The sequence below is a fragment of the Charadrius vociferus genome, unplaced genomic scaffold (genome assembly GCF_000708025.1).
Source record: "Charadrius vociferus isolate BGI_N301 unplaced genomic scaffold, ASM70802v2 scaffold303, whole genome shotgun sequence".
Lineage (NCBI taxonomy): Eukaryota > Metazoa > Chordata > Aves > Charadriiformes > Charadriidae > Charadrius > Charadrius vociferus.
In genome coordinates this window covers 2,622,995-2,695,083 of record NW_009647756.1, presented here as the reverse complement: position 1 = coordinate 2,695,083, position 72,089 = coordinate 2,622,995, and the positions used below count along the sequence as shown (strand labels likewise).

General features: G+C 43.6%; 1 protein-coding gene across 1 annotated transcript; it reads right to left on the bottom strand.

The window, feature by feature from the left end:
* Window positions 1–13,657: 13,657 nt before the first annotated feature.
* Window positions 13,658–49,688, bottom strand: TGFBR2 (transforming growth factor, beta receptor II (70/80kDa)). The gene is made up of 6 exons (XM_009882168.1): window positions 49,525–49,688; window positions 47,641–47,831; window positions 30,498–31,297; window positions 25,491–25,632; window positions 17,669–17,796; window positions 13,658–14,154 (listed from the first exon to the last, which is right to left on the bottom strand). The coding sequence occupies exons 1-6, from the start codon at window positions 49,686–49,688 to the stop codon at window positions 13,975–13,977; spliced, it is 1,605 nt and encodes a 534-aa protein (XP_009880470.1). The 3' UTR covers window positions 13,658–13,974.
* Window positions 49,689–72,089: the final 22,401 nt, after the last annotated feature.

The window sequence follows — 72,089 nt, the reverse complement described above, 5'->3', positions numbered from 1 at the left end:
ACTAAACACTCGGGAGACAGAAAATTGTGGGGATAAATACAATGATGGCATAAATAGCAGTTTATGAGCTAAGCCTAAATGCCGCATAAATAAAAAGTCAGCCAGCCAAGAAATTTGGTGGTAAATGTCAAAGCAGACCTAGCCTCTCATCTGGAGCCTGGCAGCAAGGAAACCCTAGCCGGACGGCAGGCTTGGTGGCCGGTCCAGGCCTCTATCCCCCAGCTCTGATGTCTGAAGCTGCGAGCAGTGAACAGTGAGAATATTAATCGCTTTTACAGAGCCAAAGAGCAGCGCTGCCTAGTCGTGTGCTCCATCTACTGGTGTGTCCGCTGGTAACCAACTTGTGCCACACACAGGATGTCTCCTCCAGAGAGTACTCCTCTGCATCTCACATGTGGTAGAGGAGGGAAGTAGGACTAAAACTTCTTGGGATTTTCCAGACAAAAATTATTTGTCAGAAAATGTTGATTTGTTTTAGGTTGTCTCCTGTGAAAACATTGGTTTTCAATGGAGTTTAGGAAAATACATGCAGACCTGTCATCATTTCTTTTCATCCTGCCTAAATAGTGATGGGAATGTGTTTCCATACTGTGTAACCTGTGATGACACTGGTGGGCTTGGGGCATCCAAGCTGAGCAATGGAGAGTTCCGGGTGCCATGAAAAATGCACTTCCCTGACTCTGAGCCCCTCAGCCGAGCAGTGATTCTTTACTCTTGCTCTTTACTCTTTAAAACTCTTTAAAATGGAGTCAGGAGCATACAAGCCACTTTTAAGCTGTATGGCCTCAGAGTGCTGAGTTTCGAGACTTGGTTTTATTCTGAAGCAATCCAAATGTCTGAGGGTTTTTTATATGTTTTCCTTTTCATGAGAAATATCGATGTTCTATGGTGAGTTGTGAAAGAGGATGTCCTGCTCCCGTGCCCCAGCACATTTTGGAATTTCCCACAGAACAAAATTTCCAGCTTCTTGACCACCCTGAACATAGACCTTTGGAGACACAGACCGAACATAGAACTGCAACCCCTGTAGCCGGAAAAGATCTCAAGATTCATCAAGAAGATGTGACCTCCATCCTAAGATAGGGTCAGTGATACCAGACAACTAGTGCCCAACCTTTGCCTAGTCTATAATTCATGACCAAAATTGCTGGACATCCTGCAGCCTTCCCATGAAGTTTTCTTGATGGATAATCTAGATTTTCACAGAATCACAGAATCACAGAATGGTTAGGGTTGGAAGGGACCTCTGGAGATCATCTAGTCCAACCCCCCTGCCAGAGCAGGGTCACCTACAACAGGTTGCACAGGACAGCATCCAGGCGGGGTTTGAATGTCTCCAGAGTGGGAGACTCCACAACCTCTCTGGGCAGCCTGTTCCAGTGCTCCACTACCCTCAAAGTAAAGAAGTTCCTCCTCATGTTAAGATGGAACTTCCTATGTTCAAGTTTATGCCCATTACCCCTTGTCCTATCACTGGGCACCACTGAAAAAAGACTGCTCCCATCCCCCTGGCATCCTCCCATTAAGTATTTGTAAGTATTAATAAGATCCCCCCACAATCTTCTTTTCTCTAGACTAAAGAGACCCAAGTCCCTAAGCCTTTCTCCATATGAGAGATGTTCCAATCCCCTAATCATCTTTGTTGCCCTTTGCTGGACCCTCTCCAGCAGTTCCCTGTCCTTCTTGAACTGGGGAGCCCAGAACTGGACGCAGTACTCCAGATGTGGCCTCACCAGGGCAGAGTAGAGGGGGAGGATGACCTCCCTCGACCTGCTGGCCACACTCTTCTTGATGCGCCCCAGGATGCCATTCGCCTTCTTGGCCGCCAGGGCACATTGCTGGCTCATGGTCATCCTGTTGTCCACCAGGACTCCCAGGTCCCTCTCCACAGAGCTGCTCTCCAGGAGGTCAGCCCCCAACCTGTACTGGTGCATGGGGTTATTCCTCCCCAGATGCAGCACCCTACACTTACCCTTGTTGAATTTTATCAGGTTTCTCTCTGCCCAACTCTCCAGCCTATCCAGGTCTCGCTGTATGGCGGCACAGCCTTCTGGCGTGTCAGCCACTCCTCCCAGTTTTGTGTCATCAGCAGACTTGCTGATGGTACACTCTATCCCTTCATCCAGGTCATTGATGAATATGTTGAACAAGACTGGGCCCAGTACTGACCCCTGAGGGACACCACTTGTTACTAACCTCCAACTAGACTCTGCACCACTATCCACAACCCTCTGAGCTCTATCTGTAAGCCATTTTTCCCTGCTGTGCTTGATCCATCCGCCATGATTAGGGCCAATGCATATTTTTCCTCCTTTCAACTTCTACATCTTCAAAGACTGATTATTTTATTGCTCCTTAGTTATCTTCTTTTCTGGTTCTGAATTATAGTCATTCCTCCCACGTTTCCTCAGAGGCCATATTTCTAAGCTTTGTGATTATTCCGCTGCCCAAGACAAGACAGAGCAGTCCTCTGAAACCTTGCCAGGGTTTAAAAGAGAGGCAGGATTACTTTGTACCATCTCTCAGCCACCACTGCAGCACATCACGGTATGATGTTTGCCTTCTTTTGTAACAGCGAGATGCTATTGACTCTTTTTAGATTTGTGATCTATTCTGAGCACTAGAGCTTCTTTGGCCAACTGGTCTACATGGCTTTTCCCCATTAGATATCTGTATGCTTAATTACTCCTTTGTAAGTGTTCCTGCTAAAGAGAATCATGTTTTTTTCATGAAGCACAGCATAGCTAGCTGGTCAAGGGAGGTGATCATCCCACTCTGCGCTGCACTGGTGTGGCCCCACCTCGAGTAGTGTGGAATACTGTGTGCGGTTTTGGGCACCTCAACATACAAAGGACATCAAACTATTAGAGTGTGTCCACAGGAGGGCAACCAAGGTGGTGAAAGGTCTCAAAGGCAAGACTTATAAGGAGTGGCTGAGGCCACTTGGCTTGTTCATTTTGGAGAAAAGAAGGCTGAGGTGTGACCACATTGCAGTCTACAGCTTCCTCAAGGTGGGCAACAGAGGGAGAGGTGCTGCTCTCTCTCTGGTGACCAGTGACAGGACACGAGGAAATGGGATAAGGCTCTGTCAGGGGAAGTTCATGCTGGACATTGAGAAAAGGTTCTTCACTGAGAGGGCGGTCAGTCAGTGGAACAGGTTCCCCAGGGAAGTAATCATGGCACTAAGCCTGTCAGAGTTCAAGGAGCATCTGGATGACGCTTCTAGTCATATGGTTTAGTTTTAGGTAGGAGTGAGGGAGCAGGAAGTTGGACTAGATGATCCTTATGGGTCCTGTCCAATTTGAGATATTCTATGATTCTACTATTTATTCAATCTGTCAAGAACAATTTGACTTGTCAGTCTGTCCTGCAGCACACGTGCAGCCTCTCACAGCATGATACAGTTTGCAGACTTAACAAGCATATATTTTAATCTATCACCTTATTATTTAAAATACTGCATAGGGGCTAGACCTGGGTTGCTGTGGAACCGTACTCAACACTTCCTAGGGACCTAGGGATCTACATAGTAACTATTCTATCTTCCCAGCCAGCTTTGCACACACTCTGTACTTGAATTTAGACAACATTTCCCTAGTTTGCTAACAATAATATTACTTGAGGTGATATCAAAAGCTTTCTAAGCTCAAGACATATGATATTTACTATCTATCTTCTCCATTTTACGTGATTCCTATCCTCTTCTCATTGTTTTCTGATTGCCTTCAAATAGTTTGATTCCTTCCACTTTCTGTAATTTCCTGAGATGCGGGGCACTGAACAGGTTCCCCAGCTCCTCTCACCCCCTTTCAAACGATAAGTACTACCTCTGGCCCTTTGGCAACATGGGAGCAAGCTGTGCAACTGCAGGCGTCCTCACTGGGGCATGTTGCAGCTCGGAGATATTGGTCCTCAAGTAGTTGAACATCAGACTGGTTGTGGATAGACCTGAGGCTGGAGGGTGCTGAAAGGTCTATCGGGGGTGTGTGCCCGAGTGCTGACTCCGTGGGAAAGCAGGGGTCCGGGAAGGGGAGGATGGGTGAGCATGGAAGTCTTGTCTCGTTACAGAGCCACAAGGTGGCTGGGATGTGTGTTGGGATTTGCAGCCAGACATATACTCCCATTTTATGCAGGAGAGTCAGAGTAGTCAAAGACAGGCATGACTGGATCTGGGATTGTGAGGGTGAATTTCATTCCTATCAGTCAGGCTGAAAAAATACATCTGAAGTGTTTTCCACCCTGTTCTTATCCTGCGCTAGTTTGAGAATTAATCTTTTATTGCCTGATTGTAGCTAGAGAGGAGACTGATATATCCAAACAAGTACTAAACATTTTGGCCTTTCCAGCCACCCTTTTTTCAGTTGTGCAGTTCTTCCTGAAGGAATTTCTTTTCTTTTTTTTTTTTTTTAATGTTTTTCTTCACAAAAAATTCCCTCAGTTTTTAGTTTGCTGTGTTTCTTTAGCACTGGAAGACAAAGACATTGTTCTGGTCCTGGAGTATTGAGCCTGATGAGACAATCATGTAGGAGATATTTGCATAGGACATTAAAAAAAAGAGCTCCACCCACCTGCCTGTTTAAGAGCCCTTCCCCCATAATTATTTTCTTAATGAAAGCAATACATGCAGCTTACAATACCTATAATTTCATTTTAATTACTCCTGGAAGAGAATTAAAGCAGTTATTTAAAAATGCAATTCTTACCTTTAAGTATAGCAAAATGGAGTCACAAGCATAGACAAGTTATTCACCAGAGCACTTAATATCCTCAAGTTAATAATTTTATTGTTGCCAAGATGTGTTGTTCAAGCAAGAGATGTGGTGCTATGATCATGAGAGGAGTCATTTGCTCTATAGCCCTCATGGAGTCCAACTGCTAATGTACTGGCTGCATGTATAGAAAAGGAGATGAAAAAGATGAACATCATCATTTGACCTGTCTGATCCTTTATCCAAAGCTTATTTCATGCATTTGTCCATGACATAAATTTCCATCTCTTCTACAAGCTGATAATATTGATTTTGCGCATCAGGGCAAGTGGTGCAAAAATACAGAGCTCCAGCCTAGTCAACCCACACGGCAATCAAGACTCACTAAAGATAGTCAAAACGCTCATTGGGAAATTGAAAGGCAAAAATTTCTTTCTAAAAGTCCACTGTATTTCTCATTAGGATTTTCGAGCCTGCTACTCTGTATCACAAGCAGCAACGTGTAGGCACGTAAAGAAAAGAACCACCACTCTTTAGGCTAGTCTACAAGCACTCTGTATGTTGGCATGAAGAGCACATTATCCATACTAAACATCTTGCCTATAATCCGTAGACATAACAGGTCAAAGCGCTGCAGTCAAACCCATTGACCTCAGCAGTGTTACAGTGGAGCGAAGGGATGGGCTGAACACGAGCCCATGGAGGCACATGGAGTAGGCCTCATCTCTCCAAGCTTCAGCTGTCTGACCGTTCGCTGCCTATGCTCAGCCTCCCTCGTGGCTCCCGAAGGAGAAAGGCCTCACCTGCTTTAGGAGTCAGTTTTAGGCTGAGCTGCTGACGTGGTGAAGGTGGCGAGACACCGCTGCATCACTTGCTTGGTCTCGGGAGAGTTTTCCTGAGAATGTTTCACATTGAAAAGCGAGCTGCCTTCTGCCAAAATGTTTTCCTCTAGAGCTAATAAAACCAAATCAGACTCTTCCCCAGATCAGGAATGAATTTTGTCTGGTTGTGTGTCACGGATATAATAAACAGTTTATACTTGGGCAAAGGCTGTGTTTAAGTATGGCTGAATCCTGTTTGGTTTACTGTGATTAACCTAAACAATTTCTAAATGGATGAAGTAAGTTAATTTAAATTCTTTCTTCCATTTCCTATGGCTTTGTTAAGATTAGATTCTTAAAGCAACCAGCCCAGAAATTATTTCAAGAGAAGCAAATTAATGTTAACCTTCCTACATTAAAGTGAAATCGCCTTTTTTTTTAGTTTTCTTTTTTTCCTTATTTAATAAGGCTTACATATCCCTTCCAGAAGTACTTAGGCTAAACAACCTGCTGCTTAATGGGAGATGCCATTAATGCCTTAAAACACAGGAACCTTTTGCTATGCCATTCAAAGCATTACAAGAAAAATTTCAGTCTAATCCCCCGCAAATTGCTTCTGCAAGCTCCTCCTCAGTGGTGAGGCTGAAGTGTTGGTGACGTCGTCATGTTACAGAAATATTGCTCCTGCTTCTCCCATGGGGATTAGATGAGCAAAAGGAGTTGTAGTCAAAGCACATGAGCAAGTCTGTGTAAAAGTGTACAAGGCTTAACAATTGGAAAATTAAAATTCCTGCTATGAGATTTATGTCCTGTTCAAAACCTTTTAGCTAATTAAAGGCATGGTCTACTTTCTTCTGCCTCCAGGAGCACTGGGTGGCTGACGGAAAGTGAGTATCTCAGTTGAAGAGAATCGATACTCTGGCTTTAATTTCACCAAAGGAGGAAACCTCAGCTTTCCAGAAATAAGGCTGAATTCAAGTATCAGCAGTTATCATCTTTCACTTGCTAAGTGCCTCTCTTATGGATGGGCTGTTCCTGAGTATGCTGTCTGTTAACCCGTGTGCTGCAAGTTATAATTCTCCTTGGTGGCAGCACCACGGAGCTGTTTTTCTTGGTAGTGTGAGCAGATGGGCTTTGTGTTTTCTTTTACCAGAGCCTTTCTCTGACACCCTTTAGTTCAGTGTTGTTGCATCAAAGATGAAACACTGGTTTTGTCATTCCAGGTATTCATATATCCTGTATAAAATGCTTTGCTCTTTCAAAAGACAGTGTTTTACTTTAAATGATTCTCAAACCATCATTGCAACGGTGCACTGAAAGATCCCAGAGTAGGCCTTGTATTTTCATCTCAATCTCTGAAGCAACAACCCTTGGCACTTCTGAGTCTGGGGAGGTATTTCTTATATGTTGCCAAATGATGTATTCCCAATTTAATATCCGTATTTTTATAATCTTATTTTCCTGGGTAGTCATAGCACTGACAGCCTCACTAGATGAGTGCAGAGATCCTCTCAACATTCATGTACATGGGTATGAGGAAGTCAGTAAATAAAGACCAGCCTTTAAAACCCAAACATTTGCGGCCACAGACAGACAGATGTTTATCTCGGGAGAAGTTTGTACTGTCTTCTGTTTGAGAACCAGAAAGACAGTTTTCACCTTCAAGCGAAAGCAGGAATTAGCTGCAATCAATATCTTCTGTAAAACATTTTCTGACCTTAAATGCTCTCCTGCAAGGTTGGAGCGTGAAGACCCTGGCATATTTCTGACAGAAGGAAGTCTACTCTGGAGCTCTTTGTGCAAGATGGAAAGCGTCAGGTTTGGGCTTTGTCAGGGAGGGGAGTGAGGAGCTCTGCTTCTGTCGCTCACCATACAGCTCTGATGACACGTCCTGCATCCCACATCGGTGTAGCTCATCCTAAATAAAGCACTCCCCTAAAGCCCGCACGCAGGCAGCCAGTGGCTGAGGCACGCTGTGAAAATTGGGACATTTCAAGGTCCTTACATTACGCTGGGGGCAACTGAGCTGTATGCTACAGAAAACCCTGCTGCAGCAGGGCTGTAAATATGGTAGGGGTGTTTTCATTCCTGGCTTGGGGGTTGGGGGGGCAGTTAGACTTGAGAGTGAAGTGAGGGCTGGGTAGTGCGGGTCGCTTGTGTGGGTGACAAACAGTGGAAGCTTCAGCTGGGGGTTGTGGTGGGGGGGGACAATGTGGTTGTCCTCTCCTGGAAACTAAGGAGACAGCCCTGGTCCAGGGAGCCTCAAGCAACCACTCGGGCTGGAGCAGAAAGCCAGTGAGCCTGGCCTGTGACCTGCCCACCATCTCCATGCAAGCTGGTTAGAAGCATGTTTGATGTGTCTTTTGGGCTTTGCTTCCTCTGCATTGCTTTTGCCCTAAATAAGCAAAGTGACGGTGTACTAAACAGATGTATGCAATGGGTTTACTCAGGCACTGTTTCCAGTAAAGGGCAGACCTTTGCAGTCAGGACAGTCCCTGTCGGGGAGAGGAGGCAGCCAAGGGGAGAGGGACACAGGAGAAAGGGCACAGCTCTGGCCTGACCAGAGGTGATGGTGAGGTGCCCTTCGGGAGGTCGTACAGGGCTGAGCTCAACGCTTAAACCCCACTATCTGATGCAGGTCTTGTTCTGCAACACAAATACCATGTGTTGCTTTCGTGAGAGAAAGACCAGTGCCCCGATGCAAAACCAGAGGCAGCAAGGAGGGCACTGTGCAGCCCCCCATCAGGCACCTGAAGGTGCCTGGGAGGAGGTGAGGAGCGGCAGGGGGGGAAAGGCGGTGGCCTAGTCTTGAAGCCACGGATGGGTGAAAAATGAGAGTGGAGTGAGTCGCTTTTTGTTTCTTCTTCCACCAAAAAGCCTTGCTGCGGTGGAGGATGAAGAGGGGGAGGAGTGTTTTCAGCTGTGAGTGGTCCTGTGTGGACACACATGCAGTGGGAAACCTGGGAAGAAGCGGCAGGGAGCTTTGCCCTACCTGCTTTCATGTGGCAGCACGTTTGCAAACCAGACATTTCAGCAGTGAGCGTTTAATCTTGCCGACTTGATCAGGTGGCCATTTTATTTTTTAAGAATTTAGCTACATAAACACAACTGTCTGAAGAGATTGGTCTGTCACCATTATAACTGAGCAAATCACTCACAGCAAAAAATTTATGAGCTGCCTTTTGCCTTTGCCTCTTCATGAGGTGATTAAATGGTGCTCAAAGCATTCATTAGTCAAGAGTTTTAAATCTATTTCCTGGGCTCGATCCTCCCAGGAGCCTCACAATTTGGCCGTATTTCAACAAACCTCTGACTTTGCCCTCAGCTTTCTGTCCATGAGAAAGGCCTTTCAGTTGCTGGAGGTCAAAAAATAGGTGAGAGCTGCCAATAGGTCATGGCACTGTGAGGAAACAGGGTCCGGAGAGATGGGCTGGGACACCATAGGCTCAGGCCAACTGGGTCTTGTGGGTCACACTGGGAAATGTAACCCAGTAGGACACAGGTGCCTGGAAAAACCCCACCGAAATCCTCCAGCGAGGTGCATCACTTATACCAACCCAGGATGAGATTGGAATTTTTGGCACACCCCTTCTGGAAACGCATGTGGTATGCACCCACTTGCATGAATGTTTGCCAAGTAATAAGTAGTGTGAGCGCAGCCAAACTGCATTCAGGAACAACAAGCAGACAGTCTGGAACAGAACTCGCTCCATCTTCTTTGTGGCCAGAGGGAAAAATTGCCATAGGCAGCGTTTTATTAAAAACATAATGCCAAAAAAAAAACCCCAAACCAACAAGCAAGAGAGAGAGAGAGAGAGACAGAGCTAAGGATCAGGAAATAAATTAATCAGTGTTCCTCTGGAAGAGAAGAAAGCCCTTGGGTCCCAGCACAGCTGGCTTGACAAGACGACAATATTGCAGGTGCTCTACATGTGGCTCAGTTTATTTCCAGAAGCATTCAGAATAACGATGTCTTAATGCCTTTCTTTTTCTTTCCCTCCCCCCCTCAGGAGCTGGGTCATGATTTTCTTTTCTTTTATAGTTCATACCTATTTCAGTGGCAGTTGGGAATAGCCTAGAAGGGGGTGAAAGCCCAATTGTGCTGGGAACTGTGTAAACTGGTAACACGAAGGCACTATGCACTAGGAAGCTTTGCCATCCAGTTTAGACCATTGCTAGGTTCAGCAGTAAAACCAGGGATTGCCTTCTGCATTACACAGCTGGAGCCTCCTTGCTGCGTATCTTGGTGATAAAATGGTGATTGACATGCTAATTAAGAGCTGCTCACAGAAGGGTGTTGAATACCATAGTCGAATGCCATATACAGGATAGGAAAGGCGGACAAGAGCCTTCACTGAAAAAAAATAAAAAGGATATAGTGTACTTTATTTCAAGGATATTGTGTACTTCGTTTCAGGACTGAAAGGTCTCTGGAGTTTGCCTGCTGCAGTTTCTTAACACACTTTTTGTATTTCTTTTTGCAACACTTGTTTGCCTTGTTATGCCAAAAGGCCTTTGCCTTTGAGCCAGCGTAAACAGGATGTCAGGGCTTGAAGATCTTTGCCAATATGAGGCTAGTGGTGGGGACTGGTGAGGGGTGGCCACCGCCATCAGTGCGCCACCAAACGCTGGGGCTGACCACAGTGATGCTGGGCTTGCCTAGGGCTCGGCAGGGAGCTGCTGGAAACCACAGAGGTGTGGGCAGTGAGGCTTTGCATGCCCGTAGAGAAGCCAAAAGCTGTTCTCTATCTGGCCTTCACTGAAGAAACAGCCGAGAAGTGAAGGCTGCACCGTTAAGGCTTGCTGGGGAGGGACAAGCTGTTGAGCATCCCACCATCCCTCAGTGTCAGGGCAACTACAGCAAGGCTGGTGCTGGCAGTGCCGTCTTGCAGCTGGCGGGGGTCCTGTCCTGACCTGTCCCCACTGCATCCTCGGCAGCATCCCTGCAGCAAGGCTCCCTGCAGGTGCCTTCATGCTGTCCTCAGGCAGCTGGTTTCAGCTGGCTGCAGAGCAGCCTCATCCTGCAGCTTGATTTATAGTCTGGTGATACGGGGCAGAGGGTAGCTGGCTTAAAGGAAGAGCTGGTCACCTGCAACTGCCTGCCTAGGGGGGACACCTGGGCAGGTCCTGCTTCACAAAGCCTCCATTTGCCAATTTGAGGCTAGATATGGCTGTTGTGCTCTGCACCACACCTGACATTGGCTATGTGCATTGCTCTGTTTGGAGCACCAGGTGCCCAGAGAGGCTGTGAAATCGTTAGTGTTGAACACACGTACTCAAAATTCAGCGAGGTCTTGAGCAACCTGCTCTAAGCTGCCTGTTTTGAACAGGAGCCTGGACCAGATGAGCAGAGCGCCTGGACTGGAGGTCCCTGCCAGCCTCAGTTATTCTACTTGACTCATGAATGAAGACACCAGGGTACCTGTTTGGGGAATACCCATTTGAAGGTTCAGAAGCAGATATTCAGCACAGACAAGCTTGAGCTCTGGTGGAGGTATTGGCACCAAAATGCACTCCTTGAAAAAAAAATGGTGATGCTTGGAGAATCTCAGATGTCTACATCAGGCACTGGTGGACTGCATCCTGTGTAAAAACTCAGATTCAACCTAAGTGGCACTCAGAGCGGGGAGGGGGGAGAGGAAGGTATTTCGCTCTTTTTTTATGTGGTGCTTGTGTTCTGCCTGTCTTCCACGGGAGGGGTATCAGCTTAAAAAGGTGAAAGCTCTGAGTGGAGAGCAGTAGCTATAAAGCACAAGCACATTAATCATATGCTTCTCAGTGACACAGATTTAATGGGCTGTCTTCTGGCTCACTTTAATACCAGCACCAAAACAGCTGAGGTTTTAACTAAGGCCTTATCCGCACTGAGAATTGAGCAACGTAAAAGTAGGAGAAAGTCGGCTGTGAACCCTCTTCTCCCTCCCCTCCCCCGAGACTGGTTGAAGGTTTTACAGCGGAGGGGCTAATGGGCCACCAAGCTTGGGTATCTGCTAGTGCTGTTCTGCTGAAGGGCAGGATGGGGACCAGGGGAAGGAGTCATCAGCAAAGCAGGACACATGCAAAGGCCACACACTGAGCATGACACTCATGCCTCTGGTGGGGAGGAACGGGCCTGAATCATTTAGGACAGGGTTCATTTTAGGAAGAGCCGTCTCCCTATTCTGGATGCTCCAAAGATGAAAGACAAACTTGAGTCAGTGTTATTTTATTTGCTCCAATAAACATTTGATTTATACAAAACAAAACAAAACAGACCCCCCAAACCCCCAAACTGTTTACAAAGCAAGTTAAGTGCTTGAAACATTTGATATACAAGAGTATATATTGTTCACATTCCTATTTCATACATGATGTACAGGTGAAATATTCCTTAAAAGAATAAAAATTTTCCTTTACATGTAGTAGTGAAAAAAAAAAACCAACCCCCATAACCCCCATAAAAATGTCAGTATTGTCAGGAACTACCAGACGCTATTCCTTGACCTTCAGTGTGGATGGAGGAAGAGAAACGGGGCACGACATTCCATTCTTCGCTAGAGGGCAGCGGGTCCCGCCGCCGCCAGCAGCGCCGCAGCCCCGCTTCCCCGGGTTTTTTATCCCCCAAAATAATCCCTCCCCTCTATATCTGAATTCCACTGTAGTTGTTGAGGCTTTGCCCCGCTCGGTTTAAATATTTTGGAGTAGTTTGGTTAAAGTGAAAAAAAAAAACCAAACCAAAAACCCAAACAAACACCAAAAAGAACCCAAATACAAAACAATTTCAAATAAAATATTTTCCATCATAAACCTTAACTCCTATTTGAATAAGCATGATTCCTACTGGCTTACACAGCAATGTCTTCTAGAGTTATGTTTGTCTGTCAAAGGTGTTTAATAAATGGCGCCCCATACATCTGTACAGGACTGGTTTGTGCTGGCCAAATTTGTAATTTCCAAGACCCGCTTACATGCCGTGGGGAAGAAAAAAGTGAAAAAAATCACTGCAAAACTCCTAAAGACAAAATTGTTAGCACTTACTAAACACATTGCTGTCATTTATATAGGCCCAATGTGATGTCAACTGTCTTAAACTTTCTGAAGAACTGAAAGAATGTAAGCAATGTCTGAGGGATCCTTTTGGAATAAAACATCTTTCTTGGGTTTGGGTTTTTTTTCTGTTAATTGCTGACTTGCTGAGGGCAGCCCTATATGCAAGCAGTGCCAAGGGCAGGATATGCCATTAACCTAATGCTACGGAGCCTTCCCTCACCTCCAAAGTCCTTTTGCAAAAATAAAGGCACTGGCTGTTGTCTTTTACTTTTCTCTAGAAAGCATGGAACAGAGTCAGACTGTGGCGTGTCAAGCAATTAGACATGCTATAGAGGGAAAAAAATTGTTTGTTCTTCCAGCAACACAATCAAGGTAAAAGGAAGGGGGAAAAAAATCGTACTGCCTGCACTGAGAATGCACAGCAAATATAAAACATCTGCTGGGATTATTGCTGGCCCTGTCTTGTTTTGTACGGTTTGGGGGTGGGGATGGGAGGAGGGGAAAACTCATCCTGCCGCTATTTTGCAACCTGCTCGCAAGCAGCATGAATTCAAAGCAATAAACATACAACATTAATGACCTCGGTATGGAAACACAAATGTGGGGGGGACAAAACGTCCTCACACTCCCGTTCTGGGACACTGTGAGGACGTTGGGGTTAAGGTGAGAGGGCAAAAGCATCCCTGAACCTTCCAAAATGTGCTGCAGACAGGACCGCTTAGGTACAACTGCAAAGCCAAACCGGCCGGGCTGCTGTGAGACTGCTCCTGCAACTGCGAACTGCAGGGCCACAGCTGGGTGGTTACAGCACATGCTTTGAAAGCCATCTTCTTATCACATACTATTTCTATCTTTTTGGCAGAGCGCTTAGTGCACAATTGCTGGTGTCGTGCTATGCCAGCCTCCCCAGGCTCCTTCCCTAAAGGGGAGGGATCTCTAATGCACCGGTAATTTCCTGGAAGCACTTTTTTGTCTTTTTTTTTTTAAACTCTTTTTTTTTTTTTCAGAGCATGGCTGTTTATAGATATATAGATAGAGATATATATACATACACACACATTTTTTATATATATATGTATATATATATAAAAATAGCAATTTATAGTTATATACAGGCATTAATAAAGTGCATAATGTTATTGGCTATTTTCAAATCTCATTTCCTGAGGAAGTGCTAACATACATAGCTCCTCCTATGACATGATGCCGGCAGCCAATGCTAGGGTATGACACCTACTTCCCAGCTTTTGATTCCCACGAATACATCTCCCTCTCCAGAGCCGGAGCCTAAAGGGAGTAGTGACAGCCTCAGTCCTCCAGGAAGCAAGTCAAGGCACCGATCAAGACTTCTTCCTTTGCCAAGGTGGATGCGTCTAGGAGCGTCTTCCCTCTGCTTCGGAGCTCTCATGCGCGCGCTACTTGGTGGTGGTCACGGAGCCGTCTTCGGGGATCTTCTCCTCCGAACAGCTTCTCCCCGAGAGCTTGTCGTGGTGCTTGAGCTCGCTGAAGCGCTCCGCAACGCACTGCGCCGTGAGCCGGGCCTCGGGGTCGTGGTCCCAGCACTCAATAAGAGTTTCACACACCATCTGGATGCCCTGCAGAGAGCACAGAGAGAGCAGCCATGAGGGGGCCAGTCACCACCAAAGCCCATGGGTATGAAAGTTGCTTTAGTGTCCTCTGAAGTTTGCGGGGGTGGAAGGGGTATTCATGTGTGTCCCGGAGGTGCTTTATGTTCCCTGCTGCTACTGTCATGGGGCCATGCTTTTTTTTTAAAAGAAACCCTACTACAATATTTTCAGCACTTTGGCCATTACTGTCATTGCTGGACACATATTCTGATACTTTATAACACGAAAAAAATGATGCTTTGGACTAGTGCTATAAAATCAAGTAGGGTTTGGTTTTTTTTAATAAATATAATTAGAAGTCTTGGATAACGTGTCTTCCTGCTCAACCCATGCCTTTGCGTGCTTGAATTCTGTTTGGGTTTTTCGAACAAAATTCTGATTGCCAGCAATATCAGGCCCTACATCAGCCCTTTATGAATTCCTTGCAGACTAACTAAATCTAAGTGCAAATATGGGCCACAGTCTCACAAACACTCAAACACATGTCACTCACAGATGTAACTATTTAACCTTCATTTCAATGCTGATGCACATGTTTACAGGAGCAAAAAACAGTTGCATCTCTGTAATGCATTTTATAAACATGAGGTATTTGCCAGGAAATTGTGTGCTTTGCTTTGTGACACTAAAAGCCCATTAAGTAGGATTTATCTTAAACTTCTTATTTAAAAAAATAACATTTCACAACACTGCATTAATTGCATAATTTACCTAATTGGTGATGTTGACTGATGTCAATGTTAATAGCAGAATGTTATTGTCTGTATACAAATAACATTAGTTTTCTGCTGGCATTGATATTACAAGCAGTAAATTAAATTAAATATTAAACATTAACTTGAAATCAATAGTGCAACAAATCTCATTAACGGGGGAAAAAATTGTAATATGTAAATCCATTCCTGAATTTTATCATGATGAATAATGAGTTCATTACAAAAACATGACTGCAGAGGAAGGAAATGAATATGGAAGAGCTATTACAGTAAGAGCAACTTCTATGGAGTTCAAAGCAGATCCTCGGCTGCTGCAAACTGTCACAGCTCCACACAAGCTCATGCGTCACTGCATTTCAGTGCAATGTGAAACGCTGAAGGGATTCAGATGAAGGAAATTAAATCCACCTTCATTAACTGTCCTGTAAGTGTGTTATCGGGCATCCATTTCCCACCTTAGACTCTTAGCTGAACCCTTTCGGAGCCAGTTGTGCCCATCCCAGTGACACACAAGCGCAGACGCATGGTCCTCCCAGTCGGTGGGGGTGCCCTGTACTGGGGGCAGACTGAGGTCTGGGTTTTACATAGGGAAGAAACCTCTGAAGTTGAATGCAGGACACCTAAGTCCAAAGCTGCAACCGTTTTACTTGCTGTGTAAACCAAGAGGTGACAAAATTCATGGTGTATCTTACAGCTCTGCTCCAGTCTCTTGAGTTGCAGCCCTCCGCACACTCAGGCTTGCTGCCATGAGAGCAGCCGTGGGTCTGTCCCATGCCTGAGCACCACGGGGATCCCGAGCCCGGTGCTTCCCTACCCAGGCACCCCGGGCATGCCGGCACACCTACGCCTGCCGCTACAACTGGCTGTGCATGAAATGAACTCCTGGACACTTCTCTCCAAGGCCTAACCAGCAGTATTGCCCGTTTCTACTGCCACGTAGTGCAGTGCCCCACTGCAATGTCCACAGGAGTGGCCCTGTGCTGAACATAGACAAGTTGCTGGGCCACTGCCTCAGGCCTGCTTTAAGTGCCAATGGCTTTTGCTTTCAAGACCTTCATCAGCTTCAATTATGTGTACATCATCTGACTCTTCCCAAATGCAGAACAGAAATACTTGCTGATCACTTCTGCCTTTGCATTAGCATATGCAGTGTCCTTTTTTCATATCCAGCAGCAGATTGGTACTAAGTTAGATTTCCTTTGGCTCTTGAGAAAACCCTGATTATTGTCAAGTTTGCTGACCACAGATGTTGTTCCTCTGTTTCCCTAAGCAGTTCTCTACCCTTCTTTACTTTCATTTTTTTTGACATGCGAGACCATTTCTTTAGAATATCCCGAGAAATTTTCTTGTGCTGTTCCTAATTTTAAGCATTTTCTACTATTTAATTTTTTTTTTTCTCCCAAATGATCTGGCTCAGGATTCTTTTCTACTTTGCTAATTGGACTCTTCTAAAGTACCACATATGTATTACCAGTTTGGACTTCATTTTGCCTCTGTGGAAAGCAAACAACTGCAGTCAACTCATGATCCCCTTTGCTATCTCATCCACAATTTTTATAAAATTTCTGCAACGAGTTCTTTTCTATAAAGATGAGCATCAGTATAATCTCTCCTTCCCAGCTCAACTTGACATTTAGAAGACAGTTGTATCTATCGCTCCTAAAAATGTCAAGGGCTTTTTAGTCCTGGTAATACCCGATATCCAGGCATCTCTCAAAATACAGCTTTCTTCCCCAGTTAAAGGCCCCTCCTCAATAACCTGACTCATCACAGATGGCTACATAAGAAGCAAGTCCCTGTGGTCCAGGAAGGAGCTGCACTCTGCTGTAGTCATCAGATGTGTTCTTCTTGGTTGGAAAGATGATGGATTTTGGCCACTCACTTGGCCTTTCTTAAGTAGGTGTTAGACTATGATTTTAACATCTCAACTGGAATGAAAAAGGGAATGTTACATTGCTCCTGACGGAAATACTAGCTGATCTTGGTTGCCGGGACTTGTGTAGAAATGTTCACGATGCTGTCCTTTCGTCTGTAAAGACGACTCAATATATTTCATCGACAAGTGGAACTACCGAGCCTCACTTCTTCTCTGATACGATTCTCATTTCATCTCTACTGATAAAACTGCTCAGAGCAAAGGTGAAGAAATGCATGCCTTTGGCTTGTTTCCAGTTTCATCTACTGAGAAATCTACTGTCGCCTAGTTAAGTGCAACCATGGTGTCCGTGAATGGGGCAAGCTGACAGAGTGCTTCACGACATGCAAGGGAAATGGACTGCTAATGCGCAACCTGAATAAAAACAGACTGGCTTGCTGAAGACTCATTTCCTATTTTCTTAAAGCTGTCAACAGCTGGGATACAAATATGACTGGTGTCCATGATAAAGTACTGAGATTTGTTTTCTCTGCTGAAGGGGCCCATGTGCGAAGTTGTTCTCTTTGACCTTTCAGAGCCTGCACACAGTGTGCTTTAAGGCCCTAATTATTCTGTGGCTGCCTGGATGATTGTCGGATCTCAGGTTTCCAATTGTTTTTTTTAGACCACTTTTAGATTACGCTGGTGGGCAGCAGAAATCTCAGGGCTTTGGGGTAGGCATGGTGCAGAGCACTGTGGTGCCTGAACCACGGCAGCACTGGTGTCACCATGTGGCAGAGGCAAAAGAGAGGTCCAGCATGTCGGGCAGGACACCGACTTAAAACTCAGGCTTCAGGCAGCAGCTGAGTGTATAGTGTAGGTCCCAGCTGCTCACGTGTGGTGCTCTTACCTGATGGTTAAGCCAGGAGCTGGGGATCTCGGGTCGCCCTCTGTCTCTTAGGACATTGTCCTTCATGCTTTCCACGCAGGGGTGTTCTCGCACTTTAGAGCCGAACGGGGGCTCGTACTCTTTCACTTCTGCCAAGAGAATAAGCAAACACAAGGGTATTCAGCTGGGCTGCGCTGGTGCCAAGTGAGGAGGGAGCTGGCTGTTCTCTGGAGGAGTAGGAGCTACTGATTAGCTGCTCAGTGCCACTGTTCTGCTTGACCAGCTCCAAACAAAGCAAAGCCAGTTGGCATTTTCAAAAATGTTTCAAATGTGTTTCTCCCACATGCCCCTCCCTCCCCTTTTCTTTCTTAGCCAACTAAACAATTTTCATCTAAACCCTTTAGTACATAATCATATTAGCAACAGTCAGAGCAGCAGAGTAACCTATAATGGTTTGTGAGCCTTTCAGTCTGTGCTGAAGCAAAACACACAGGAGCTTCAAGGTGAATTTTGCTTGAGCCAGGCTTGCAAGAACTGGTCGCCCTCAGGTCCCCTGTAGTCCACACACACTTACCAGGTGAAATATAAACTGCCATCTATCTAGGTCATGATAGATGTTAATGTGCCAGACTGCTAGGAGGAAACAGTTGCTTGAAAAGGACAAAGATACAGTAAGGAGCAGTGCTGGAAGCTGCCATGCTGCCCTTGTTTATTACTGGGCCGTGTTCCTTTGTAGAAAGTAGTAGTCTGATTTTATTTTAGGCCTTTTTCCCAAAATAGGTCCGTTTTGGCCCAGGATGCAAGGGGCACAGCTTCCTGAAGGGGCTGCTGCCATTCTAGTTTTTGTTTGCATGTTGCATATTTTCTTTGCTTTTCTTAGGAGAGAGAAAGGAAGAGGCAGACATATGGGACCTTTGGAGAAAACTCAAGAAATCTCTGAGAGCGGAAATATTATAGTAGATGCTGACACAGTGTAGAAAATGCTGTGGTTTCTTTGGGAACAGATGGAGACTTTACTCACAGGCCTAATGACTTGCTAGTATTAGATAAAGATTTATGAGGTTGGCCTGTACTGCTGCCTCTTATTTCTTTCTAGGAATTAATTGAGGGCAAGAAAAACTGAAGTGTAATCTACAAGGCAGTCTGAAGAATGCATGTGAGTGCCCAGAAGATGTGTGAAGAGAGATGAACGAGACGGGAGACACAGTACTGTTGCATAATGTTACAACCAAAGTTCAAATGCAGTGTCCAGTTCTGCTCACTCCTCTCAAGGGGCATTTTACAGTAAAAAGAAGCTCTGAGAAGGGTGATAACAATGACTAAAGGCCCAGAAAAAATGGGGAGAACCTCTAAACCTTGGCTGTGTTTACTTTGGAGAGAAAGGCAAGAGGTCATATGATAAAATATTGAAAATAACTAAAGATCAGGATAACACAGGTCAGGTCCTTCTGTCATGTCTCATGATCAAAACAAGATAGTATTGAACATAAATAAAAGGTGGAATTTTCTCCAAAACCTTAGAGTCAGGCTGTAGATCTCGCTTCTACGTGATGGCCATGAGATGAAGAATTTATCAGGCTACAGAAAAAGAATTTCTAAAGCTTAAAAAGAACAGCCAAGTTATGATAACAAACATTTTGGAAGGGATATTAAACCTTGTGCTTCAAATGTTCAGCATTTAGAGATCCAGCTGCAAACAACTGTGTGTGCAGTGCAGCAGATCACCCCACAGATGCCTCCTACAGAGCACGCCTTCCTTCTCCTCAACCATCTGGTGCTGGCTCCACACAATGCTCTGGAGAGTGGCTACAGTCCTGAAACACAACTCCTGTCTTCTCATATGTAAATGACTTTCTTTAAGACTCAAGGGCCAAAGTCTGCTTTGCTTTCTTTCCTCTGCAAGAAGGCATACCAGTTTCACCCACATTAATCTGAGTTAGAGATTACTCAGCCAAAGTAAATTTACAAGACTAGCCCTAGAAGTTAATTGGGAAGTTGCCATCATGCTGGTCAGACCTGGATTACTATGCAGTGATGCACAATGATTACAAAGCAGATACCTCTACTTCCAAAGTTAAACCAAAATATTGAAGTTTGCTGGGGAAATTTAAGTAGCATGACCTAAACGGCCATTTCCTACACCATCTCCATCAGTCATGGTTTGATTGTGGTAGTGGTCATAAGCACCAGCCAAGGCTCTGAGATCTTCTTTCAGTAGGAGTCAGAGGAGTCCGAATGTCCAAGAGAGGGACGCTGGTGCTGCGGTCCTGACCTGTTCCCTCTTGATAAGCTTAATCTGAAGGCCATTCATGTTCATGGGATGATTCAAATCAGGGAAGGGAAAGCCTTCCTGGGGAATCAATAGGTTTGTAATACATTTTCCCTGTATGACAAATTCTTTCTATGCTATGATCATTCCCCTTCCAAATATAAAGTTTGAATAGGTTTTGCAGGTTTTTTTTTTGTTGTTTTTTTCATTTGGTTTTTTGTTGGTTTGGTTTTGCTTGTTTGTTTGTTTTTAATGGTAAAGAAAGAGAAATTGAGGCCAAATGCCAATTCGCTGTAATGACTTTATAGTAATACAGTCGTGCCTTCCCTCAGATTGAAAAGCATGCAGCATTTTCTTGCTATTTATTATCTTGCTTCTCTTTCTCTTAGAAAGAAAAGCCCAATGAATCCTCTCACAGTAAATCATCCTTATGCTGTGGAATCTCAGGTGTCAGACACATTTTGCAGTAATAGCTGGCGTTATTCATGGATCATGTTGACGTGCTACAGTAGATGTAACAGATGTCAGTTCGAGGTAGGTTAAGATGTTTGTGGTGCATGGCTGTATACAGATGCTGAATCTATTTTTCATGCCTTATATGTTTCTTCTGATTGTTTTTAGACCAGTCAGGCACTAAAAGTGACAACTGGCTGAAGTACCATAAATACCTCAGGAACCATGAACTACAGCACCTTTACCGTTCAGTAATGGCAGAGTTCTTTCAACTTTCACCTCCAGCATTTAATCTTTATGGTTGTGAGCTACCCTGCACTAATAATTGCTGTACCTCTGGTTTCCTTTGACACTGGCCCAGCCATAGCTCTCAAAAAGGCTGGGACTCAATTTTTAGCCTCAAACACAGACATTACTGCAAATCTATGTGTTGTGCCTGATGAATGCTTTGGAAAATTTGGCCATGGGTTCCTCGTGAAACATACACCTTGCTCATGTGATCTTTTTCTACTCTAAGCTCTTTGCAGTGAGAATCTCTTCCTTTGGGTCAGAACAACATACCGACAAACCCCGTTGACATTCCCTCATGGGATCTGTCTTACTGATTTCTGTGGGACAACTTCTCATGCTGGAAGATGAAGGCGCATTTGTAGAATCAGAGCAGGAGTGAGGTGAAAGAAGGACAGCAAAAATCAACTGTGAAGCACAGTCCACAGCAGTGGGAACTTCGAGGTCCTTTTGAAATGCCCCTCCCTTTAGAATTTGCAAGGGGAGAGCCACAGAAGGCATAAATCAATTGATGGTGGAGCTACTGTGACAGCTTATGCACACACACACACACCTGTGTGTGTGTACAGATTGTGCCTTTCTTCATGCTAGAGGAATTTGGGTGGTGGATCTACTTAGTTGTTGCACGAAGGGGTAATAATGCATAAAGCAGAGGTTCAAAAGCCATTTCATGGCCAAGTTTAACAAGCTGTCTAGCACTTACTTCACAATTTCCCTAGGTTTCCCTGTTCCACTCCTTAGAATATGGATGCTAGCTGAGAAGGGTGAGGATGCATTGGGATGCCTGAACTCACTCTGCAGTTTCCCTTGCACAGACATGTTTTAAGCGACTTTGCATGTGATGAGCAAAGACACAGCCACCCTTCCAAAGGTTTAGGAGTGCATGAGCTCTGCCATCAGTGTACGGCTACAGGCTGCTTTGTCACTGTGTGCTGGATCCTGAGGTGGGAGAGTAGAGGAACACAGAGCACATCAGCGCCCAACACAGAGTATAGTGCAGCGATCTTATCTACTGCTACCTGGGCTTGTTGAAGGACAGCAATTGCTTCCTTAAATGTAGTACTGTGGTGACACTTAGAGAATTTCTAGGACATGAGTTACTGTCACGGGGTGATGCTGCACTGTGTGGATGTACCAGCTCACGGTCATATGCCACCACAAGGCAGTGCAGTGCAGGCGTGCCCTAATTGGGCTCTGCTCCAGAGAAGGAGAGGTTTAAATCAGGCCCCAGCTGCAGTCACCTCAGGGCCCAACGAGCAGGCACAGCCCCACCATACAGGCTATCAAAATGCTCCCTGCCGCCAGAAACCGTCACCTCCTCCACGTCGACATGATGAAAACTGAGCATTTCACCAGGTACAGGATGCACAAATGTTTGGCTACCAAACCGTGGCTCTTGGCTGACTCTTTCCAAGTAAGCATAAGATTAATCAGTGATTTTAGTCACATTAAACACAGCTCTGGTAAAGCAATTTCAAACAAAGCCCCGATGCTATACCGAAGCCAGCCACCACTCCAGGCAGTATGATGCTGCTAGAGCAATGTCGCCATTTGCTGAGGGGTTTCTCTTCTCCCTCTTCACCGACCCCGTGTATCCAGAAGCTCCCTTTCCTCTCCTTCTCCCTTGCCACCCCCAGCAGGCCCCCACCCATAGCAGCTCCGATACAAAACAGATGGTTTTCTTTTCTTTCTAGGAGGCTGTCAGAGAAATTACACTTGCTTCAGCCACCAAAGCTGTGTCGCTCTGAAAGCAAGTGGTTGAGATGAAAATTATATTTCTTGCAACGTGCAGCATCTGGTGCACAGCTGTTGCGCTGAATGAAATACCAAGTTAACGGCAGCGTGGAGCAGTTGAAGTTCTCCCCAAAGTAGTATTGCTGAGTTTCTAAATATGCCTCTTAAATTATGCTCTGGTGAAAAATCAGTCAAACTCGATCTTTGCCTCTGTCTCCCTTTCCCTCGTGCCCCATTTCTGCTTCTCCGTATTTAGCACAACAAAGTAACAACGAACAGCATGGCCTTTCTCAAAAGCCGATCCCCACCTGCTTATTTACTACGGCAGCTTCACAGTATGGATTACGCTGCCGGGTATTTTTGTTTAAATGTCTGCTGACTGAAAAGGCCTGGCATAGCGTGGAGGCCGTGTTTGACAAAGCTGCTGTAGTGAAAGGACCTGCCTCCATCACCTCCCACACTCACTGAACACCTGCACGCTGACAAATGAATCCTGAGAGCTCCCTTTGTAAAAGAAATAAGTCACCCTACCTTTAGGTGGCTGAATGGCAATTACACCCCCCCCCATGCTTCCCTCCCTAATTAAAGTTGCTAATGCCGCTGCCTCAGCTTATACTGCCACTCCTGCCCTCAAAACTGCCACAGGTTTCTCTAGGGACAGGCAGCTGAGACCACAGTCAAGCCTGCCCTGCAAAGGCGATGCCTGCATCTTTTAGGCTCCTTTGGAAAGGCTGGCTGCAATCAAGTCACCCTACTCCAGCTTATAGGGGAGGTAATTTCTCCCAGTGCCCAACAGTTTAGGAAAAAAAAGAGGGGTTTGCGTGAAGGGAGGCAGCTCCTTGGGAAGGCTGCAAGGAGAGAGAGGAGGGAGTCTCACGAGTGACAGATGGAGAGAGAAAGCAGAGGGGGAGCTGTAGCCATGAATCACCATAAGGGTATTTCACCAGCTGGTTGCAAAGATAGCCAGACTGCACAAACCAGGGGAAAATCTAAGAAGGAAATGAGAGGAATCGTGCAATGCTGCTGCAGCTCAGTACCAGGGACAAGTTAAGGGAGCTACATCCTGAGAATTGTATTTAACTGCTCTGGATGAAGACACTAAGCCCAAGTTCCACCCCCTACAGATCTGCCCAAGTACTCCTGTGGTTTTGCTGGGGACTTCAACCCCTGCAAAGATGACTGAAATAGGGAAATGAAATTCAAGAAATGTGTTTCTGGGGATGAGGATGACTGAGGGATGAAATGAATAGGGAAAATCAGGATGTGGGTGGGGGTTAATCTCCACCTTGAAAGCAAAGGGGCTGCTGGGCCAGAGAAATCTTTCCTTTTCCTGAAATGACTTCAGCTCTTCTTCTCGAGGTTATAATGGGTCACTCTCTTCTAGCTAAACAAGCTGGTGATTTTCCTTCCTTATGAAACTCCCTTTATATCCTCTTTTAGGCAGTTGCCTTCTGAGAATAGCAGCAATAAGGTTTGCTCTTGCCACAATCTCCATTTCACTGTACTCAGCAAATATGAACAGGAAGGGACTCGGGCATCAGCAAAGATAAAAGACTCCACAGTGAACAGCTCATATTTATATTAATAAGGTGAGTTCCTAAATGCAAGACACAGAGAGAGCTCAAGAGACAGGGCAAAGATCCTTTTTCTCGGATTTTAAATCTCCTCAGCCACATTTACAAAGTGCTAATGAAAGCTTGAGGTTGTGCCAATGCATTTCGAAACAGGCATGACCACAACAGTTAAACGTGGATAGGTTTGCCTTGGAATATGCCAGACTGAGGTTCAGTTCCTAAAGCACCAAATCCTTTTCCCCTGAAATGTCTGACTAGAAAATATTTTTTTTTTCATGCTTTTATGCTAACACTAGCTGTTTGCACACATACTGGCTTTGTAGCTTTCCCGGCAGGGTGCAAACAGGGGCAAATCTGTTGCCCACAATCCAGCCCACCCAGCAAGACTAAATGCTGGTCAGACACAGGAGGAGACTGAGTGACTCGCCTGCACATGGACACCGTGATGCAGCCACACAACCACTGTGCAGAGTGGCTTCAGAGACCTTCATGGACACCCTTGTGGTACCCCACGAATGTTAGTAGAGAAACAAGGAGCAGCTATGCACATCTCCCCACGGGACATTGGTTTCCCTCCTGTACACTATGTTCCCCGTACTGTAGTGCTCTAGTCTGCAAGTTTCTCCTGTCTCTGTGGCAGCCCTTTGAGATGCAACTGTGCCAAGTCCGATGAAAAGGAAGCCTCTGTGGTTTTGGAAGAAGGGTAACAAATCAAATCATAGTTGCGTATCTACTATAGTATCCACATTAGTGTTACCTTTGCAGCCCCACTCCTTAGACTGCCTGTGAGAGTCCTGGACTGTACAGCAGTTTTTGTTAGAATGAATGTTCAACAACACCAGCAGTCTGAAGAATTTTATATGTAATTTAGTCTCATTTTAGTCCCTGAAGTAAGGTGAAAATCTTCAAACATGGCAATATGTAATGCAGATATCTCAACAGCAACTTTTCTGATTTCTAGCACATACCAGTGCCGCACACTGGGAATCCTGGGGCAGCTTTAGGCAAAGCAGAAATGGAGATTTTGTTTCAGTGAACAAACTCAGAATATGAACAAGCACAGCAAAGCTTCCTGGAGCTGTTCTGATAGTCAGTTCCAATCATTTTTGTTTTGTTACTGCACTTCATACAATAAACATCCCTTGATTTCTCATATGGATGACCTCTTGCAACATCACAAAAAATGATGAACAGCAGCTGGGGATTTTGGGAAAGCAGGAACGTTTCTGTATCACTATGACGGCTCTTACTGAAATGATCAATTAGTAAATGTGATGCTTAACTGGCTCTCATTAGGTTTCGGAATGAACATTACATGAAAGTAAATGGGAGGCAGTTATCACTTCTTGGTCCGAGTATTTCAAATTGTCTTATGTTTCCAATCGTTTTGGGTGACGTCAACCAGACTGAGTCAATCCATGGCTACTCAAGATGGTAGAGGAAAAAAGAGACATTAATTATCTTTAAAAGTGGTCTACCTAACAGCAAACATACTTTTGGAGAGAAGAAAACTAATTGCACTTACCTCCGACGCCGTTACAGCGAGATGTCATTTCCCAGAGGACCAAAGCCATAGAATACACATCTGTCTGTTTGAAGGACTCCACGTTCTCCAGGTTCATCCTGGATTCCAGAACTTCAGGAGCCATGTACCTTGCTGTGCCAACCTACAGAAGAGGAGACGGGGGAGAGCTCAGGAGCTACAATTGTAATTCATGTTTTGGATTCTCCTGTGATTTAACTTCAGCTTTCACAGAAACGATGCCATTTGACATGTATCCAAAAATTCAGGCCATACTTGGCAGAGGTCATACCTTCTGCTGCCAGCCTAATCTGGCATTGTCCCGACTACCAACTTACTCGCACCTCCCTTGGTAAAGAAAAAAAAAAAAAAAAAAAAAAGGCAGCCCTTTTTAGTTCCTTAAGCAAATAATTTTGACATTAACAAGCTTTCTCGCTCTTTGGCTGTTCACAGATAAACTCTGTCCTTTGGGCCCGAAGCAATTGCTGCTGACCGTGTGCCTTTCAGATGAGCAAGAAACACATTGTATTCTTTTGTGCTGCGTATTACAGTGTTAGCTGTTTCTTTTCATGGTAGGCTTAAAAGGAAAGTGCTAAGTGCAGGCTTGGCAGAAGAAAGCAAATACACGAATACTGAATGCAGAAGCACACATTTGAATCAAAACCAAAAATCGTCCCCTTTGTTTGAAAAGCTGTTCTCATAAACTTTATTCATACCGAGCAATTTTCAGCAATGATTTTAGCAGCTGTGCAGAGATCTAGATTATGACCTTGCATTACAGAAGGCAAAGTTTAAATGGCTGTTTTTATCACAAGAAAGGATTTAAGGAAGAATTTTTGGGTCACTCAACAGTTGCTCTCATATGACAAACTCTTCACAGGGTAGGTATAAAAAAATTTACCCGCCTTGAAAAACTGCAAACACGGTACATCTTTGATCAGGCAAAGACAGTTTCAAATTGGAGATTGGTTAATCACAGAGACGAACAAGCACAAGTGGGTGATGCAGTAGGACCTGTGATTCAAATGAGCTATTTGTAGACCGCAGTACAGCAATCACTCCAGAGCCCGGCAGCAAGCAGGACTGCAAAAGATCATTTCGGTTACTGAGTCTGCAGTTGCAGGCAGCCACATAGTAAATGTACAGTCCCTGAGAGAGCTCTACAACATCCGTTTTACAAGCTTCTATAAACACGTCTTATCACCCCAGGCTCAAGGCAAATGGGAAGAAGGTCCACGAAAAGTGCAATACACCTTAAGGAGACGGCAGGAAAGATCAAGGACATCGCTTTGTCATAGGACCCTGCAACAGCAGAGAATTTCTGTGCCAAAAATATCCACATGGTTGTAGGATCAAAGTATTTTATAAAGAGAGAACAGAAAAGAAAAAAAGTGCCATCAGTCCCAAAGTTAAATTCCCTATTACGTGGACTCTGTGATGAATTTAAGGCCAAGCGTGTGAGCGACAGCCATATACTGAATGGGTACTTGGGACAATCACGTCTCAGCACCACTGAGTTGACCAGCATCTCCCTCCCCTACAGAACATGAACGTATGCGAACTCTGCAGCAGAGGGTCTTCCTGCCTCCCATCTGCTCCCCAACACACAACTTCTGTCGGCATGCAGAGATGCAGTTAGAAAACAAAAGATCAGCTTGAATTGAAATTGGCCAGAGATGTAAAAAACTACAAAAAGTGTTCTTCAGGTACATAAACAACAAGCAGAAACAGAATGAAAATGTTGGCCCACTGTTAAATGGGAGAGGTGAATTAGTCACCAACAATGTTGAAAAGGCAAAGGTGTCAATACTTTCTTCACTCCTGTCTTTGCCAGCATTGTAGGGCCCCAGGCCTTGGGAACAAAAATCCAGGTGGATGCAAACACAGACCCACCACCGGTGAAGGAAGAATTGGTATACAAATTGATCCCTACAAATCGATGGGCCCTGACAATATCCACCTGAGGGTGTTAAGAGAGCTGGCTGACATCGTTGCGAGGTGGTCGTCCATAGTCTTTGAGAAGTTGTGGAGATCTTCCAGAAGACTGGAAGAAGGCTAATGTCACCCCCATCTACATGAAGGGCTTAAAGGAGGATCCAGGAAATTATAGGCCCATCAGTCTTACTTCAGCCCCTGGGAAAGCTATAGAATGAATCCTTCTGGGAGCTATCACAAGTCAAATGAAGCATGTGGTTGGGAAAAGCCAGCACAGATTCACCTAGGGCAGGTTGTGCTTGACAAGCCTCATTTCCTTCTATGACAAAGTAACCTGCTCAGTTGAGGATGGGTGAGCAGTGGACATAGTCTACCTGGATTTCTCCAAGGCTTTCGACACAGCCTCCTCCTAGAGAAACTGATGCATTCTGATCTAGACAAGTGGTCTGTGCAGTGGGTGGGGAACTGACTGACAGGCTGCACCAGAGGGTGGTGGTAAGTAGCTCCTTTTCAAACTGACCACCTCTCACAAGTGAGGTCCCCAGGGATTGATACTGGGTCCAACACTGTTTAATATCTTCATAAGTGATCTGGATGATGGGACCAAGCGTACCCTGGTGAAGCTTGCTGGTGACACCAAACTGCGTGGTGAAGTGGACACTTCGGAAGGGAGAGCCACCCTGCCCGAAGACCTGAATAGGCTGGAAGAGGGGGCTAATGAGAATCTTATGATGTTCAGCAAGGATAAGTGTAATGTCTTGCACCTGGGAAAACATAATCCAGGAGTGCAGCACAGGCTGGGATCTACCTGCCTGGGGAGTAGCTCTGCGCAAAGAAACCTAGTGGACAACAAGCTCGATATGAGTGAACAGTGTGCTGCTGTGGCAAAGAAAGCCAACAGGATGCTGGGTTGCTTCAACGAGGGCATCACCAGCAGAGATAAAGAAGTCATTATCCCACTCAGCACTTGTCAGGCCACACCCAGAATACTGTGTTCAGTTTTGGTGCCTGCTATACAAAAAAGATGTGGACAGGCTGGAAAAGGTCCGGAGAAAGGCCACCAAGATGATCAAAGGACTGGGAGGCCTGCCATATGAGGAAAGGCTGAGAGCATTGGGTTTGTTCAGCCTTGAGAAAAGAAGGCTTAGGGGAGATCTTACTACCGTATTCCAGTATTTAAAGGGTTGCTACAAAGAAGATGGAGACTCCCTTTTTACAAGGAGTGACATGGAAAAAACAAGGGGCAATGTGTACAAGTTACTCCTGGGGAGATTCCGATTGGACACAAGAGGAAAATTTTTCACAATGAGAACAATCAGGCATTGGTATAATGTCCCCAGGGAGGTGGTGGATTCCCTGTCATTGGACACTTTTAAGGTTTGGTTGGACAGGGTGCTGGGCTATCTTGTCTAAACTGTGCTTTTGCCCATAAAGTTTGGACAAGATGATCCTTGAGGTCCCTTCCAACCTGTTATTCTATGATTCTAAAGCTGGCATGTTGGGGAATTTAAGTTGGTGGTGCTTGTGTGCCCTGAAGAATTCAGGTGGAGGTTGAAGTGGAGTCACTTCACACCGTCATACTCCTTGTCACAGAGAGTCCCGACACTAGCTGTGTCACCCCCACCCCCAGACAGATTCACTAGAGCTAAACAAAATAAAACAGTGGGCCTCAAGACCAGCGCTCAAGGACACCAACTCCAAAGCAGTAACCTGCTCCAGGCAGCACTGTACTTCATTGTCAGTGTTGGTGTGGACTGTGGAAGTGGCACTATCCATGCTGTCCTCCACCTTCCAAGAGTCTGTGAGCAATGCCAGAGACATCTGCTTGAAATATGGGTTGCCTTTAAGCAATCAAAGTGTCTGTGCGGTTGAGTTTCAAAGCCCCTGCCTTACACTGGTGAATACTCTGTTTTCACTTTACACCAAATGGGATGAGTCTTATGACTGACAGTATGGTACAACTTCACTGAACTCCAAAAAGGTCTTGCATGCTGGAGAGAAATGCTATGTAACTGTGAGTGGTGTTCATATTATTTTAAATACAGCTTCCCTGGTTATCATTCACTCCTGGCAATGGTTAATAAACCCTCTCAAAATGACATCAGGACAGTTGCCTCTTACTAAGGAAACTTTCAAAGCCAGATATTCATTAGATAAACAACAGCAAAGCTCCCATGAACTCAACTGAGCTGTCCCTAAAAACATTCTAAACCAAAATATTAGTTCAATGTGAAGTAAAAATCAGTGTAAATGGACAGGCTTTGATGGGACCTATGCATAAAAATATAAGCATAAAAATACATGTATAAGTAATATATATAACTAAATAATTAGGAATTAATTAACAAATGGTCTAAATTTATACTACAGGAGTTTTCATTAGAAGAGCCAATATTTAGAGGTTTACTTGAAAAGCTTCATCTTCAAAACATTCATAAACATCTTCCTGGCATACCTATGAAGTAGATCAGTATTATCCATGCTACTTAGTTGAAAAAGCACAAGGCAATTATTTTTATTTGACATTCTTGCATTTACTTACGTGTGGAGAATGTGCCATAATCTTAAACAAGGGGTTTTTTTATGCCTTTTAAAGTGATCATTTATCACTCTAGTTATCTGCTTACACCTCTTGAGGACTGAATACTGACTTGGCCTTTGCTGGGGTACACCAGGAGTGGGTTTACTCACACAAAACTGTAGTGCTGTGAGGCCTGAAAACTGTGGCACAGCCTCATAACGTGATGCACACCCTTACCATGTGTGTATGTGAGTGTGCATTGCAGCAGCACCACAATCAATCATTAACCAGCTCATACAGGCTTAGTATAAGTGTATAGAGAGGATGGTTGCATCGTATACATATGCAGCTCTCCAATCATAACACCACATTCATTGCACTGCTCTCACTGTTGCTTTAACATTAAGTTTAAATCCTCTTTGCTTATAAACACTTTCACTTTCACATTAATTTTTAATGATTTAATGATATAGGGCAGCATAAGGTTTTTTTCCTCTTTTCACCCCAGGAACTGACACACCAACTGGTACAACACCTTCAAGATTTTAACTTACCTGCCCGCTGTTAGCCAAGTCATCCACAGACAGAGAAGGGTCCAGCCTCAGAGATAACCCAAAGTCACAGAGACAGCAGGTTAAATCATTTTTCACCAGGATGTTGGAACTCTTTAGGTCTCTGTGCACGATAGGTGTTTTGGGGCGACCACAGGGCGTGTGATCACTATGCAGATGGGCAATCCCTCGAGCCAAGGACCCACCCAGTTTCCAGAGGTCCTCCCAGCTGATAATGTGCCGTGTCAGATATTCCTGCAAGTTTCCTCTAGCATGGAAGGCAGTGATCAACCAATACTGTTTACCAAGATCTGTCTTACGCTCCTCTGCTGTCAAGAACTGGAGGATGTTCTCATGTTTGAGGTTTACATCTGAAAAAATGTCTTTCTCAGTTTTCCAGGATGCATATTCTTCATAGGGGAATATCTTGACTGCCACAGTTTCATACTGCTCCGATGTGTTTTGCTTCAGTTTGGCTTTATACACTTCAGCAAACCTTCCTTTGCCAACAACAATGTCCAACTCAATGGGCAGCAGTTCTGTGTTGTGGTTGATGTTGTTGGCACAGGTAGAGCTGATGTCTGAGCGGTCATCATCTAACATAATGGCGCAAACATCACTGCAGTCCTTATGTTTCCTGGGCTTAACATTCTTCTCCCATGCCTTGTTGAGCTTCCTCTTCTTATGAGTGCGGTAGGCATAAAAGATAACAATCACAGCAACAGAAATCACCAGTAATGGGACAAGACTTATGATTGTGACTTTGGAAATTTCATCTTTCTCCTCTGGCTTATGAGGGTCATCTGTAAAGAAGAACAGAAGGAAGGCATACATTAAATGATATCATAGCTTTATGTATACACGAGGCTGTCGATAATTATAAATTGTATCTGGAGTGCAATATATGATGTCCTCTCCTAACAGCACATAATAAAAATTACCACTGCTTTCTTACCTCAAAATGTTGTTTTGTATACAGGCCTCCACTTACGAGGACTTTCCTGTCTGCTTATTTTATAAAAAAACAGAACTGAATGAGCAAGAAGCTAATGTAATTTAATAGCTTTGTTCTTCTCTCAGGCTCTTAATAAATTATGGATGAAACCGTCACTTTCCTGAATACAATAGCCAAAGTCTCCTACATTTACCCTGTTGATGTGTTCTTGACAGATCTGCCCCTTTAACCAACAACTACTACAACACATTAATTTTTCTAAGAACTGGATTGATAAATAAATAGACAATTCACCATGGGAATTCCCACCTACTCAGTTATCACCCCAGATCCAGTATATTTCAGTGGGATCCACGTACACACATCTTCAGGAAGCCTGTCCACACACAACTACTGCAGGCCAATATTCAGGCACAATATGTATACCTGCATACACATCTGAAACACAAAACTCATTCTCATACTTTGATGTATATGAAAGAGTATTGCTAGAACAAATTAAAACACCTGCATGTACACAGGTGTTTGAATCCTGCAGGCACAATCAGGCATGTATGACACATCTGAGAATTGTCATTCCCCCACCCCCCATGGACTTTTTGCATGGATTTATGTAACTGAAAACATCGTCTGTGTGTCACTTGCTGGCTGTACACTGGCTGTCCTGTTGTAAAGCAGTTGACAGTTCACTCCAAACTGCTTAGCTGATGCAGTCTACACACCAATATATTCTTAAGTGGAACATATAGGTGTAGGGGATAGAAGAACAACAGAGACATATTCTATAATAGGGAGATGTTCTGGGAATGGCACAGAACATTATTCTAGAGGCGAGAGCTGCCCTATCTCTTCTAGATGTGACCCTTCTAGTTCAGTTTTGGCTATTTTTTATGGAAGGTAAACAATTTAAGAGAACAGTTTTATTGTGAAAACAGATTAAAGAAGGAGGGTCAGAGTTTATCTGAACCTGATTTGATTGGACACATGGGAATGTACTCTCCCAGACTATTTCTTCCTTTGAGTCAGAGCAATTGTATTATCTTATCTTTCCATGAGGGAGGGGATTGATTGGAAGAAGCCCTGGGAGTCTAACCTGAATGGACTAAAACAAGTGAAGCTGCAACCAGAGTTAAGTAAGTGTGTTGTGTTGGCAGCATGATGCTCTGGTGAATGTTTACGGCACTCATTTACTCAGGTTCTGTGTATCAGGCCAAACAAGCCAATAAGAAAAAGAAAAGTTTAATGAGCTCTGAAGGGAAGTTGCCACTAACTACATTAGCCACAAACCTCTGCTTCCCCTACTCTGTGCCTTTCAAAATGAAGGTGAGCAATGCTGAGAGGGGTGGGGGAAGAGTTTACAATTAGAACGAGCAGTACCTCTGACACTCCAATTTCACCTATAATCACTTTTCCATTGGAAACACAGTTAGCTGGCAAGTAGCAGGAACCATCAGCTATTCAAAGGCGGGTGATGGGACATCTGAAGAGTATATTTTTCTTTACTTGGAAGAAGGCCTGAATCCTGAACCAGGATGCACTTCCTCTGTTTGGAAGGTTCATCAACCAGATGTAGAGCAAGTAATTCAATCCCTGCCTCTCTCACGGGGTTTCAAGGAAGAGGAAGTGCCTTTCTAGCACTGACATTCCTGGCTAGCACAGGTCAGTGGCATTCACTACCAGCACCTACAAAGAATGTATTTCCTTCATTTATGTAAAAGGACCTTTTAAGCCAAACCCTTCTTCCACACCTATGCAAACCACAAATCCTTATTCTCAAGTGATTTCCCTTGGCAGAAAAATACTAGTAAATTTTAAACTTTTAAAATTTTAAACAAAAGAAATACGTAAAAGTTCATCGCAGATTACAGGCACCCCTTCTTCTCAGCATGTTGAAGAGGGGAAAAACCATCAGTTATTCTGTGGCCCTTACTGGAGGAATATATTTAGAAAGTCCAATGTCACTGTCAGCAAACAGAAGATTTGCATTGCTTATTCCCATGTGCATTCTTCACTCTCAGAAAATCTGCTTTATAAAGAACTCAGGAAACACCCGAGAGGAAGAGAACTGGCTACATTGTGGGATGGCTGTCTCAGAGTTTTGGCTGCAAGCAGGCCACAACTGCATGAATGCAACTGTGATCTGTAACAATCAGATAAAATAGTTTTGATGAACATTTGGGGTTCTGTTTTGTTTTTATTTCTTGACCACAGAAAAGCACGCTTGAATTTTGGACTCTGCTCTTCGAACTGAGTATATGTCATCTATATCATACGGTGTACTTTTTAACAAAGATGAACATGCCTCTTAAGGGCCCTTTAAGCCCTTTTTCTTTGCCACAAAGCTGCAGTGTGTAGCCCAGATACTCAAAATACAAATGTCTTTCTAAATGAGGGATAAATACCCTGAGATGTGTTAGTTCTCTTTCAAATTTCTCCCCATGAGTCCAAGCAGTTGGAGGTAGTTGGGTGTACCTTCACCTCTAACTGAGAAGAAACTCACCCAAAGCCTCCACTCCTTGGCTGTTATGGCCACCTGTCTGAGGGTTTCCAATCATTCCTATAATGCCCTAGAGCAGCCTGTACTATTTGGGCCTACAGCTGAGAAGTCTCCAGCAGACTTCATGGCCCCTTTTGCTCTTCCTCTTTTTGAAGGAGAGAAAGCTCTGCTTGTGGTGCAGGGGGATTTCTGGGTAGAAGGGAGAAACTGTTGATGTTGCAAATGTCACTTGAAAAAGAAGGAAAAAAATTTTAAATCAAAGCAGAAGCTGAGCTATTTGGCCACTTCCCCTGAGCACTCTATCATCCTGCACCCCTGCTGCAAAGTGACACATCCGCTTTGGCATTGTCCCTTGGAGGAAGTAGGGAGGCAGGAGGAGAAAAGCATATGGCTGCACATCCCCACCTAAAGCAGCAGGGACGAAGGTTGTGCTCATTTTCAGTTTTTAAGACACTAAACAAGTCCCACTCAAGGCTTGGGAAGTGCAAGAATGAGCACCCAACAGGGAGAACTGAGTGTCAGAACTGACAAGGGTGAAGCCTGAGCTTAGGAGGGGACCATGCTGCCTGCCATGAGAGTGAAAGGGGACAGCAGCAGCTAAGAGCTGGTGGCACCAAGGGCTGGCCCCAGCAAGGCACTTCTGGAACTGCCTCTGATATTGACTGCTGGTATGAGTAAAACAAAATCAGCCCTTCCGGCACAAGCTAAGGTTGGGGTATTTCTCAGTTGCATCTGTGTACAAAGTCAGGGCAGAATCAAAATTCAGAGCATATCTGTATGTTTGCATAATGGCTGGCCAACATTTTCTGGCTTGACTACAGGAATCTAAGAATAAATATGTTCATTTGCTTATAAATAAATAGCTATGACTCAAACCCCAGAATTTCAAAAACGGGAGCGCAGCTTCCTCTTTTTAAATGCTGCAATGAGCAAAACCTGGCTGTGCCAGCAGGCAAGGAAACGGTTAAATGAAACAGCCTTTCAGGTTTTGCAAACATGCTCCTAAATAACTTTCCCCACCCAGAGCTATTATTTAGGCAGGATCAGTCCTTTCTTAAGCTTCAAAAGAGCCTATTAATATAGCATAACAATAGAGAAGTTGAGCTAAAAGAAAGCTTCCTGTCTGTGGTTTAAACTAAGCACAAACCATCTGCACAACCCTTAACACCACCTAAGCCTTTGGGGAATATGGCTCAGGTGCCAAGGAAAATGGAAACACTGGGCAGCCCCTGTTCAGTCAGGAAGCTTCAAAGCACAACAGCACTCTGCCTGCAAATTCTTGAGGTTGGACTGGGTGCCTCTGATTGAACTTCGGTGTTGCTGAACTTTGGAAACAAGAAATGAAACAACGGCAATAAAATGAAGACCCTGCACTCAAAGGCACCGGGCAGCAGAAATGCACAGCCAGTCCTGACAGGACCACTTTGGTGCTGTTTGCTGCTCCTGCCAGCTCTGAAGTTGCTGCCTGTTCAACTGCTAGTCAAAGCCACACAGCAGGGCAAGAATATATTTGATATTGGCAGAACTCAGCTTAAACACACCGACACCGACGTACCGCAAGCTTGTCGAGTGTCTCAGAACGCCCCAGAAACACAGAGTCACAAAATATGGGCCCAGACCCGAGATTGTGATCTAGTTATTTTGCAGGCTCCTGAGACACAAAGCAGCCCTTTGAGCTGACTGGAGGACAACTCCGTTTTGCAGCAATTCCGAGGTTTCAAAGTTTGGTTTCAATTCCACACTGGAATGAAAACTAACACTTTTTGAATGTTTTTGCATAAACAGAATTTTGTTCAAATGTTGCAATTTGGCAAGAGATGTGAGTGCTGAATCCCCACCAGTGAGGGAACTAGTCTGGGGTATGGGAGCTCAAAGTTCAAGTCCTGCTCTTGTTTGATTCGGGGAAGAGCTTTTCATCTCCGATTATTCTGAATCAGGCAAAATGTGAATTTGAACCTTACAAGTGTACTGATTTCTGGGCAAGATACTAGGCAATAAAATAATGGAAAAGTCTGCCCATCTCTTTAGCGCTACTTTCTGGATGAAAACTAATTCCATAAAATGCTTCATTTCCAGTGAAATGAAGTTTCATTCTGAGCAACTGTTTGGGGTAACTTAGTTTATCCCTATTGAAGAAACCTCAACCGACAATGAAATTGTGTAGTTCAATGTCTCATGTCAAAATCATGTCATGATTTTGGTCTTTTTCAAATTAAAATGACTTGGAAATCTTCAGCACAACATTTTTAGATGGGAAATGTTGATTTTCAAAACAGAAACTCTGTTTCTTACATTCCTGTACTTACTTTTCCCTGACATCCTATCTTGAGGACAAAAGTCGCCTGAAAGTTGATCCAACTTTTGTGTTTAAAAACTTCTGCTAATTTGCTAATTTTACAGGCATTGTTTTTTTTGGCTTTGTGGATGGGGGTAGGGAGATTTTTGGGGTGGGGGCTTTTTCCTTAGGAAAATGGCTGATCCTGACACAAAATACTTGGAAACAATCAAACTCAACTGCTGCACCTCAAACTAACGTGCATTTTTTTATCTTGACAGTTTCTTGGAAACATTTTAATTTTCCATCCTTGCTGGAGAGGAAGAATTTTTTTCAACTCAATAGTTTTGTGGGGCAGGAAATCAGTTCCACCCCTCCCTTGGCTCTATGCTGAACCATCTGATGACAGTAGACAGAGATTACTAGATTTTAAAACCCAAGTGGACTCTATCTTGCTATACAGTGGAGAATAAACCCTGAGATTTCTTGTAGACCTTCCTGAAAGTTAAAATGCCGCAGCCAGTTCCTGAATTTGACAAGAGTAAACCAAGTCAGTCAAGGCCAGTGACTTGTGTTTGAGCTGTGTGTCTTAATCTTTTAGCCTAAAGAGCGTATTGCCAGGGTATCCAAAGCATAGCATCTGCTGAAGCTCCGGTAGTTAGCAGGTCTGCCAGGGCTGCTGTAGGGGCTCAAAGATAGTAGAAATGACAGGGTAAAGCCATCTTTAAAGTCTGTTTCTAAAGCTGCCTTTCTAAAGCGCTGCCATCCTCATGGCTCAGAATTTGGGCCCTAAGGATGTTTGGTGAAAGGTGTGGGAACTCATTCACTTGACCTTTTGGTTATTTGCCAGCCTGAACGTTGCTCTGCAGTCAACATACGGCTGGCAAACCGGACCCAGCCTTCAGAGCACTTAAGGCAAGGCGTTGCCCAGTGCCACCACTTGCCTCTTTTCCTGGGACCTAGTAAGGCCGGTTTTGGAGAGCTATGGCACATTCACTGCTGCTCTTCCCTGAGGGCCAGCAGCTTTGCCCTTGGCCCATGACTACTCAGGATCAGGCGATCGGGACCCAAGACACCTCTGTTAGGCCTGGGGAAAATCCCCAGTTATATCACCCAGTTTTATGTGTTACATGTTGGAAGAGTCATGCATATGCATCGGTCACCTGACGGGAATGACTCCATCTTAGTCACAGGGGTGGGAGGCAGGCGACCCGATTGCCTCTGGGTGCCTTACTTCAGTGAAAAGGCTGGGCAGCAATGATGTCATGGATATTTTATCTACTGTAAGCAGAATTTCATTTTTCAACTGATTGCCAAGTATGCTATTCAGCACCCAGGAGATTTAAGAAACTCTTAAGCTCTAAGACAGAACAAATAGTTTTGTTGCTGTTTTATTCCCTCACTGCTGGCTAGAAAGTAATTCCTTGGTTTGTTGGCACAGCACCCATTTGTTTAAAATCTCCCACCCCTGGATGCATTCCCTTCTTATCTCTCCCATTCTAACAGGCAACTTCACTGTGTGTACATGGCATCTCTCACACATTTTAACTTTTGTAGCTGAGCTTTCCTACACAGTGATTTGAAAGCCGACATGTTCTAACTTCACATGATGTGACTATGTCTCTGTGATACATGCTTTAGTTATACAACTCGGTGTCTGCTGCTGTTTGCTGGTGGTTTTCTGGAACAAATCAATCTCTCCGGTTTCAATATGTTCCAACAGATGCCACACATTAACCACTATTTTTATTCTCAGCCTGAGTTTCACCCCTCCAACCTTTCCCAAAATATTATGTTGCCAGTGTTAGTTACAGTTTGTTTCTGTCTGTAATTATTAAAGTCTCTTCCATGACAACCTGATAAAAGGTTGGCCACACTCCCACACTTATTAAGCTCTCAAGTGATGCAAATTGTAACAAATATGCCAACCAGGCTGGAAGAGCGCTGCCTAGTTTGTTTTTACACAAATCTGTAACTGAGCTCTGCATGGTTATTTTCCTAGGAAGCAAACAATATAAATAATACAGAGCAAAACAAAATTTTGGCTTCTTTTGCCTCTTTCCATTCTATTTCCTTTCTATCCCACTAAGTGAATCAGACATTCAGTATTAGACAGCCTCTCCTTTGGTTACATACAGCTGCAGGCATTGGGTGGGACTCTGTGGCTGCAAATACCTAAGAGGAAACATAGGGAACAATGCCAACAGACAAGCGGTGAGAGGCTCTGTGCAACATTCTGTAATGCTGCTGACCTCTTTTAAGGGGCAGCGGGAAGACAGTTACCTTCTGAACAAGTTAGTTGGGTAACAGAAAAACAGATTCATGAAAGCCTTTGTTAAAATCCACTTGGAAGCAGTCCAGCTGCAATCATATCCCTTCTGCTGCTCCTTGAGCACTGGACAACTCATCACACAAGTACGGCCTGCGGCTGTTTGTGCGCAGGTCTTACGTCTGCTCTTAAGTCTGAGGTCCTACCCCCCACCTGTACAGGCCACTGTCTCAACTATTAGGAGCAAGTGTTTCTCTGCTCAAGAGAGAGAATACAGAGGGCAAACACCACGAGGCACCCTGTGGTTTTACCTGCGTGAACATGGGGATTACACGAGGAACTGGGATGGACAACCTACCCTGATCCTACGGGCACGGGTACATGAGCTGCAAGGAAGAACAATCACAAAAGGGGATCCCTCCAGGAAAAGTGCTGCTGCGGTGTCCAGTGGGCATTTCCCCAGACAGAGTAGAAGGCCTGATCTTACTTCTGATCCTCTTGAAGGGACTTTGAAGTCATTTTTGCAAGTGAGTAATGATTACTGTGACCAGGATTGGAGGGGCCCTGCCCCCAGCCAGGTGGGGGAAAGGGACAATTGGGCTTATTGGACTGTGTGGATTTGATGGCCTGGCACATCAGATCCACAGGAGTATAAGGCTCTAGTGGACACTGGTGCACAGTGTACCCTAATACCATCAAGCTATAGAGAGGCAGAACCCATTTGTATTTATGGAGTGACAGGAGGATCCCAAGAGTTGATTGCATGGGAAGCTGAAGCCTAACTGGGAATGAGAGGCAAAAGCATCCCATTGTGACTGGCCCAGAGGCTCCGTGCATTCTTGGCACTGACTTCCTCAGGAGAGGGTATTTTAAGGACACCAGAGGTACTGGTGGGGTTTTGACACCGCTGCACTGGAGACAGAGGAAATTAAACAGCTGTCTACCTTGCCCGGTCTCTTGGAAGGACCCTTCTGTTGTCAGGTTGCTGAGGGTCGAAGAACAGGTGCCGATTGCTACCACAATGGTGCATCGGCACCGATATTGCACAAACCAAGACTACCTGATTCCCATCCATAAGCTGATTCATCAATTAGAGATTCAGGGAGTGATCAGCAAGACTCGCTCACCCTTTAATACGCCCATACGGCCAGTGTGAAAATGTAATGGAGAGTGGAGGCTAACAGTGGCCTGAATGAAGTCACACTGCTGCTGAGTGCTGCCGTGCTGGACGTGCTAAAGCTTCAATACGAACTGGAGTTGAAGGCAGCAAAGTGGTATGCCACAACTGATATTGCTAGTGCATTTTTCTCAATCCCTTTGGCAGCAGAGTGAAGGCCACAGTTAGCTTGCACTTGGAGAAGTGTCCAATACACCTGGAATCAACTGCCCCAGGGGTGGAAACACAGCCCTACTGTTTGCCATGGACTGATCCAGATGGCACTGGAACAGTATGAAGCTCTGGAACACCTCCAATACATTGATGACATCATTGTATGGGGCAACACAGAAGAAGTTTTTGAGAAAGGGAATAAAATAGTTTGAATCCTTCTGAAAGTCAGTTTTGCCATAAAATGAAGTAAGGTCAAGGGACCTGCACAGGACATGCAGTTTTTAGGAATAAAATGGCAAGATGGACACCATCAGATCCCAATGGATGCGATCAACAAAATAGCAGCTGTGTCTCTACTGACCAGTAAAAAGGAAACACAGCCTTTCTTATGCATCACGGGTTACATCACAATCCCTTCTGATTGTAAGCCCTCTATATCAAGTGACCCAGAAGAAGAACGCAGCCGGGGAGAATGGCCCTACCTGGAGCCTCTGGCAGAAAGCACCAGGGAAGGCTCGAGGTTGACCCCTGGGGTTTTGGAGTCAGGGATACAGAGGATCTGAAGCCTGCTACACTCCAACTAAAAAAAGAGATATTGGCAGCATACGAAGGGGTTCAAACTGCTTTGGAAGTGGTTGGTACAGAAGCACAGCTCCTCTTGGCACCTCGACTGCCCGTGCTGGGCTGGATGTTCAAAGAAAGGGTCCCGGCCACACACCATGCAACTGGTGCTACATGGAGTAAGTGGATTGCACTCATCACACAGTGAATTCGAATGCAAAACCCCAATCGCCCAGGAATACTGGAAGTGATCATGGACTGGCCAGAAGGCAAAGATTTCAGACTGTCACCAGAGGAGGAGTTGATGCACACAGAAGTGGCTCCACCATGTAATAAACTACCAGAAAATGAGAATAAATATGCCCTGTTCACTGATGGGTCCTGCTGGATTGTGGAAAAGTGTCAAAAGTGGAAGGCTGCTGTGTGGAGTCCTACATGATGAGTTGCAGAAGCCGCTCAACGATAAGGTGATTGAGCCAGTTTGCAGAGGTGAAAGCCATCCAGCTGGCTTTAGACATTGCTGAACAGAAAAAATGGCCAGTACTTATTCCTGGATGGTGGCAAATGCTCTGTGGGGGTGGTTACAGCAGTGGAAGCAGAGCAACTGGCAGCGCAGAGGTAAGCCCATCTGGGCTGCTGAACTGTGGCAAAATATTGCTGCTCGGATAGAGAATCTGGTTGTGAAAGTGCGTCATGTAGATGCCCACATACCCAAGCATCGGTCCACTGAGGAACATCAAAACAACCAGCAGGTAGATTGGGCTGCTAAGATTGAAATGGCTCAGGTGGACCTGGACTGGCAATATAAGGGTGACTTATTCATAGCTTGATGGGCTCATGACACCTCAGGAGATTAAGGGAGAGATGCAACATATAGATAGGCTCATGACCAAGGAGTGGACTTGACCATGGACACTATTGCACAGGTTATCCATGAATGTAAAACATGCACTGCAATCAAGCAGGCCAAGCAATTACAGCCTCTTTGGTATGAAGGACGATGGCCGAAACATAAATATGGGGAGGCGTGGCAGATTGATTATATCATACTCCCACAAACCCACCAAGACAAGTGTCATGGGCTCATAATGGTGGAAGCAACCACTGGGTGGCTGGAAACATACCCTGTGCCCCATGCCACCACCTGGAACACTATCCTGGCCTTGAAAAACAAGTCTTATGACATGGCAACCCAGAGAGAACTGAGTCAGACAACAGGACTCGTTTCCAAAACAGCCTCATAACACCTGGGCCAAGGAACATGGCATTGAGTGGGTATATCACATCCCCTATCACGCACCAGCCTCTGGGAAGATAGAACGATACAATGGACTGCTAAAGACTACACTGAGAGCCATGGGTGGTGGGACTTTCAAACATTGGGATGTACATTTAGCAAAAGCCACTTGGTTAGTTAACACCAGGGGATCTGCCAATCGAGCTGGCCCTGACCAATCACAACTTCCACGTACAGTAGAAGGGGATAAAGTTCCTGTAGTGCATATGAAGAATATGTTAGGGAAGACAGACTGGGTTAGTCATGTCTCAGGCTAAAGCAAACCCACCTGTGGGATTGCTTTCGCTCAAGGACCTGGGTGCACTTTCTGGGTGATGTGGAAGGATGGGGAGGTCTGATGCATATCTCATGGGGATCTGATTTTGGGTGAAAATAGCCAATGAACCAAATTGTATGATGTTAATTGCTAAATAACCCTGCCACTATATGTCATAATTATTAGAATTATGTTTGTTTGTTATAAATTTGTTATTTGTTTGTTATAAATTGTACTACAGTAATAATCACCCAAACTAATGACAGATGGATCATGATGAAACCGAGTAAAGTGTAACAGTGATGGGATCAGAACTGACCTCAGCAGCTGGCGCCCAGCAACTTCCTTGAGATCGACATCTTCAACCCGTGGACTGTGGGCATGGGCCGCACCAGATACACCAGCCATGAGCTCCCAGTACAGCATGCAACAGGCCAGCACCACACACCATCTCACCTGCCCTGAGAGACTGTTCTAACAGATGGAGCCCAAAGTCATGGATTAAATAAACTCAACGGACATTTTAGACAGATGGCCCATAGACTAAGGGAATTATATTTGTATGTATATGTATGTACCTATATATCAAAGACAGGGAAATGTAGTGGTAATTAATTGGAAACTGTAAGATCTGGGCATGACGTAGATGGTATGAAACAAGGGGTGGATAATATCCTGGTTCCAGCTGGGATAGGGTTAATTTTCACAAGGAGCTGGAACGGGACACAGCAGGGAAAGGGAGGGTCAGCTGACCCAGACTAGCAAAGAGTATTTGATACCATGTGCTGCAGTGCCCAGTATATAGCCCCGTCTATAGCCAGGGGAGCTGGCTGAAGAAGGGGGCAGGAGATCACCACTTGGAGCGGGCTGGGGCTTCCCTGGTCTGGTGGGTGAGCAGTGGTACAGCAATCGTGTTCTGTACATTCCTCTATCAGTATTATTGTTGTTGTTTTCCTCTTTCCCTCGCCATTCTGTTAAACTGCCTTTATCTCAACCCATGAGTTTTGCCTTTTTCTTCCGATTCTCCCCTCATTCCAGCAGGGGCTGGGGAGGGGAGGGTGGAAGGTGAACGATGACCACATGGTTCTTTTTTTGCCGGCTGGAGTTAAACCATGACATAAGGAGAAGAAAAGGAGAGAAAGAAAAGAAAAGACAGAAGCAACATGTTAGAGACAAGCAAAAGACACCAAGTTAAGGAAATTCTAAAACATTATCCATATCTCCTGTGATCTGGGCACAGGACAAGGCACCATGCAGGCATGCTTGCAGTGGTTTGGGCAGCAGAACAATACCAGGTCTCCCAGGTAACAGCTGTACACAGTGAGCAATCACAGCACTTCACACTGCAAATCCATAGGCTGTCATTTGTTTGAGCAAATGACTCACCCACAATTGATTAATCAAATACTTACGTCTCTTACACTCTCAATTAGCAAACTTAAGTAAAACCACAATCGATGTGAAGATTATTAGCAGCACAACACCTTCCCCGCCTCTGACACATTTCCCCAATAAGCTTCATTATTCTCATAAACCCTTGCTGGCCTGTCAGTCATCTCTATCACTGAAGTTTTGATATTTCACGGCAACTGTTCGAATGATTCAGATAATCATTAAAACTTGTATACACTGTTGCTGCTAAAGGTTTCTCCCATATTACAAATGGGTGCGGTGGGAATGCCCAAAATAATGACCTCATCTTGCAGTACATGAGGAATAAACAGAGACCACCTGAACAATCCCAGAGGCATCTCGGCTGCAAACCACATGGAGATCTGCACTGCATGGCAAGACAGGTGAGGATGAAAAACAATCACCATATAAATTATTAGAATGAAATTACTCTTAAACCAAATAGAGCTGGGCTACAGCTCTGAAAATCCTGTTTCCAGGTTTTGAGATCTCTGCATTTTTGCTTGGATTTGAACTTGATGCCCAGGACAACAACTGCGTATATAACAGCAACAGTATTTAGAGGATTTCTTTTCCTGTCTGCAGCCTCCAGTGCTGGGGTCACCCTTTTGCATGCCGCTGAACGAATGTGTCTGAATGAGCCTGCACAACAGGAAGAAGTTGCACTGAACAGCAGGGAGGTCATGCACTGAATAACATGCAGGTATCCTGTTGCCCCGGCCACACTGAGTGCCTCGTCATCTCTGCCCATGGAGAACAGAGAATGGGTCAGACGTGAGGCTGGAAAGGGCACAGTCCCTTCGGGTAAACAAGCCTTGGCCAAGCTTAGGATTGTTAATAAAGAAGAACTTTGTTAGGCATTTGTCATGCTCGCACTGGCTGATGAGTAGAGGCTGTGAAATGGTGTGGCAAAGGGAAGGCTGAGGAACAAAGCTGCCCAAACACCAAGGGAGGCCTGAAACTGTGCAAACAGCTACAGACAGACGTGGTTCATCACAACAGGTCAAAACATAAGAAGGCAAAGCAAGATACAGACGATCCACCAGACACCACTAGACATCAGGGAGGAAAAAACACTGGTAGTCCAGTCCTGCACACATCTTTTCCATGACAGCAGGACCAGGTCCCTGTCTGCCATCTAGCCAACTTCTAGCCAGCCAGGGCCTTTTTTCCCCCCAATTTTGGCTAATCTTTTCCAGTGGTTTTGCTCCCTGGCTTTGCCTTCTGGTCATACTGACATTAGACATTTGAATAAATAATAATTAAAACAGACTGGCATTGAGTTTTGCTGTGAAAAGCATTTTTCCACCACAGGGGTGCAAGCTGCTTGCCAATCACCCGCAATTTTCCTTGGCAAAAAAGAGAGGGATTAAAAAATAAACACAGAGTAGTCAGATTTGCAATGGCTACCTGTCCCCTGTATATTATTTCTCCAAGAACCACAGAACATTGTTTGGAGTGATTCTGCACACAGTATTTTCCACCAGCTGCCTGTGGCCTGAAATGCCAGGGATCTCAATCAGGGTCAGAAGCCCCCTGACAGAGCAGAACTACAGGCATGTTTAGGTACACGTCTGAGTGTGTCTTACTTACTTTGCAGATTGGCAATTGAAATGAAAGTCCATACAAGAAACAGGCATTTGATTTGGATGTAACTACTTCAAACATTTCCAAAGCCACCCTTGGGTGAGTCACAACAACTCCCACTGCCCAAAACCTTTAGATGTTTTTATCTAAAAACGGAGTCAGCAGATTTAACCTTCACAGTCAAGACTGATACAAGCCAACGGTGCTATAAACCATTTTTTCTATAAGCAATAACAGCTCAGCTGTGAATCACTGGAAAATAGTGACTAACTTCTGTTGGAAATTAGAACTTGTTCCTTACTCACAATTTTTTTTCTTACCTCAGAAACACCAGGAACAAACTAAATCTGGTCTGTCTTAAGTCTGCACCCAGGAAGAAGAAGAGCTAGAGCACTGATCATTTATAGCAAGAGCTTGAAAGGAAAGGATGTGATTAACAGGTGAAAAATTACAACCTTTTTTATAGTCTCAGTTTCTGCTAATAAATGAGTACAATCACTTTTTGATCAGGCTTTTTTAGACTAGCTTTTTTTTCTACTCTCTAAAACTATAGGATGTGCAAAAACACTGCAAAAACGCTTTCTCTGGAGGACAAGAAATGCAGAGAGGAAAAAAAAGGCAAGAACAATGTACAGAATAGATCTGGATGACAATCATTCCAAAGGCAAAATTATTACAGGCTATTATCTAGTTGTCTGGAGGAGCCGTGGACCAGCTGGCTGTGATGTTCTGCTCAAAGTTAAACACAGACAGGAAACCGCATGTCTGATACTGTAAAAATCGTTTGTCTTCCTGCCATGGCTAACCAGGCAAGCAACCCAAAGGGGCTGTTTTCATTTAAAAGAAAAACTAATCCACAACAATAAAAAAAGGAATGACAAAGCCTCAATTCTCCCTCCTCCCAACTGGAGTTAATGCTTGTGTTTGTGAATGAACTGGAAATGTTACAAACTGAAGTTTTACATTACTTTAATTTTTATCTGTAGTTATTCACTTACTACATGTGAATGCAAGACACTGTTTTCATGAGTCACCTAGAGTGCTTACAGCACAAGACCTAGAAGGAAAAGCTCCAGTCAGAAGAGTGAAAGGCATTAGGGTAAAAAGACTGGGTTTTAATTTATACTACAGCTCCTTTTAGGCTGCTCTGGAATTGTGAGGGGGGCTGCAGAGTTAATGGGAATGAAGGCACTTGGTGTTGAATTTATAGAACAGTTTTCATAAACGTACACACAGAAGACACAGATTTGTCAGAGTGATTGTATTCAGCTACATAGCTCCAGAAGAAACAGCTATAACGTGACTAATTTATAAAAAATTAGCCAAAATCCAAAAGGGTGTGGTTCGCTTTGTATAAAAACTCTAGACAGCCCACACAGAGTAAGATCTTTTCCCTGGGAACACATTCTCTTCAATAAAATCAAGGCAATCTGTTAGAATTAGGTCCTGGGTCTACCACCTGTGCCCTACCCAAGTAAGGGTTGGTCATAAAACCAGCAGTCAGGTTGTCTGGTTTCAAATGAAGCTTGAGGAGGGGAAGAGGAAGAGGGGAAGAGGTGGCACCAGATATGGATAGCCTGGGCCAAGGAAGGCAAAGACTTTCTAGCTTGCTTTTGGCTAATCTGGTGTGGTTTTGCAACCTAAATTAATTAGCCTTCTTGGAGGGCTAGGAAGTGAGACCTAAAAGCCACTCACATAGTTGTCCGCCTCAGTGCAGTCACACACCATGTTTCCCAGGAGTGGAAACAGTGTCCCACCCTCTCATTATCTCAGATAATGAGGATTTGATTATATCTTTTTCTGAGGAACTTACAGGTGATAAGGATGTGTGCCGTACTCATTTAGAAGTGTGCACACACAAAGTTCTCCACAGGAGGCATGACACTTGCCTGTGAGAGACATGACTTAGTCTCAGTAAAAGAATCATTGTGGGATCCAGCAGGTAGGAGAAAATAAAGCAAGGTGTGTATGCGTGCACACATGCACATCTTTGTGCGCAGCATGAGGTCCACCAGCACCTGCACTGCTTTTTACTGTATTTGCAGTGGTCTATATAGGCATTCATGAAGTAGAATAAGGACAGGTTATGCACTTGTGATTTGGTCTATGCTCAGATTTCACTGGTTTAAGTGAACTCACATACATGTCCTTGTGCTGTAGTAAGCATGAGGTAGTGTATCCACCATTGAAGGAACCTTCTTAGCTACTTCACGCCCACCACTGAACAAGTGCAGAGGGTCAGTTACAACAGAGAGGCTGACTTTAAATTCTCATCCTGTCAAGTCAGTCAGTAGTGTCTGTATATACGGGTGTCACACTGGCAATACAGCCTTTTAGAAGAGGCAAGACCTTAAATATGGCATTTGCCTCTTGTTTATGTTTTATAATGTAATTAGCATATGTTGCATTTTGGTGTGTCAACAGAACAGCTCTAAACATCTTGCTTTCATCTTTCTTTTCATCAACTTCTAAGTGCAATGTCTTGAGCTGAGTATCAGACTTCAAAACAAGGACAGGCTGGCAGGAAGAAATAACCTCTGAACACAAAAAAGATTGAGATTTTGCAAGACTTGTAAAAGACCAAAATAGCTCATGCCACTAGAAGTTTTCCTCCACAAAATTTGATTCCAAAGTCCATTGGTATGACACAGTTAATACCACTTGCAAGGTATAGCGGAGGAATGCAGGGTAAATTATTAAACTTACCTGTTGGAAAAATGAGCATATCATTGCATTCTTCACCTGTACAGGAACACATGAACATCAATCCTCCATCTTCCTTCTTTTCCCTCATCAAACACTGCTCTGAGCTGGAGTCATCCAACATGTGACCATACAGTGTTGTCTGGGGATCATGGCATATTGTTTCTAATGTCACATTTTCATCATTCTGTCTCCTAAAAATGAAAAGGATAAAACTGAAATCAAAGAAGGAATATTTTACAAAGGGCGCAGACAGTACTGTGCCTGCCCGAAATTTGCCTCTTTAGAGAACTCAAATGGGATTTAAAGAGTATCATATGTTCTTCTCTGGCTTTCCTGAATGGGGTAAATTTGGCTGTGCCTGGGCTCCTCACACTGGGGCATTTGTACAATGGCACAACTCCTCCTGTATAATATTACCACTAAGCTCCAATGCATGCCTTTGAAAATCTCACCCAGAATGCTCAACTAATGCTCAAGGAAATGCTGTGAGCTTCAGAACATAGTTTTGGTTTTTGCGGCCACTGTGCAGACAGTAAAAATCTGTGGGAAATTATGATAAAACAGAATTATTTCCTCAAAATCTGAGGCATTTCTAGTGAGTTGGCCTTTTCATTTTGCTTTTGAAGTCTACAATCAGCACAATTTCTGCACTGAAAGAGTTATCCTTATAATTTAAAAACAAAACCAAATCAATACCAACCAATAGTACTGGTGCAAGACAGAGTTGCCTCACTCTCAGGGAAATATTTACAGCTGATTATCTGGACCATATTCCTGTGTTTTGTCCTGGTACGCAGATTTCATTTCCTTGACACAAGACTCAGAGGCAAAGAGCACTTTAAATACAGTTCTCAGCTCATTTGCCCTTTGGAAAAAATTGGCATGAAAAATCCAGAATGTATCTTAAATTGTACTACCATTGTACTATTGTATTACCAATTGTACTATTGCCACTTTGTATGGCAATAATAGACACTGCTTCTTACTAAAGGAGCACAGGACAAACATGGAACAGCACACTGGACTGATCCTGCATTTCAGGTGTCTACTTCCAATTATGCTGAACATTTCTTCAAGTCAATGGACACAACAAATCCCTCAATAAATGAATTAATGATGCCTTTCTCTAAGTGGTTCTAATTATGTTCCTAAATCACCAGCAATGTTGCAAATATTCAGTTCTGTTCCTTTTCTCCACATATGAACTCATTAAGAGTGTTTCTGGTTTTCTTCGGTAGGATTGGCTTACCATTTATGGAAGGGCAAAACCCCAGCTTTTAGACTGGAATGCAAGTTTAGAGTCAACAAATCCTAAGAAAGTGTTACACCTCATTTTCATATAAACTTGATTTCTTTGAACCTAGACATATGCTATATAAAAAGCAACATGCCTACATCAGAGTCACTACATACACAGAAGATTTTTTTTTTTACCATTAAGAGAAAGTATTTCTAACTATACATGGTAAATAAACCTCCTCTGACTGATCTAAATAATCTAGTTCACTATGAAACCTGAGACAGAATTGTCTTTCTTCAGCAAATGCCACCACAATCCTCTGAGTCTCAAATCTGTTTCTACTGAGTGCTGTGGGTGGATGCAGCTTAATGGGTTGAGCAAAAACATGCCTCTTTTCCAATAACAGCATAAGCTGGAACAGAACTGCTTTAGAAGAAAAAAATCCCCAGAACATTTCATATCAGAACTGTTGTTAACCTCAAGCAACTCTCAGTATGCTGAACACAGATACGAGTTGGAAGCAAGAGAGCAAAGCCTGGTGAGGCAGCAGGGACATTCTGAATATCAGAGCAATTGAGGAAAGTACTAAGTAAGGATGAATGAGGGTGTGCTCCCCTCCCCACCTATATGAAGAAATAACTTACCATATAGCTACACAGACTTCACTATTATTCTCGCAGATAGCAGTGATGTTGCAGTTGCTCTTGCACTGATGTTGGTTTGAGCAGGTTGTTACTTTGATGTCACAAAATTTGCATAGGTTTGGCATTTGCAATCCATTTTCCTTATTTCTGTCTACAGGTGACATAATTTCACCTTAAGGAAAAAAAAAAAAAAAAAGAGAAGGATACTCAATGATGGTAGATTGTCAGATTGCATTATTGCCCATTATAAAGATAAGGTTTTCATCAGCAACAAACATTTCCTCCCACCTTAAATTAGAAAATCTTTGATCTTTCACAACTACCAATTTTCTTTACAACAGGGCAAATGCCACAGTGTCAAGACCAGGTTAGTCAAAGTGAATTTGAAAAGTGAAATCAACTTCTATTGACTTCGGAGGGAGAGAAAGTTGCTTTGTAATTTGCAGAATCAAGCTTATTCTGAGTCCAGTTTGTACTGAAATAACTACTCTACAGTTACCCATTTGCATGATGCACAGGCAGCATATCTGTCCCCCACGTACAATATACTGCACCATGGTCTGTGTGCCAAAGAAACTGTGGATTCCATAGTGGGAATGCATGTTAGGTGGGTGACATCATTATGACATGGACCATGATGAATTTTGCAAGTTTGTCTTTACTAACCTGAAGCATAACTTAGGTGTCATCCTTAATCTGATTACCATTGACATAGAAAAACACAGAGCTGGAATTTAAGGTAGATGGTCTGCCAGAGGTCGTGGGTGAAACTGGAAATGCAATAGGGTATCTGTGCAGCTCATGTAATCTGCTACTGGAGCCTTCACAGGCAACTCAAGGGGACTTGAACTTAAACTGACTTGCAATGACAGTCTGTCTTGTCGAAGTCTACTTTGACCCAACAGCTACATTTCTGCACCCAGGCATTGAAGAATTACTTCCTTACTGGTTCTGAGTCTTAGTACTCACCATCTGCTTCAGTGTGGCAGCAGTAAGGGAAAAGATATTTTTTGTCCCAGTGTACAAATTTCAGGAAACATATTTTTAGTTCAAAAACTATTTTGAAAAGCCAGTGTAACTACAAGGAACAGAAAAGGCCAACATACGCTTTTTTCTAAAGCTAAAATGAGTATGCAACTATCTGAAGCGGAGCAGATTATCTACAACAGTTTCAGTCTGACTCACTTTGTAATATATTTGGAAAAGTAGGCTGAACCACTTTAAGGAGATACCGGGCTCCATATAGCACAGCCCTGCTCTTGTAGCCACCTGCGTGTTAAAGCTATGTTCATATTGCTCTCTGTGGCCGAATGTTGCTAGTCAACCGATAATAGGCAACCGGGGATTCGTAATTTCCTCCTCTCTCCTCCATTAGCTGAGAAATCAATTTTTTCTTTCTAGAACTTCACTATTTACTGCCATTAGAATATTTTATTACAGGAATTAAATATACATGCTTTTTCCAGAAGGAAATAAAAAGGCCTCCTGCTAACATTTTCAATGGATTTCTGAGCCATTGTGAGAGCCTGAGAGAAAAGTCTTCCCTCTTTATCCAAATGCCACATCCTTCTCATCACTAGCACGCTCTAGTACTGAGCTAAGGTCTCTGATCTTACTGCCATTGTAATCAGTGGCAAAACTCCCAATGATTTTAATGGTATAGAAGAAGTTCCTACACAGGGGGGAGGGTTATGATGAGCTCACTGGGAGCACTCACGGGTGGAGAATGCTGGCAGTATGTTACGGGCTGGCTGAATTTTAAGCCCCAATTAAGAACATTTCTTGTTCTTAATTATTTGTGTTGCAACAACTCCCAGAAGACACGCAGAATAACAAAGCCCCATTGAAGTAGGTGTGGTAGGAACTCAAAAGGTCTTGAATCTAGTGTTCTATAAAATATGCGTTAAAATAATCATCATTATGGCAAATTGGTCCTCTCTTCTGGATGGTACCTCTTATTTACCACATGTTGAAGTGAAACTAATAGCTGTATTGATTTATCTTGGTTCCAGTAATGATCAAAGCAAGCTGACAATGAGGGACTGTCCCCCTACCCAGTAAGAGACAATCTATGGTCCTAAAAGCCTGGATGAACAGTACTGATAAGTATCAAGAGAGAGATGAAGTGACTCACCCAAGTTCACACAGGAAGCCTGTGGCAGGGTGCCAAGCGGCTCGCAACAGAACACAGGGGAAAGACATCTGCCGTTCAAACTGCAAAGAGTTTAGCTGCATCTACACTGCTTTCGGCTCTGAGCTCACATGGCTCCGCATTTCACCAGGCGGCTGTGGCGCGGTGGATGCCTCTGCCACAGACACAACTCAGTCCTCTCTAGTGCCTGTGGCACTGGAGCCAAAAGCCACATGAAGGCCGCTCCTTAGGTAAACTGGTTCAAGCACCACATTATGTTTGTTGAGAGGCATGGCTTGTTCCTGTGCTGCCCCCGGCCATGCCAGGTTCTGCCAAGACTCACCCACTGGAACAAATGGATGAAAATATGTTTGGACATCTTCCAAGGAGGGATCTCCAATCCAAGCAACTTGATTAAAAAAAAAAAAAAAAGCTATCTGGAAAAGGTCACAAACCTTAAGTTTCTAAGTCAGAGTGCTAGGCCTTAATTCAAATACTAGCAAAAGCCTGGGTAGTTAGGGCCAGCTAATTCTGAACAGGTTAAATGAATGGCAAAAGCCAATGGGGTTTTAGGACTTACAGAACTGACTATATTTGAATTTTCTCCCCGAAGTTCTTGTAAGAACAGGCTGACAGTGCAGTGCCTCTCTACTCATGCCCCTGGCAGTTCAAGGTATTGGATAAACTGCCCAGATGGACAGACTTTCTTCCATGCTTCAGCATCTGATTTAAAGTGAAACTGCAGTTTACCTTCCCTAATACTGTCACTTTGCTCTAGCAGGTGTTGGTGTGTTGTTCATTAATACAGCTCGGCACTGTGATAACCCATCTAGTTCCAAACTGAAGCCAAGTTTGACTTTCCCCTATCATGCCGATGCTGAAATTCCCCTATCAGGCTGATGCTGAAATCAATCGCAGCAAAGGATCCGAGATGAAATCTGGAGTTGGATGTGAACCTCAACATCACTCTCTTCTGATCACAGCCTGCTACTAGACTCAGAGGACTTAGAAATCCAGGAAAGACTGGTCTCCTTCCAAGTCACGTGAACACAGACCTATCTCTAATCAACAAACTCCTGCCTGGAAAATGTCAAGTTGGTAGGGTTCTTCCCTAGGGAAGTGTATTCACTCATTCCCCAAGGTGCTCACAAGCAATGAGTGGTTCACAACCAGCAAGATTGCTCTGCTTCTTGTAGTCACTTGAGTGTCCCTCTCTAAAAATGCTTGACTATCCTGCTGTGCACTTCATACCCCATAAGCCAACACCTCCAGGTTTTCTCCCATTCAGACAACCAAAGCCACTTGAATAACGTGGACAGAAGCAACCATTCATCTTGAGTGGAAAAAAAAAAAAAAGTGAATATAATCGGAAAGTCAATGAAGAAACCACAGATTTGCACATCTGAAAGAAGCCATCCTAAAATGTGTGCTTGTTTCCTAAAATTTGAGTTTTGCCATCTACTCTCTAATGTTCGTTTTCTTATTTTGACTTCTACAGGAAGCCTAATTCTAGCTTTCCTTGCTTCCTTGTCCGTGGAGAGGGCTCCAAATAAAAGACTGCGGTTTCTTGGCTATGAAGCTTTCAACCAACCTGTTCAGCATAGATCAGTCACCGTGGTTAAAATGCATGGAACATGCAAGCCAACATGTGGGCTGGATATTATGGAAGCAACACCAGGGCAGCCGCATAAGAAATATCAACTCCATGGATTCCGGCAGAGCCAGGCTTGCAGGACACCACTTTTACTCTACGGTTCACGTCTCTTCTATGATTTCTCAGTACCTTATAAACATTATGCCTCACCCAAAGTCTATGGGCTGTCTTGAAGTCGTTTGCTTTGTGTCTGTTGTTTGTAGATGCGTAACTTTCATTGAGGCCTCAGGCTACAGTTTACATTCCTCTTATTTTTTAGTATCCTTACAGAACTCTCAAAAGCCAACAACATTTAAATAAAGCCCAAACCAACATGCTCTCTTTTTGGGAATCTCTACACTGGAAAACTTTATTTATGTCTTAGGATGGATTTCAGAAAGAGCAGCCAATTTCTCTTACTCCTATCTTGTAAAATACTATCACTGCATTTCTCTTCTCTCATCCAGTGCCTCTGACACGTGTATACATATAAAATAGCATTGCTGAGCAGATAGATCCCACCCCTTTAAAAAAAATAATTGCTGAGGGAGATGTTGGGATGGGAACTCGTAGTTTCACAGCTGCTGTGAAATAATTCCACCTGATGGGAGAGACTTGAATTTAAGACTTCACTCCATTACATCATGGAAATCTGCAAGGAGGAGGATGCCTTTATCAGAAAGCCTTGAAGAAGACTGTCCTTGTTCTCCCAAAGGTCACAGCTCCACGACATCATATCTCAGTGGCTGGAAAGCACAGTAGCAGCTATGAAGAATGTCCAATCTGTATTACCTTCTCACCCAATAGAAAGACACCAGGTTTTGCCAGGAACAGCACTAAACACAGCATTTTTTCCTCTTTTGCCTATCACCCCTCAGTACACGAACTATAATCTCAGCAGAACTTTGATAGTGATGGGGACACTGCCAGCATCATGAAAGTGGAGAGGTGATGATACAAAACCACATTCTTTGCCTTACAAATATTGATGAATTAACTGCAGGAGGGAAGGAGTCAAGGAAAATGTGTGATCCAAGCTTTGCTTCTAAGACCTGGACATATCCTGATGGTTATTCTTAATTATACTGATTATGTTCAGTGTGGTAATACAAGGAAGAAAAGATAGAACTATAATCAACCCAAAAGATTCAAAAATCATGAGTTAGAAAATCACAAGGCTAGCCAGAGAGACCATGGAAATAAAGGAAGAAAAAAACCCCACAACCAAAATCCAACCAAAAAACAACTGCTGGGTTCGCCTTTATTTGTCATTGCTGCCTGGACTCCTAGAGTGCGTTTGAGTCATGTTTTGAAACTTTGGCCATAGAAGGGTGGAATTACTGTCTAAATTACAAAATGAAAAGATAAAAATAATATAAATCACTGGAATCCAGGAGCCTGATCTTCAAGAAAATTGCCAGCTATCATATGACTCATCATAAAATCACAGGATCTGTATAACACTGCAGATCACATAGTAACTCCCACGACAATACCTTCAGGGGTAACCCTATGAAATATGAATTTTCAATTTTTCAGTTACAACTGCCAGTTCTGAACTTAATGCCATCGTGAGGTGAAATGGAGTGTCACTCACTGATACATACTCCCATACTCACTATGTGAGTATGAACTCACATAGTTCATACTGTCTTGGACCCTGCTTTGGGCTGCAGTCCTTTATCTCAACTATGATTTACCGCAGTAGGATTACCATGGGCATAGGACCTTTGTGACTGTTTCTATTAAGCTTAATAACAATGATTATCAAGAGTGCTGAGACAGCCTCTGTAAAGCCAAATATGAGCTATCTTTTACATACAACTAAAATATGTCAGAGGAAAACAGGTTCCATAAATGTTTAGCTCACCAGATATTTAACTATCCCTGTGGCAGGGCTCCAGAAAACCACATTCCTACAGTTTCTTACAGAATCTCTCTGCCTTGATCTGTATCACATATAGTCACAGATCACTGACGTCACCCTGGTCTGCCCTAGCAACTTACTCCCTTTTTTCCCCTTGGAAGGTGTTTCACCTCTTAGGTTTCCTTTTGATCTTCAGCTTTCTGGCCGAGCACAACAGCACAACACAACATGCCTTTAAGTGTACCAATTGCGTTTTTGTTTGCAAAGTAGTTGGAATCTTTGTGTTGCTTTCATGCCTGATCACACCCCACCAGGGCTCTGCAAAGGATAAAGACCAAAATAACTTCCTTTTTTATGAAGACACTTCTTTGTGAAGTAGTTGGAGGTGATGCATATCATGACTTCTCCCTATCACGGAATGGCTCTTGTCTGTCATATGAAAAAAATGCAAATCACACCTATCAGATGGCAACAACACAACCGTTCATGCAATGAGACACACGTGCAGCCCTGCAACCCATCCTATCACAAAACAGCCACTATGAGATGGGGAGAAAGAATGGTCCGGCAGGGCCCACAGGCCTTCAAACAGTTTGTCTGGGCTGTGACCTGCTCTTCAGCCATGACCAAGAAGTCTGCGGAAAGAAGAGGGCACACTAAGTAAGCCATTTGGACAAGCTAGACCTAGCCAAAAGTAGTTTGGCCACCCCCAGCTGAAGGAAGGCCAAAGCAGAACTGGTTCACAATGAGAAGGCCACTGATGAACTGCACTGAAATGTGGAAAACCACCATTTTATATATTTATTTTACATATAAATATATAAAATATGTATTTTATATATGTACATTATACATATTTATATATTTATAGGGAAACCTGCCTACTGGCAGGCAAATAGCAGGGGAAGGTATGCGTAGAGGAAGAAAACAAAAGGAAAAGGAGCAGGAGTTGGAGAACTTTGTTTAACTGGTCTCTGCAGTGGAAGTGCCTCACTTTTAACAGCAAGTGGAACTGGCAAAACTTTGCTTTAGGGATTGCTGCAGGCACTGACACAGAAACAGAATCAAATCTGGCAGGAGCTGGAGGGGGAGGGACACAACCAGAGAAAATAAGGGAGGGAACAGCATACTAAGCTGGAGCTCTTGACGATAAAAATCATTCTTGTATTTAAAGCATTAAAATAACGCTATTTTTATCCACTACTTCCCAAATGAGCTAGCATTGGCAGTTTTAATCGTGGGCTGGGCTCTTCTCACTGGTACAGGGCATGGCAGTGAACCACCTCAAACACGCCTAAGAACGCAGCTCGCTGCCGTGACTCCTGACTGACATTAGTGCAAGTATGAGGAGACTCCAGCTCAGCACTTACAATAGAAGTGTGAACACGTTCTGAAAACGGGGAATAAAAATAACATTATTGTGTTGCTTCGGATAATGAGATGGATTTTTACCTGCGGATTTTTAAGTTGCTGCTCTCTTCCACATTTTCTGGCCACTGTTTAGCACTCCATGGTAGGCGGAACAAAAGAATACTGTCTCCAAGCAAAAAGGCTGAAAAAAAATCTAAATGATGGCTTCCCATAGGGCACTCAAAGGGACATTTCATCTTCTGACTTTAACCCGCAGCCTCCCTAACACAGACGGTAAACAGCACATAGCACTGGAGAACAATATGTGATATAACATGAAGATCAATTTATTCAGTTATGACTACAGGGTCTAGTTTTTTTCTGCATAATGCATTAAGTTTGGAATTTACTGGAAGCTGTCTTTGGTGGTTAACTCCTTCTGTGACTTCAGATATACAGCGAGTCTCGAGTACAGCAATGCTCATCTGGTTCACAAGATCAGGAAAAACAGCTTTCCTGCTTTGTTGGAATAAGCATGATTCATGGTTCAGAACTGACATTTGCACAGCTAATTCTGACCTCTCCATTAAAAAGCATATCCTGCAACTTCACCTCCCTTTGTATTCTTGCCTGCCCAGTGAAAGCTGCCATTACTTCACTTGAAACAGAGCTGAAAGAATATAAACACTTCAGCTTTCTACAAATATTATTTTTCCAACTTACATGCTCTGAAAATAGACAGCAGTCATTCAAGCATTATGCAGTTATTTCTGTGATACAGAAAGGAAGCAAAGATTCTTTCATGACAGAAGAGTCTCTGTGGCAAACCCCCCAACATTTAAAACATACACAATTAGGAACAATTCTGACTCAGAAAAACACAAACGTGCCTCCACTCCCAGCTACAGAGCCTCACCAGAACAAAGCCATACACTTGAATCTTCTAAGTAGGTTGAATGGAGTTTCTGAACCCATCGTGACTCTCCCTTCAGCTAGTTAGAAAAACCTGTTTATAGAAACGTGCCTCTCTCCACCCCTCCCCCCTCAATAGTCACACCATCACCCCACTTCAAAACACAACAGTGCTCTTCATAGTGGCATTGGAGAAGGCGAGTCATTTGTCCTGAAAGAGGCACATATTCCCTCCAAAAGCTTAGTTTATATTTCTTCCTTTATCTCACTTACTACAAGAGAAACGAGGAATGTCCACCTTTGAGAGTCATTCAATCCTGTTTTCAGGGGCCTATTTATTAAACTCCCAGTTTCCAACAGGGAAATTCAGGAGTCCCCCAGTACAGGTGGAACAGTACTTTAGGACATTTTTCTAATAATGTTATGGCCAAGCTATTTCTATTAGCCATGAAGTATTCCACAGAGACACATCCTGGCTCTTCAGTTTATTTGCAAGGCTACTGAATGTGCTCAGTGCCACACAAACTGGAAAATCCATGAGATCATAAAAAAATGAATCATATTCTTAAGGTATCAGCACTGTTTACCTAAAGGTATCCCTCTATTATTTACTAGCAGTCCTAAGTCACTAAGTCCTAGTGACTGTCCTGTCACTTAGGACAAGATATATTGTCTTATGATACCTGCTTAACACAAAGACAAATCTTATCTGCTTTTTTAGAAGCATCTTCACCGGACAGGCTACAGGTAGGAGGAACGCAGAGAAGTTCTGAAGTCTACGTCACAGGGCAAGTGACTGCATCTTCTGCTAAACTTCTCGGCAGCAGAACACATTAGGATCTATGGTAGGTGCAAAGAGGCTAACTTCAAAAGTGTTATGAGCTTCTTGCTTTATTGCCCTGCTGTCCTTCGCATAGGGAATTGCAGTTGTGGTACCCATGATGGACAGAGTAGGTGGGCACATGGGTACAGTTCCAACTTCTCCCTTACACAGACAACTGTCACACAGAATCACACAGAATGGTCAGGGTTGGAAGGTACCTCTGGAGATCATCTAGTCCAACCCCCCCACCAGAACAGGGTCACCTACAACAGGTTGCACAGGACGGCGTCCAGGCGGGGTTTGAATGTCTCCAGAGTGGGAGACTCCACAACCTCTCTGGGCAGCCTGTTCCAGTGCTCTGCCACCCTCAAAGTAAAGAAGTTCCTTCTCATGTTAAGATGGAACTTCCTATGTTCAAGTTTGTGGCTGTACCTCTTGTCCTATCACTGGGCACCACTGAAAAAAGACTGCTCCCATCCCCCTGGCACCCTCCCTTTAAGTATTTGTAAGCATTAATAAGATCCCTCTTCAATCTTCTTTTCTGTAGACTAAAGAGACCCAAGTCCCTCAGCCTTTCCTCATATCAGAGATGTTCTAATCCCCTAATCATCTTTGTAGCCCTTTGTTGGACCCTCTCCAGCAGATCTCTGTCTTTCTTGAACTGGGGAGCCCAGAACTGTCGTGCCAGCTCATCATTGCGACCGACACCAGAGCGGGCAGCCACACGGCATGCTGTGCAGATGGAGCCCTGCCCTCAGCTCCCACAGACCACTGCATAACCAGAGCTGCACAGAAATCAAAAATAGTTACATACTTGCGTGGTCAAACACTCACAAGTGACACTCGTTGCAGGGCTTTACTCATATTTAGTATCTGGCCTTGTCATGCTTAACTTTCCAAATGGCTTCAGGTAACAAAGCGCTGGCTTGGCATACACATACCAACCACAGGAGTTTAACTGATTAAATTAAAGGGGTAGAGGTTTTAGTTTTGCATGTGGATCTTCAAATCCTTTTAAAGCTGATTTCCCTCAGTAGAGGGTATATTAGGAACAAGTCTAGCCAGTGTCAGAATTGAGAATTACTGCACACAAAGTTGTTGTGGTTTACTCACTTACTTTTAAACCAACTATAAGCTCAAGATGCGCGAATTCTGTACATGGAAAAAGCTTTCATGTTACTTGACTATCTACCTGCAGCATTTTCAACAGGAATAAGGAAGGCTAGATAGTAGATGGCAAAAAAATCACCTCTTCCAGATGCAAAATAGTAATGATTTAAAGACTGATCTCTATGCTGGCAGCATGCATCAACTCAGGTGGCAAAAAGCCAAATCTTTCCCCTGAAACTACAGTTAACTCTTGCTAACATTAAGTCTTGCTACAGTTAAACTCTTGCTAAATGTATGACCACTGGACTCTAATGTATTCAAAGGAGCAGACTAGGATAACTAAAAAGTAGAAGAAACTCTGTAAATAATACCTAAAAGCAGCTGCTATGCCTTATGAAGAGTTAAAACAGAGGAGCAGATGTTTATTAACACTGTTCCTTCACTCAGGAGACTGGCAGGCACTTGCAAACCCTCTCTGGTCTCACAGAACCTCCAGGAAAGGTCATGAAATACGTTAGTTTGGGGGGAGATTTTTGCTTGCTTTTTTAAAGTAGTGAAAATGAAGCGTAGACATTAAGACCGTGACAAATCACACAAAACAGGAAATTCAAAGTTACGTCCGACTCCCCCAGGTTCCCTTTGATACAGTTAGGTCGCTTGGTCCATCAGAAAAAGTATCACTCCTGTATTTGCCATTTCATGCTTTTATTTTTGATTTTATTTGCTTTAGTAATACCCCCTTAAAACTACCGACACACTTTCCTGACAGGTTTAGAACTCACAAGGCCATGCCCATCTTCCCTTTTGAAAGGCTCCTGCCACACGCAGCTTTCAAGAGCCCTCAGCAGATCCCTCCTTTGGGGGTGCCACTGCAGAGCCCCCTTCACACTCACACACCTTTTCTGACACCTCATTTTTAATGTTGTTCCTTTTTGATGCAAGGAAACATATTTTGAGAACAACAAGTGCCTGCGTCATGGATAAGTCCTCAGACCATTTTAAGAAAAACAACTAATTTGTTTCTTAACCATTGTGAACGCAAAAGATCTTCCCTTTTCCTTTTCTCTCTAGTTAGGCCATACAGAAAATATCTGCACAAACAGTTTCAGTTTGCAAAAAACAGCAGTCCTGCCCCCCTGCTCTGGTTATGTGTTCACATCCCTCATTGCTCTTTCTCCTCCCTCCCAGAGGAATCAGACTGCACCTTACCACACCTCCCTCCCCCTCCAAAAGGCCAGTTTGACCCAGAACAGTACTCTAGTCTAGACAACGATGTGACTACACAAACACAATAAAGAATGTGGTATGAGGAGCGGGAACCCATGGCCTGGGTAATGGAACACTGCGTATTTCAACAGCAGCAGCACCGCTGAGGGCAGAGAAAAGTCTCTGTGGATCTACGGCTGCACTTACTTCTGAGCCAAGGTCAGGCTGCCCACTGCCCCAGGGACATGGGGAACCTGCTCTCTGCTGCTGTCTCCAACCTGAGCACAGTCTGCTTTCAAAGGCCACTTGCCCCGAGACAGAAGATGTCACAGCCCTTCTTGGAGAGGAAACACGGGCTCTGGAGCTATTCTTTTCTGCCAGGTGTCGTCACTGTAAGGGCAGATGGGACTTGCCTAGAACTCATCCACATGGGTTATGACACTTTGAGGAGCACTCCAAGGATTTATGTTCCTCCCCAGAAATACTTGCAGAGGCACCCCACAGCTGTTTAAATCCACTATGAAAGTAGATGGGAGGTTATTTTGCCATTGAAGTGTAGAAAAAGTGCTTTTGGTGTCTCAAGTCATTTAACAACATTTATGGAAGACATCTGAGAACACAAGTTTCCCCAGCAGTACACACACCTAGCAGATGTCTCCTCTTTGCAGGATGCTGAAAGAGTCCGAATGGTCTTGCTTTTAGAATACACTTTTTTCAAGAGAAATGACCATGTAAAACGGACAGATAGTACTGTGAAGCACAAATATCCTCTGTCTCAAGTGAAACATGATTTTGCTGCAAATCCGTAATGTGAACACAAAAATAAAACTCAGCCAGTCACCCCAGTTCAGCTTTGTTTCTGGGGAAAAGTCTGATGAACATTTACCTGAAACCACCACTAGTCTGGGAAAATGCTCTATAAACCCAGACAAAAGCATCGCCCGGGGTTTCACCTTTTGCTCTGAAACTTTTGCTGAACTGTAATTGCCATCTCTGATTTCAAAGGGCCTGATTCTGACTGCACTTCTTTTTCTCGAAGCAAGAGCCTGTGGACCAAGGAACAAAACTGTAGTCAAATGAAGCCAAACTTAAATAATGGATTTGGTATTTAAAAAAAAAATATCAAAAGCAGTCTCAAAATATAACACAGTAATTGGAATGAGGTGCATCTGTTCAAATATTGGTTTAAGTGTCACATTCACAAGTAGGATATACTTCCTAATTATGAAGCACAAGGGACACAAATAGCATCAGTAAGACATAAAAAGATTTTAGGCACAATGACATGGTTTGAAGTACATAAATTGCAGTCCTGCTGTTCAGTGTTTTATTTTTACCTAGGTAGAGGAATTCAAACTAAAGTTCCTCCACCTTTTTTCCATGCACAACTCCATATTGCGCCTCCGTACTGGCGCCCTTCACAAGCGCACCTTTCGTGTCAACTGCTGGAGCATGTTCAAGTCATGAGTTAGGGGGTGCTTTGTGCCTTTGACCAGGACCCACACATTCTTTAGGCATGATCTCAGCAACCTTTACAGCCAGGATTGGAAGTGACCAAGCAAACTGGCTTCAGCCACAGCTCTTAAGTCCACCTTAAGCGAGGATGTGCTCTGCATGGGGAGAGTCTCTATCTTATACAATAGAAAACCATACGCGTGTACGCCGGTTGCTACTGAACCAAACCAGAATTTCCATGGTATTTTATAACACACCAGTAAGTATGGGGAGAAGCTGTGTGCACACAAAGACTCACAGCTGCCCATTCAAAATAAGCATTTAAATGGATTAACCAGACAACTGTGCTTTCAAACTTGCAGTCCTTACACAGTTACATGATTCAGAGGGATTTATAAATATTTGTTTTTCCAGATAAAAGGAGGGTATTAGTGGGATTTTTTTAAAGTGCATTCACTGCCACTATCCCTCCCTCCCAGCCATAAACAAACAAACAAGGAAACGAAACAAAAAACAAGGATGTGTTCAGGGTGCAAAATTTGTCGTCACAATTTAAGACTCGGGGATTTTGGTTTAAGCTTAATATAGAGAGACAACTGAATAATGTATGGACCATAAAAGACCTCATTTTGCTTAGTTTTTTGAAGACCCCTGAACTTGAGGAATATATGATAGATATGGAATTTAGGTTAAGGCATGTCCCCTGACCAAAGGATGCTCCTACTGTAGTACTACTTTACAATATAATCCACAGATTCTGGTAAAGCAGAATTCTATGTGATTTCTTTCTCTAGACCTGAATATAACCCATCCTTCTTAGTCTATTTGGAAAACTGTTTCCAAATAAGAAGTCTCATTTAACAAGTCCACATCCTTAACACACACAGAGGCTTCTCTGTCAGTCACTGATGGGCAAACATGTTTATGCGGAAGCTCTGTTCAGAGCTCTTTTTTACTGTGAGAAGCCATTTTCCTCCAGGAAAATAATGTTTATGAAGCATTCTGTCCCCACACAGCAAGCTTTGAATGACAGATTCAGGAAAACAGTATGAAAAAGAAATTACTCTCTTTCATAATCCATCAGCTCAGCTAAAATAGTAAATCAGAGGGAAGTTGGACTCAAATGTAATCCCTTGGGAGCAGAATCACTTTGAATGGATTTGGGGAAAAATACACATCCTTCTCAAATTCAGTAGCTTGGATGGTTATATTTGTCTCTGTCAAGTTACACGCAAAGAAGCAGAATAACGGAACTTAATGCCCTGGGGGTATGTTCTCTTGATAGATGCATCTAACTTCCACAACCGTTAATAGGAATTATATACTGAGTATTGAGAAAAGGGCACATGCACAAAAATACACACTTCTAATGATATTCAACCTTAGGAAAACTTTCTTTTGCTGATTTCTGTTGCAGAAATCCTACTGCTGTGGCATGCTGTTAAGAGAGTTATCAGATTTCTTGGTAAAGAAGTATCTCTAGCAACAAAGCAACATCTCCTTCATCTGCCAAAGGTAAATTTGCTAACATATCCCCCAGGTATTAGCTGTTCCAGTTAATGCATTTGCAAATGACTCCCTCCAGTTACCTTTGAGACTATGAATCACTAGCTGGCAATACCATCCTGCTGAAATATGGAAAAGAGTAATCAGCTCCTTCATTTCTATTTGAGGCTGAAATTTTACTGAGCTTAAAGGAAAATAAAAGCCATTGCTAAAACCTACCCATTCTGAAATAAAGGTGTTTCACCCCTAAATACATCCCTTGAAAGTTCACTGAAAGGTCCTTATCTTTGCCATTATTTCTAAATCACATGCGAAGGATTCGTTCACTATACTGTAAAATCGAGCACTTTAAGGACAGTCTCTTCTGCATGTATTCGTGGTCCAGCAGGTAAGTCCCCACATTAAAAAAATTAGCCCTGGACATTAAAAGATCTGCATGTAGGAACACAACAATTCTCACTCCATAGGACGATACATTACTCACTGCTTGCAGCAGCCATGCCCCAGCAGGGTTGGCATTACAGCTTAAGGTGAGGACATTCCTGCACTAGGCGCAGCTCAGTGGGAAGGAACTTGCTAGTGTAAAATGTTTAGTCTACCTGCCTGAAGATGGGTGAGAGACTGCAGGCTCTTACACTTTGTTTATGATGAGGCAGAATAAAATTGAAAATGTGCAACATACACACGGAGTTGGATTTCTAGGGTTTTCCCCTCCCAGTTGTTCCAGATGTGGTCATTGTTTCTGTAAACCTACTATTTCAGTCCTCAAACTATATCTTAAGTCATTCTTAAGACCATAATCTTTCACCAGCGCTCCAAGACAGCATACAGACTTACAAGCTTGTTTAGAAGAAACATTGCAAAGAAGAAACTAATTTAAGTGTCTACAGAACAATTACTTCTATTGAAGGAATTGTTTCAGGGAGAAAGCTGTGAAGAGATAAGACAGAAACACAAGATCATGCGTATCAAGCAGCAGCTCAGAAGCAAACCTTCCATGCTTCTTAATTTTCATCTGAATTTCTCAAATTTCATCCAATTACTTCAACTATTTTTTCCTAACAACTGAGAACTATGAAAAGCAAAATATGATGACACTTCATAAACTTCTAAATGGTGCAGTTCATTTCTGGCAACAGCATAACATGCCTCATCCTGCTACCACAGGACAGATGATGTTTACTGTCACATGTATTAGTTAAATTTAATAAGATAAGACCTTCAGCAGATGCTAATCTGTGATTTCTGAGCGCTGCTATGTCAAATTATACCAGTTGATGTTTAACAGTTTAGAGTCACTGAATGTTTCTAGATATCAGTCATAGCACATCATCATCCTTCATCTGGAGGGCACTTATTCCACTGTAGAAATCAGTAACAGTCCACAGGATGTCTAAGGGCTTTTATGAAATGCCGTGATCATTTTAATCAAATGCCAAGTGGATTAATAATTATGTCATGAAAATACTGTTTTAACAACTGTCATTGAGGCTATGCATAACACGGCCAAAGGAGCTGAACCACTCAGCATCCCTTCAAACATCAGGAGCCAGTTGCATGCTTTGTTATGGTTTCTGGTGCAACTACTCAGTGACGTGGGCAGCTCATTCGCTAAAGCTGTCACTTTGGCATTTTTCACAAACACTGCACTCATGTAGAACACGGTATGTTTTAAAAAGCATTCTCACAAAGCACAATAATTCCAAGCTTTCCAAATGCAGTAATAGCTTAGGTTCTACCAGAAGAAGGTGCTTCATTGGAATAGAGACATTTTTTTAATTCCTTGGATGCAAAATTTTATAACTCACGCATATTTGAAATATCCATGCACAGGGTTAGTTAGCAGAGTAGCTTAACTGTTACTTCTGGAGATGCTAGTCCTAATTCTGAGAGGGACATGAGTGATAGCAGCTTGGTGGTGGTAACCTGCTGCATCACAGATTCATAGGTTACAGGACCTCTCTGTCAGGAAGAGCTGGGATTATATTCCCAGTCTGGTTTTCTGCAAGTGAAATCATTCCACTCAGCTAGTTTTGCAAAGGCTCAACTTCTCTGGGTATATGTTTAACAAGCAAAACCCTGTCTTGACTTAGAGATTCACAGCGGGAAGTCCATCACATCCCTTAGCAGTGCTCTAATAATGAAATTACCCTGTTCGTTAAAAACGCACATCTTGCTTCTCAAGTGATTTAGTTCACCTACAGCTTTCATTTGTTGGAATAGATGCGTGTTCACCTTTCATAATCTCATCCCCTGCAGAGTCTAAAATATCAAGTTAGCACAGCTTAACACCTTATTCTCCATCAACTAGCTGTGGTGAACTTCCCCATGAGCGCCCCTACCCACAGTTTAGCATTCCAGCAGAGCAGATTTAGCTCGGCTGCACTACCTTCCCTGTGCCTTGAGGCAAATGCTCCTAGTTACTGGTGTTTACGTGATGCGTGGTATCTTATTAAGGCATGGCAAACTGCCTGCGTATCTGACCAAATCTGTCAGGGAATACCAGCTGTAGATACTATTCTTTGGTTCTTCATATGTTCAAAACCACAACAGTCCGTCATTTCCAAAAGGCAGGCAATCATTAACATTAAACTCTTACCTGAAAATGCTAAAAAGGCAGTATGGTTCTGTAAACAAACGTTACCACCTCCTTCCTAACCTGCCTGAGGACAATCGAGTGGAAATTACCGCTCTCCTCAAAGCGATTTACACCTCTGTTTCAAAAGCACAAAATGGAAACTTAAAAATCCACCTTTTAAAGGGAAGAGTGCTGATTGTACGGGTAGTCTAACTACTTATGCTAAGCAACAGCTTGGAAAGGCAGGTGTCAGTGTTTTCTATTTCTAGGTATGTGGTTACGATAGTGGTAAACGTGCCTTGTCATTAACTTTCAAGGGTAAGATACTTCAAATAATCAGTGGTTTGCTTCTAGCATTTGCTACCCACCTTCACCCATGAGAAGGCCAATACATTTCTGATTTCAAACCACCAGTAGGTATGTGCCTGACAAACGTACTACATGTCACCAGAACAAAAAAGCCAAGTTAGGGGAAGTGCAAGTTGGCTGAACTATGAATAATATATACGTAGACAACTGAGGGAAGAGTTAGGCCTTAAATAGTCAAACTGAAGGAAGCTACCAAAGCTCCCTTGTGCCTTACCATTCCCTGGTAGCCCCTGGCACACAGCCTCTTAACCAGAGAAAAAAAGGGCAGAAAAAAGTGCTAACTGTATCTTATTGAACTTGGCAGAGTATTTGAGGCTGACAAGAATTTCTGGATGCTCTGAAGGATTTAATCCAGAATTGCTGTTGAGAAATAACTCTCTTTGAACTTCAATTTCCCAATCACAATAGACCAGTGTTGAAACAATCTCTGTTCATTTCCCACAAGTTCTATAATTGTCTATAGAAACTGTAATTCACACATCAATGCATTAATTTTTTACCACATGTTAAGCAGAACTAGTTGAAACTGGAAATTCTAGCACAAATAACTGTATTGAAGTTTAACGGTGGCATCAAAAATACAATGGATGAAATCGTGGGAAGCTGGAGATCTGGGTTTTGGTCTCCAGTGACTACGAGACTGAGCCCAGGCTTCTCACTTCCTAGCTCACTGCTAGGAAGTGAGAAGCTCAAGACGCAAGAGTTGTTCTCAGTTAGAAGTCACCAACAAGTCTTGCCTCCTCCTCTCTTGTAAAAGAATGAGCCTCTAACCTCCTCCAACATGTACTTTCATGCCTCACACAGATACTTCGAAATCTTCCTTTTGGGGCCAAGTGCCTATTTTTTAAACAACTCAAAATCTACATGGGATATGCCCGAGTCCTCATTCTGAATCCCACATTCCTGGATTTTGGTGATTTCATTTGAATCACATTTTTATCTTCCTTTATACACATTAAAGGCAGGGGACACGTACATATGGGAAGCTTTAGGCTCTTGTTGCACTAATATTCGTGGTACCAGTGCGGCCTCAGGGAAGAGTAGGAACACCAAAGCCCCTAGCTAGGCAGAAACTTCAAGGCAAAAGTATAAAATGTGAGAAGTAAGGAATGTGTGAGAAAGGAGTTGATGGAGAAAGAAAAAAAAAAAAAAAAAGATGAAGAAACACTTTTTTGTTGTATTCCATTTTCCAGACTAGTTCACCAATCTCTTCCCACTGAATGTCTTCCTATTTCTGTTGTCCAGAGGCAAAGACTGAGCAGATATGGCTTTAGTTACAACCAGACAATGTGGTATTGCTGTTTACACGCAAACTCGGACCACGCCAGCTTTGCAAGCCTGATGGCCTGGCACTGCACATGCCAGATGAGAATACTACAAATGCAATAAAAGGATCAGCTTCCCAGATTTTTGACTTAAGGCATTCCCTTGTGGTGAAGTTGGGTGAGGAAATGGAAGAACATACTGAGGGGAAGAGGGGAAATTCAATAGCTGAGAAGCACGTATCACTGACCTAGTTACTTTGTGAAAGCTTCAATAAAGAGGCTTACCAAGTCATGACTATTACATGGTCCTCTCTGATCTTTTCATGAGGATGAGAAACGGTTGTTTTCAGTTTAAAAAGGAAAAGAAGATTCTGTATGTAAAGTCTCTCTTTGTTGTGCTGTGAACTCCCTGGAGAGAATATCAGTCACCCTGCAGGGGCTGGAATAATGAATGAATCCATCAGGGAACAGGCTTTCTTCTTCTCTGACATGCTTCGGGGGACCACCCGCACACATGTCAACCCTTTCTCTGTGGAGTGCCGTCTCTAAAGCCCTGCCCAGTCTCAGCCAGCAAGGATCCTTCCTCTCAGAGCCCATCACTGATGGAGTTTAGCTGCTCTCAGGCTGAGAAGTGACGTGACCGTGGGCCTCCCACTTTCTGGGCAAAGGCTCTAACCACTGTAGGAAAAGGAGGCAATGCAACCGTGAAAATCGGTAATGGGAACTGTGAGGAGGTAGAAGGTACACAGCAGGGCAGCTGGCCAGCTGCCACAGCACAGTCACTGCAGAATCACAGATCTCCTTGTATGCAGGAGACAAATGAGAAGGGTAATTGCTGCATGCTTGCGCGCAGAACCATCCAAAGGAAATAAAGGATCAACCACCACCTGCACATGACAGCTCTTCTCTTGAAATCTTCATGGGTTCCTGATCACAGATTGACAAATTTGTGCTGTTCAAAACCTCATTAAATTCTTCCCATTAGTGAAACACACAAAGATTTACTTCTTCGTATACTTTGTATACTTCTTCATTCCTGCACTCTTTCTATGAGGTTCTCAGGAAGAATGTGACCCTGGAGTCACTATCCAATCATGAAAAATAAGGAAATAAAAAAAAAATAAAATAAAAAAATAAGGAAAGCTTAAGATAGCTACGGAGCTGAGGAAGGAGCATCCTGAGAGCAGGAAGCGACCAACTATCATGTGAACTCTGGAAGCAACTCAGTGCTGGTCAGATGCTGAATTCCTGCATGTGATTTTATTGTCTTTCCATCTTATTGCTATTGATAACATAATGAAAGAGATACATCCTTAATTGTGTATATTTTCACAATTCAGCCCATTTTAGGGTAAAAGGTAAAAAGAAAAAAAAAAAAAAAAAAGCAGCCTTGCTCAGGATAATGGAGAAGTGCTACTCCATGTTAATTAGTAGCTTTACAGTGATCTGAAGTAAAATAAACTAAAATGTAGCTACAGATCTCCCTTTAGCAGTGGCCTGAAATTGCACAGTGGATACTGCCTAATGAGGGAATATTTTAAGAGACTAGACAGTTGGAGAGAGAGGAAAAAAAAAAAGGAAAGGGTAGTTACATCCACCGTATTTCCCCAAGCATGCACTTTAATGGACAGAAGTTATTCACACACACTACTCTCCTGGAGCACTCTAAGTTCACAAGGTATGCTAAGTCCTGATGTAACTATAACTTCAGATTTCCTCCAGCCACAGAGCTCCCAAAGCATATGGAAGTTGGTCAGGACAGCCAAGTAATGCTAAAAACAGGGGAGCAGTAAAAATGGTAAGAAATTTCAGCTCCCTTTGAGCACTACAACCTTTCTTAAACTGTTGCCTAAGCCGTGCTATCAAAACCACTGCTGGTCTGCAGCATTATACAGCGAGTTGTCAACAGTATCTAAGCTACTAATTAGACCTCAAGGATCAGACTAGATCAGCATCTCAAGACACACAAGAATCCTGGAGAGCTGCTTCTGCTTCCTTCCTTCCCTGAAAATAACTAAAAGTGATAATCCATTAGTAATCATCTGTGGTCTGTTTCAAAGTTCACCCTCTTGTACAGCAACATTAAAAATGTGCTTATATTAGTTAGTGAGATGAAATCTACAAAATTACCACATTATCATCCAAAAGCCCCAGGCACCACCTAACCACGCCAACAGGTGACGCATACGCATGATGCTCTTACTCCCATTCCGGGCTCCAAGAATCCACAGCAGGATTAATACCAGAAGGAGGTGGCTCACCTGCATCTCACGCCTGAAATATTTAGATGCAGGAGAAATACAGGTTAACTCTTGGAAAATCTAACTGAACCCTCTTTTCTTTCTAAGTCAATAAAATGAGTACCAGCTCACTTACGACCCTCCTGAGTGAAACGTTAAACAAAATTAAAAAACACATCCACATTCTAAGGCAGAGTTTGCCCCTTAGTCTTCATTTCCCATTCTCCACTTTGCTTCCTTATTAATTACACCAGCACTAGCAGCTTATCTGTCATGAGGGAACTTCAGTTTTCATACAGCTTGGGAAATGTACATGAGTACTTTTGAAGGAAAGGCCTGGTCTCGAAGAGAAATCATCCCTATTACACATTTCTCTTTTTTGGGGACTACCTATCCCAAATCAATTCATCTCTGTCCTCCCAAATTCCTCTCCCATGATTCTTCCTGCACAAAAATCCTTAATGATACATTACAAGAAGTTCGGAAGCATCTTCTTGCCCTCAACTGCCTGAAATCTCTCCTTCCTAACATTCTGAGGACTTCAAAATACTGCAGTCAAATTACTTTTTTGCTCCAAGAAATAGAACTGGATCATTCAGGCTCCTGTAAGACCAATATCACAAAAGCCCCCTCAAGAGAATTACAGCCTCACAACATACAGTTGGCTATTATTTATTCCGTGGCCAGATTCTCAGCTGGTATAAATCAGGGCAGGTTCCTTGCCTTCAACAGAGTAAAGCTGATTTATGCCAGCTGACAATGTGGCCCTGCATGCGTTCCACTTGCACAATGCTAGTTTTTAAAGAGGCCCATTAAAGTGCCCCGGGCACATAAGACCACACTTGGGTCTTTACTTGGAAAATGTTGCTCCAAGGAGCAAGACTGTGAAACCTTTCTGCTGGTCTCCGAGTTTGTACTGTTCAAATTGACTTGCTTTTCTAACAGAAGGAAGTCTCTAAGCCCTGACAGAATCACCACGACCTTGGGAACACAAGATGGATTTTCTAATGTCTTCTGCATAGACCATTTTTTTTTAAACTGAGTTTAAACGCTGAATTAAATGAAGTCCACAGGTATACCAATGCAATGTTTTGGAGGAACCGATCAACTGCACAGAGGGCAGGGGCTATCTCGCAAAAGTTGTATTACTGGTGACTATAAACAAGCCAGAAAGAATGTGCTGTAACTTTCAGATCACTGGCTGAGCTTACGGCTTTGGCTGCTTGACAAGCCTTTCTTTTTTACCTTAAAACCTCAGATGTCTTCTTACGGAGCAGGGCAACAGGTCTTTTGAGGGTCTGGGATGAAGTCCTTGGGTACAAACAGAAAGTAGGTAGGAAATAGAAGACAGCTTTCTAACACCTCTGGTTCCAGATTACTGTTTCAAAGGCACAACGTTAACCCCAGGTGTCATTGCAGTGATGTATCTGCTGGGCCAAAAACTGAAGGATGCTTTAAGTGTGAGGAAGCAGACTCCTCTATCTGCTCCTGAAATCTATTGATTTCAGTTGAATTTTTGCCAAAATACTACTCTGGGTGAGTGGAGAACTGGAATCCTGGAATCAGACTATCAGGACTTGTACTAATAAAAATTGTGGTTCCTTTGCATGACAGAAATTTCTGAATACAGCTTGTTATTATGATATGAAACAAAGACTAGAGGACACCAGTCATTCAGAGGCCTGCCATTCCTACCCAACAAGGAGAAAACGAACACATGGCTACAGGTCAACCTGAAAAACACTGTCAGGAAAACGTTTTTCCTGCCCCACAAAGTGCGGTAACATTTCATACATGTTTCATATTCACAACCAGAGTGAAATCAAAATAACGTGAAGGTGGTGGGTGTGGGGGAGTTTGTACATGCATGCACGAAAGAGTGACAGCCCTCCAGTATCCTGAGGAGAGTGGATAGGGGGAGCTCCAGATTCAAATGTGCATTCTATGAGTCAGACCAGGCACGTGATCCTGCCTTCCTCCCATACTCACCAGTGATTATTCTAATTATTGATTAATTTATCTCTCTGTCTTTCTATATCAGAAATTCCACCATGGACTCAGGGGGGAGGGAACGTTTCCTGATGAAAGTTTAATGGAAACTGGTACATTTCCACAAATTG

What these genes read in the sequence shown, in the direction of transcription:
- TGFBR2 (XM_009882168.1), bottom strand. Translation starts at nt 49,688, where the DNA reads ATGTCACCTGTAGACAGAAATAAGGAAAATGGATTGCAAATGCCAAAC. An exon ending in GAAGTCTGTGTAGCTATATG is followed by an intron (nt 47,832 to 49,524) that starts GTAAGTTATTTC and finishes TTTCATTTTTAG; the next exon opens with GAGACAGAATGATGAAAATG. An exon ending in GCTCCTGGCTTAACCATCAG is followed by an intron (nt 14,155 to 17,668) that starts GTAAGAGCACCA and finishes TGCTCTCTGCAG; the next exon opens with GGCATCCAGATGGTGTGTGA.